This window comes from Myotis yumanensis, unplaced genomic scaffold (assembly GCF_028538775.1).
Source record: "Myotis yumanensis isolate MYYU_CA2020_CCGP unplaced genomic scaffold, mMyoYum1.0.hap1 SCAF_14, whole genome shotgun sequence".
In the NCBI taxonomy this organism is placed as follows: Eukaryota; Metazoa; Chordata; class Mammalia; order Chiroptera; family Vespertilionidae; genus Myotis; species Myotis yumanensis.
In genome coordinates this window covers 3,448,386-3,519,059 of record NW_027223765.1, presented here as the reverse complement: position 1 = coordinate 3,519,059, position 70,674 = coordinate 3,448,386, and the positions used below count along the sequence as shown (strand labels likewise).

The 70,674-nt window shown below is 54.5% G+C and overlaps 1 protein-coding gene across 4 annotated transcripts; it reads left to right on the top strand.

The window, feature by feature from the left end:
• The first annotated feature begins 16,329 nt into the window (after nucleotides 1–16,329).
• On the top strand, nucleotides 16,330–64,207 carry LRRN1 (leucine rich repeat neuronal 1). 4 transcript variants are annotated; one of them, XR_011468108.1, is made up of 3 exons: nucleotides 16,330–16,688; nucleotides 32,379–35,849; nucleotides 64,076–64,207. XR_011468108.1 is itself a non-coding variant. In XM_070391408.1 (2 exons), exon 2 carries the CDS (start codon nucleotides 32,622–32,624, stop codon nucleotides 34,773–34,775), a length of 2,154 nt encoding a protein of 717 aa, XP_070247509.1. In that variant the 5' UTR covers nucleotides 16,330–16,688; nucleotides 32,379–32,621; the 3' UTR covers nucleotides 34,776–35,881. The 4 variants fall into 4 exon arrangements, 3 of the variants coding, with proteins under 3 accessions (XP_070247509.1, XP_070247510.1, XP_070247511.1); XM_070391408.1 differs by lacking the exon at nucleotides 64,076–64,207 and having other exon boundaries at nucleotides 32,379–35,881; XM_070391409.1 differs by lacking the exons at nucleotides 16,330–16,688; nucleotides 64,076–64,207 and adding an exon at nucleotides 21,978–22,079 and having other exon boundaries at nucleotides 32,379–35,881.
• The last annotated feature ends 6,467 nt before the right edge of the window (nucleotides 64,208–70,674 follow it).

The window sequence follows — 70,674 nt, the reverse complement described above, 5'->3', positions numbered from 1 at the left end:
TGATGCAGACTCCACTCCTAAAATCCCGAATCCTTGGGGTCTGTGCAACCCCGGGTTTCATGTGACGAACCTCTGGGTTCCGTCCCCTAACTCGGCCTCCAGCCAGCCTCTCTCCTGCTCCACCATGGCCGTCTGCAGACTGGGATCCCGGTGCCTGTCTGTGTGCTGGGATCCCGGTGCCCGTCTGTGTGCTGGGATCCCGGTGCCCGTCTGTGTGCTGGGATCCCGGTGCCCGTCTGTGTGCTGGGATCCCGGTGCCCGTCTGTGTGCTGGGATCCCGGTGCCCGTCTGTGTGCTGGGATCCCGGTGCCCGCCTGTGTGCTGGGATCCCGGTGCCCGCCTGTGTGCTGGGATCCCGGTGCCCGCCTGTGTGCTGGGATCCCGGTGCCCGTCTGTGTGCTGGGATCCCGGTGCCCGTCTGTGTGCTGGGATTCCGGTGCCCGTCTGTGTACTGGGATCCCGGTGCCCGTCTGTGTGCTGGGATCCCGGTGCCCGTCTGTGTGCTGGGATCCCGGTGCCCGCCTGTGCGCTGGGATCCCGGTGCCCGCCTGTGCGCTGGGATCCCGGTGCCCGCCTGTGCGCTGGGATCCCGGTGCCCGCCTGTGTGCTGGGATCCCGGTGCCCGCCTGTGCACTGGGATCCCGGTGCCCGCCTGTGCGCTGGGATCCCGGTGCCCGCCTGTGCGCTGGGATCCCGGTGCCCGCCTGTGCGCTGGGATCCCGGTGCCCGCCTGTGCGCTGGGATCCCGGTGCCCGCCTGTGCGCTGGGATCCCGGTGCCCGCCTGTGCGCTGGGATCCCGGTGCCCGTCTGTGTACTGGGATCCCGGTGCCCGTCTGTGTGCTGGGATCCCGGTGCCCGTCTGTGTGCTGGGATCCCGGTGCCCGTCTGTGTACTGGGATCCTGGTGCCCGCTTGTGTGCTGGGATTCCGGTGCCCGCTTGTGTGCTGGGATCCTGGTGCCCGTCTGTGTGCACACTTTCCAAAGGCTCTGTGGGTTCCAGCAGGATCAGGGGACACATTTCCCAACCCTCCGTCACCAGGTATACTTTCCCCTGAAACGTATCTGCCTAAGAAAGTGCTTCTAGTCAGCATTATGCCAATTCCTTTCCATCATCCCCACCCTCATCTTTACGAAAGCACAGCTCTCACCTGCCCTGATTTTTAAAAAAAATATTTGTATTGATTTCAGAGAGGAAGGGAGAGGGAGAGAGAGACAGAAACATCAATGATGAGAGAGAATCATCCATCGGCTGCCTCCTGCACGCCCCCTACTGGGAATGGAGCCCAAGACCTGGGCATGTGCCCTGACCAGGAATCAAACCATGACCTGCTGGTTCATAGGTCAATGCTCAACCCCCGAGCCACGCCGGCTGGGCTCACCTGCTCTGATTTTACTCTCATGAGATAATTAGTTGGTTTCCTGTCCTTTGCTTCCCATAACTTTGAAGGAGGATTTAATAAACATATCCACTAATACACCACTAAAAATGAGTCTGATGCTAGAATATAATGTGCTTTTGGCATGTATCTTTCAGCTGCTCATGGCATTGAGTAACCTGGCTATTTAAAAAAATAAAGCAGAGACGTGACAAAGAGTTGAGGTCTCATCAAGTCTCGTTCTAACAAGAAGTAATGTTGATCCTTGATGTAGGAGCTCATTTAAAACCACAGCACCAATCATCTCATGAAAAGGTGCACTTCCAGCACCATTCTATGCAGTGTTTACAGAAATTTATATGGTGTGCTATTTCGATCAGTTGCCAACTAATTGTAACAAATCAATGAATCCAGAAGAAACGTTTTAACATTCAGACTTTGTGGTCGTGAAAAATTTTACATAAAAACAATGTTTGGTGTATGTGCCTATTTGGGGGTAGCTAAGTAGGAAGAGCGACCACGGAAGCCTTCAACAGGAACATGCAGCGCTTCGGGACACGACTCTATGGGGAAGCTGACGGGGAATTGGGGTTCAGTGAGAAGAAGGAACGGGGTGTAGTGTTTGACCGCCGGACAGACTCGCTGGAGTGTCTTGTTAAATAGACGGCGATGACTGAATCACTGGTTTGCACACCTGGAGGTACACTTCAAAGAGAGAGTAACATTTTATTTTACAATATGTGACAACAGACTGGAAGTCAGATCCTTTGTTTAAACAAAGAAAATATTAGGTAACACACTCACAAATGTGCAAGAAGGCTGATTTTCAAAATCCTTGAGCTGGTTCAGAAGGAAACCATTGGAGGTTCCTCGAGCTCGACCCTGGCTGCTCTCAGCGTGGTCCTCCGACCCCATGAGCGACCTCCTTCGAAATGCAGGTCCCAGCCTCCCACCCCCAGCCCCGCAGAATTCGAGTCTCCTCACTGGTTCTGACTGGAAGGTTCTGGAGGGCTCCAGAGCCCAGTACAGAGGAAGACCTGCTCTGCGAGACCCTCCCCCGAGAGTCTCGGAGTCAGCCCGTTTCCCCCTCACCTTCAACATTCCTCCTGCGGGGTTTCCCGCCCCGGTGATGGGCCCAGCCCCTGGCCAACCTGGCGAGAAACCTGAGTCACCCTCCGAGCCCGAACCAATCGGCTTAAAAGGACCCAGCGCAGGCTCTCGGGGCGCATCACGCCCGGGTATCCGTCGGGCTCAGTCCTGGGCTTTCGGTGGAGGCCAGGGTGGTGGCTGCGGGGGCTTTAGACCGGCCCGATGCTCAGAGTTCACACCGTCTCTCTTGCCTGAACAACTCACACAGCACAGCACCGACTGGGATGTCCAGCTCTGCTGTCGAGGAAGCAGAGGGACCGTCCGAAGGCCACTGTGACACCATGTGGGTGCAGGCTCTCCCTAGTTTGCCCGGCTACATCGGGTCGTGGAGGAGGGAGTGGGCGACGCTCTGTCTCCCTGCCGATGACTGTCAGCAGGTCTGACGGCCACACACCACCGTGTCACTGTTTTACTTGTTTTATAGATAAAAACGGTAGAAGCTCAGAGAGGGAGCACTTGCCTAAAATTAGGCAAGTCACGAACAGAGAGGTTAGGCCTGGATTTCACGGGAGTCTTCTGGTTTCCAATGCCAAGCCCTGCCCCGGGGCCACGGAACGCCCAGAAGGTCGGGACGCCCACGGATGGCTCCTGCCCTGTCATCTCAGCTGGGTCAGGAGGAGGTGTCTGGGCTCCAGGCAGCTCACTGCCCGTGAGAACAGCTGCTCCCTCTCCGGCGAGGCTCTCGGGCCCCGAGGAGGCAGCGACGCTGACAGACACCGGGCGGCAGGTGTGTCTCAGCCGCATGCCTTTCCTCTGAGAAACGTCTCGGTCTGTAACCGAGCCCCCGGCGCCAGACAAGCAACAGATGTCGGGGGAGTGTGGGGAGGGGTAGAGAGGGACGAGAACAGTTCCTCCGGCTCCTGGGCCTCAGCCCCGAGACCCTCCACGTGCTGCTCTGACAGTGAGCTGTGCCCCGTGTCCGGGGCGGGCAGGTCAGGAGGCAAGACAAGAGGAGGACGCGTGGCAGGAACCCGCGGGAGCGGTGGGTTCGAGCCCCAGTAAGGGCGCATACAAGAAGCAACCAGGAAAGCATCCACAAGTGGAACAATAGACCCACGTGTCTCTGTCTCCCTTCCGCTTTCTCCCTAAATATCCATACACGTTTGTTTTTAATTGTGGTAAAAACACACAAACCAACCATCTTGACATGTCCCAGTGCCCAGCTCAGTGGCATGAGGTGCGTTCACACTGCCGGGCTCCGTCACCCCCGCCACCTCCGGAACTTTCCTCTTGTAAAACCGGAGCCCTGCTCCTACCGGGTCCTGGCCTCCCTCCCTCCCTCCGGCCCCGCAGCCCGCCAGCACGTGGCAGGCCTTACGTTTTTGATTCTGTGGTGAATGTGGTCCAGCCTTGGGGACCAGTCAGCGTGGCAGCCACTGGAAACAGCCCAGTGCGTTTGACCGGAGCGCCCTGCCCGTGGCACTCAGCGTGGCCTGGCGGGGGGATGGCAGATGCATTCAGGAAGAATGAAAACCACGGGAAGGAGCTGGGCCTCACTGAATGGATCCGTAGTGATGAGCCTGCAACAACCACAGCTTCCCGGGCCCGGTTTTGATTCGGGGCTTGGCCGATGGCATGTCCGTGTGATGCAGGCGCCGTCTCGGAAGCGCCTGTGCACTGGGGCTCACCCTCCTTGATCATGGGGAAGCAGCCGAGGCCAGCCCCCAGGAGGGGGAGGAGGGAGCACTTGGGACACGCTGTCCCTGATGAGACTCACCTCCCGGCAGGTGCATGGGGCCGTCCCAGAGGTGCCAGCCCCACAGAGCCAGCCCCGCCCAGAATACAGCCCCGGACTCGCCAGACATCATCACTGCGTACTGTTCAGCTCACCAGTTTGGAATGGCTTGCAGGGCCAGCTAACGGCTGCGAGGGGGAAGTCTCTGGCGGTTGGGGGAGGAAGGAAGGGCGCTGAGGCTGGAAGAAGAATCTGGAAAGAGGGCGGGATCCAGGAAGCGGCCGCTCTGGCTGCTCTCAGCGAATCGGGCAAATTGGTCCTTTGCTCTCCCTCCCTGACCTGCTCCAGCACCGAGATCCAGGCGGCCGCGGGGAGCCCTGGATTATGTTACGGATTCGCCATCTAGAGCGAGTGTCCCGGCCACTCCGAGATCTGCCCTTTGGGATCTAATTTCTCGAGCAAAGGGCGGACGCTGGAGGTGGGGCTCCAAGTTGACAGGACAGACTGTCAGTGAACGCCACACGCTAGGGACGAAGCAGCAGGCTCTGCAACGCGGGCAGCTGGATTTCGAGAAATGGTTCCGAGCTGCAGCCAGGGCCTAGGCAAGGCGGCTGGGGCAGCTGCAGGAGGCAGGGCCCAGGTGGGTGGGTGGGGCTGGTGCTAGTCCCTGCTTGGCCCTGACTCGCCCACCTGGACATAGTCGGAGTCCTGTGGCGTACCTGGGGTGTAATAGAGATTCGGGGGATTATTATTTTTTTAAATATATTTTTATTGATTTCAGAGAGGAAGGGAGAGGGAGAGAGAGAGAGAGAGAGAAACATCAATGATGACAGAGAATCATGGATCAGCTGCCTCCTGCATGCCCCACACTGGGGATCAAGCCCGCAATGTGCCCTCGACCCTTCAGTCTGCAGGCCGACACTCTATCCACTGAGCCAAACCAGCTAGGGCTGTGGAATTATTTTGACTCCAAAGCTACGACAGGAGGCAAGTGGGAAAGGAAATATACACCGTTGGCAGATATCTGCCAGGATTCTCTTCGCCTGCCCATCCTAGGAACTGCATGCTGACGTCATGCAGACACTCAGCCAGGAGAGGGGCTCCGCGGGGTGCCCCGGCTTTTGAGGACCACCACACGGACAAACACACCATGGCCGCCCTCCCAGGAACCTCGGGCTGCAGCTCTGAGCTGTGCATCTCCTTTTTCACAAGTAACTCGGCCAAGGTCACGGGACCACGGGACTCCCCAGAGAGTCAACGCTAGCCAGCGAACCTAATTTAGCAGAACCTAAATTAGAAACCGCATCTCCGCAGGTCCTGCCCGCTCCGCCCTCACGGCCCAGTCAGCATTCCCCCAAAGACGGGGGCGGGGCTCCTTTGTGAACCTAGAACAGCAGGTCGCTCTGCTTTCCACTCGATCCCGGGTGCTCTTCGCGGCGAACCACGTGGGACTCCAGTGGAGGGACGAGCAGGGAGTGGATGACCCATTTGGGCTGGTTCTGCTAAACTTGCTTCCCCTTTAAAAATATCCTAATCCACTGTGATCGCGACAGAGAACCCAGAGTGACTCTCCACTCACCCCAGCCCTCCACGCACACACTTTACTGACTTGGAAGCGAGAGTCCTGAGCGTCGGGTCACCGCCAAGCGCGCCTCTGACGCATGTGCAGGGAGCGCGGTCTGTGTGTCTCCGTGGAACCAATTAGCTCCCGGTCCGGGAAAGGGAGGAGCTGAGTGATGTTTCCGTGGATGCACGTTCGGATGCTAACCATGAGCGCAGAGCTCAGGGCTCTAACGATTGTCTGCAGGTAAATCCCGTCCTCACGCGGGACTGAGTGGTGCGCGGTCTCCCCTCGCTCAGGAGGCGCGGCTGTGGGTCCAGGACCATGCTCTGTGCGAGGTCTGAATGAGTGATCCCTCCGCCAAAGGTGCCCCCAGACTCGGGAGCCCGGACACACCACTCAGGACACATTGCCCATAAGGGGGACTGTCCAGTGAGTGAACCAGGCCAGCGGCTCAAACACGGATAGCGAATCTCACATCCAGTTCCGTGGAGAGGAATGGGTCTTTGCATCTGTGACAAGTAACCCCCACTTGTAGTCCCGGCAGTGGTTGAGGGTAAAGGGACCAGCAATAGTGCCACAGTTTATTATGAACTAGAGGCCGGTTGTGGGGAAGAGGGGGTTCTCAGCCGGGCCTGCACCCTCTCCAATCCGGGACCCCTTGGGGAATGTCTGACTGCCAGTTTAGGCCCGGGAGTCGGACATCCCTCTCATAATGCAGGACCACTGGCTCCTAACCACTCACCTGCCTGCCTGATTTCCCCTAACTGCTCTCCCGTGCTGGCCTGATCGCCCCTAACTGCCTCTGCCTCGGCCCCTGCCACCATGGCTTTGTCCAGAAGGACGGCCGGAAGATGTCCGGTCTAATTAGCATATTACCCTTTTATCAGTACAGATCAGTGATGGCGAACCTTTTGAGCTCGGCATGTCAGCATTTTGAAAAACCCTAACTTAACTCAGGTGCCGTGTCACATATAGAAATTTTTTTATATTTGCAACCATAGTAAAACAAAGATGTATATTTTTGATATTTATTTTATGTATTTAAATGCCATTTAACAAAGAAAAAACAACCAAAAAAATGAGTTCACGTGTCACCTCTGACACGTATGTCATAGGTTCGCCATCACTGGTATAGATAATAACAATGTTCATGATCTCTGCTAAGTGTTATTAGTAACAGTAGCAGATAACTTTGGACTGAACTCTTAGTTAGAGCCTGTGTCCAAACACCAGCCCCATCACCTGCCGTCCTTTTGACCTTGGACAGTGACTGTGTTCGTGTCCCAGGGCTGCCACAACCATGTTTCCAAAACCAGGGGCTTCACCAACAGGAATAGCTGGGTCATCGGGCAGCTCTGGCAGCCGGAAGCCTGACGCCACCCTGTCTGTGGCTCCAGGGAAACCTTTCCTACCCTCTTCCCCGTTCTGTGATTTGCTGGCAAGCCTCGGTTTTCTGTGGCTTCTAGAAGCATCCCTCCCCTCACTCGGCCTCCTGTTTTCTGTGTCTCAATCTGTGTCCAAGTTGCCTGTAGATAAGAACACCAGTCCTAGTGGATTAAGGCCCCCCAGGGACCTGTTAAACTGAACTCTGCAAAGACCCTGTTCCCAAAGGTCACATTTTAAAAAATATACATCTTTACTGATTTCAGAGAGGGAGGGAGAGAGAGAGAGAGAGAGAGAGAGAGAGAGAGAGAGAAACATCAATGATGAGAGAGAATCATTGACCAGCTGCCTCCTGCACACATCCTACTGGGGATGGAGCCTGCAACCTGCGCATGTGCCCTGACCTCTTGATTCATAGGTTGACGCTCAACCACTGAGCCACCGCCGCCGGGCAAGGTCACATTTTAAACACTAATAGGATCTCAACATAGCCTTACAGGGCGGGGGGCACATTTCAAACCCCCATCCCACCCCCTGATTACCCAGCCTCTCTCCTCACCTCCCTTCCCCTTCCCAGGGGTCAGGAGGAGAGCTGACCTCACATGGCTGCGGGCTGATGAAATGAGGTCGTGGAATCCGCATTTAGCGCGATGCCCGGGCCTGGAGCTGGGACTGGGAACAGAGATTTTTAATGCTCAGTTGGTTCTGCTCTGTTTCACTGCAGAGTCGCACAGGCCGGTGATATTTCCCTCCGCCGCTAAAAGGGCATGATGACTTTTAACAGTGGGAGTTGATTTTTTACGTCTTGTATTTTGCTAAGGAACTATGTGCTTGGGGACAAAATTCCACCTTTTATTTGAATGTTGCCATCTATTCATACCATGAGAACTCGCTTGGAATAAATACCTTACTCCCCGAAAGTAAATAGCCCTTAAAGGTTAAAAATCTGGTCAATTTTTAAAGGTTACTAAATGCTCCTCAATTATCTCCACTCTCGGATAAGGCTCTGAGGGGTGACAGGCAGAACTCCCAGCCCCACGGGGTCTAGCCTCTGGCGCGGAGGAGCCTGACTCAGATCCGAGGCCAGGTCAGCCTAACTCTCCCGAGATGAGGGTGACAAGCTCCCGCAGAGGTGAGGCAGCCCAACCCCCGGCAGGTGAACGGATAAGCCGAATGTGGTGCATACACAACCAGAATATACCCCACCTCGAAGGGAAGGAGCCGCCGACACAGCTACCAGGTGGATGAAACTGGAGGGCTTGGTGCTACGTGAAAAGCCGGTCCCAGAAAGACAAATGCTGAGCCATTCCCCTTCCATGAGGTCGGGTCCCTTAGGGGTCAAGGTCATAAATCAGAGGAGGAAGGGTGGTTGCAGGGGCCGAGGAGGGAAGGGTGGGGAGGTGGTGTTCAATGGGCGCAGCGCTTGCGTTTTGCAGGATGTACAGCTCCCGAGACGGAGAGGGGGATGGTTGGTTCCACGACAACGCGAACGTACTAACGCCTCTGCACTGTCCGCCAACACGATGGTTAACATGGTCATTGTTATGCTACCTGTACTTGACAGTGTTTAAAATAAAGTTCAAAGATACGTTTTTAAAGTTGAAACAAAGTGAGGCAGCCTAAGTAAAGGCCCTCGTGGGCGCCCGGCGCACGGAGGGAGCGAGTGGACACAGCCCGTTACTAATACTCCCTTCCCCGGCCCCGCAGGACGCGCTAAGGCACCGGAGCACGCTTGGAGCGGAGGGTTCCACATGCAAGGCCGCGGATAATCCGCTGACACCTGAACCGGAAGTGAAGCTCATCCAGCAGCTGAGTGAGGTGGGGTCAGGAGATGAGGAGACGGGTGCACGTGCTGCGGTTATCTGGTTCTGTGATTCCCAGCCAGTCGCTCGGCTTCCTTGAACCTATTTCATCCGTCACGTGAGGGGCTGAACTAAATGGTCCAAAAGAGACCCTGGTCCGCAGCGGCCTCCTTGTGTAAATAAAGCCGGGACGTGGTATTCAAGGACAAAGGGGCGCAGCTCAGCCGGCCAAGGCGCCTCCGCGTGTACAGCCGGGAGGGGGAAGCGCGCACCTTCCAGCCTGCTGGCATGCAAAATCGGCCAAAAGGGAGGGAGGCAGATTTAAAAACAGGCTGAAATGAGCAATTAATAGCAGAATGCCGTGCTGTTCAAACACTGCCGTGTGGAAAGGAATCGTTTTGCAACATTGAAGCGTTGGAGCGATGTGTTGCGCAGCGACGCCCGCTCGGTTACCACTGCTCTGCTGAGACTTAGAAACCGTTAAAATGGTAGTTTTTCGTTACGTGCTTTTTACCACAATAATAATAAAGACTATGGCACACTATTTTCTTTCTTTCACCTCACCTCTCACAAACAATACCAATGCTTTTCAGTGTCCTTTCTCTTTTTTTAGGGCGAATATCCATTCTTCAAAGGGAGATTCACGGGAAAATGGCTATAAAAGTGGAGTTGAAATGGATGCTAGAGTCTGAGGCTCTCCCTCCTTCTGGGGTCCGCTCGGAGGCCCGAACACCCCACCTGCTCCGTGGGCGATTCCACAGTGGACGCTCCGTCCGCTTTGAGACGGGTAAATGCCCTCGGAGCGCATTCAGGAGCTCTGAGCAGGACTTGCCATCATGACACCCTCCGCCCCCCAGGTCTGCTCAGTGGAAGCGCTCACGTGGGGCCTCACTTCCCTGGAGGGAGCGTGGACGCCTGCGGTTCTCCTGCTGGGCAAGGGGACAGGAGCACCTGAGGGTTTGGGTCAAAATGCTGAGCGCACAGGAGGGGCTTCTTGAAACCACCTTCCTTCCCTGTATGACCAGCCCTCAGGTCAACATCAACAAGCACAGAAAGCGGGAGTGCGGCCCGCAGGCGCCGGGAACTAGCACCTGACAGCAAGGCCTCGGAATGCTCACTCCTGTTTCTAAGAGCAGAAACGGAGCTGAGGTGTGGACATCGCCCACATTTTAGGGTTCAGTCTCTTCGCTGAGAAAATCAAGCAGCGCCCTGATCCTCGGGCTCGGGGACACGGGCGTTGCTCATGTGCCAAGGCACACCCCAGGCCCCACCACAGGCCCCACCAACGGGTGCAGGCCACAGTCCCGGGGGAGGATGCAGTTCAGAAACACTTGGATCAAAAGCAAATATCCTTTTGGAGTTTCCAAACCCGCGGTCTGGAATCCGAACCCTGTTGGCACCCGCAGGGAACCAGGTGCTCTCCTCCGTCACCCAAGGGCGCCCCTGGGGAACCGCGGCTCATCCCCGTGAGGAGGAACGTGCTGACGTGACGCGTTCTCCTATGTCCCCTTTCCCGTTCTTCTGGGTAGCAAAGCACTATATTCCTTTTTTATTTTTTCAGAGAGGGAGGGAGAGGGGGAGAGAGAGAGAAACATCAATGATGAGAGAGAGTCATTGATCAGCTGCCTCCTGCACGCCCTCCACCCCCACGCCGGGTGTCGAGACCACAACCCAGACAGGTGCCCTGACTGGGAATCAAACCCTGACCTCCTGGTTCATAGGTTGATGCTCAACCACTGAGCCATGCCGGCCGGGCTACTATTTATTCCCTTAAAATTACCCACAATGACCGGAGGCTCTCAGACCATCGGTGTGACAGCTCCCGGCCTTTTCTCCGGGACGATGTGTGCCCCGTTGTGGCATCGGCCAGGGGACAGGGAGACACGCTCTTGGCATTTGAGGTCCCTCCGCATGTCAATCTCTGGGTGCTATTTTCTGCCGCCTCCCCCCCCCCCCCCCAATTAAAGCCGTAGATACAGAGGAGAACTTGTTAATGTCTCTAAATAATAGATTAGCGTTATTTATTACTTGTGCCGGGGGCTCATTTCCTCCTGAACTTATCCCCGCATTTCAGACACAAAGGCGTTCCCCTGACGGAATTAGAAGCTGGAAGGCAACGGAGAACAAAACGGTCTTGTGACTTGGTTTCGTCCACATGTGGCTGCAACCCACCGACCTGGCAACTTTACCAACACGCCTATTTCATGTAACCACCGGCTCCTTCAGATCTGCTCGAAGCTTCCCAAGCTTTTTAAGTTACATCATCCCCGGCTGAGGGAGGGGAAAGGGCCGGCGGATCCGGTCCATTAGATTGAAAATCCCCGCGGGCCTCCTCACACTCTGTCTGCAGAACGTCCGCTCTTTTGCAGGAAACGTCCTTATGGCTTTCGCTCCCACCCCCCAGTCCCGAAGACCGGTCTGTGAGGGGTCCGACGCCTGGCCTTGCAAGGTGCTGGGTCCGAGGGATGCTGCCCCGTGCTTTAGGGAGGCTCGTTTTCCTTCTTCACTCCTTCGTTTTATCCCTCCCTCCCTCCTTCCTTCCCTCACCTGTGCAACAAACTGAGCGCTCACTCCGTGCGGGCCGATGGCCAGGCTGGGGGTTCAGCATTTGAGACGAAAGGGTCTCTATGCTCCCAGAGCAGCGGAAGCAGCAGACTCGACTCCAAGATGAGCTCTCTCCATTAGGATGAAGAGTTGTGCCCGCCGGCGTGGCTCCGTGGATGAGCATCGAGCCATGAACCAGGAAGTCACGGGTTCGATTCCCAGTCAGGGCTCATGCCCGAGTTGCATGCTCGATCCTCAGTGGGGGGTGTACAGGAGGCAGCCGACGGATGATTTTCATCACTGATGTTTCTCTCTCTCTTTCTCTTTCCCTTACTCTCCCTGAAATCAGTAAGAACATATTTAAAAAGAAAAAAACATTTGTTTAATGCAGGTCCCTGGTAGATACCCCAGAGGGCTCTGCTCACTGTGGGATGTTGGAAGGACTGGCTGACGGAGGAAGGGAGGTGGCTCTCAAAGTCAGCCTCCTCGGGATGTGGCAGCAGCAGGCAGACACACGTCTGTTACACGATGAGGCTTAACCCGGGCTCACTGTGGGTTATAAACACGGACAACTCGGACAGCCTGTGATCGTGGCCAGGGCGGCTCCACCGCATGCGAGTCACCCCACCTCCGGACCTGCTTTCTCCCAATGGCCTCGGGTCGGCCAGCCCTTCGTGGGGAAAGCTCCTCTGTGAATGGAGACGGATCAGAGCAAACCTCCCCGAGCGGAGTCGGAGGCCATGCGATGGAGCGTTTCAGTGTTGACACCAAACAGTTAGAGGCGCCCCGAAGGCCACATGGAGGGTCAGCGCACCAAGGGGAGGAGGCGTCTGCTTCTGGAAAAGCTGCTTCTCTGCGCATCGCTGTCCACTGTCAGGAGCCTCAGCGGCTTCCCCGGGCCGCCACTTCCAGCCGGGGCAGCTGGCCCCTGGGGATGTGCCTCTGGGCTCCCCCCTCAGCCGGGGCTCCCCTCTCAGCAGGGGCTCCCCCCTCAGCTGGGGCTCCCCTCTCAGCCAGGGCTCCCCTGTGCCCGGGACGCTTACAGTCATGATTGCAAGCAACCCCGAGAAGGGAAGGACGGAGGAGAGCTGGGCTCTGTGGGCCCGGCCAGGCCTGCTTGGCTGGGAGGCAGGAACACACAGGGGCCACGGAGGGAAAGGCCAGTTGAACGTCTTCTCAGTGGAGTGAGCGCAGGCGAGCACTTCATCGCGGGGTCAGTAGCTCCTCCGCCACGTGGAGTTCTGGACCTGCTCGGAGCGTTTCCACGTGATGACAGGGGCCCACACATGTAAAATCCGCTCAGGGCTGGGCTGGCAGCCACAACTCCATACACAGGTGAGATATGATCACGGCCACTGACAAATGACACAGAGACGGAGCTTCCAAGCAGCCAGCATGCCTCTTCTGTCCGCAAACCACCCTGCCTCCCCCGGGCGGGACAACGCCGTCAGGGTAATTGCCTCCTGAGGCTCATAAATGGCACCTGTCACATGACGGACAGGCCCACTGACGTGTTCATCCTCAGGAAGACGGGCTCCCTCACCGCTGCCCAGACAGGCGGAGGGAAAAAGCCACTGAGCACAGTGCTGGCCACTTAGTCGCCAGGCAGGGTGTCCTCTGCCTGGATTCACGTGTGACACTAGCCCCAGGGGGGGGGGGGGGCGGGGGGGAGACGGAGGGGCGCACTGGGCACCAAGTAGGGGTGTGACTCGCCGCCGCTGAAGTGCAGGTGCACCCTAAACTTTAACCTCCACTCCTTGGAGCATCGGGAGCACCCGGAGCTCCGCTGAGGCCGCAGGGCGCGGAGGGCTGAGCTGAAATCCAGTTCACCCGCTTAAAGCCCCGCTCGGACACCAGCGGAAGAGAAGAGAAACACCTTCAGGCTTTGCAGGAAAGCAACGCACAGCTAAGAGAACACTCGCTCTTTGGCAATAGAAAGCAGCCGGGGAGCGGTGGCAGGGCCGCAGACAGAATGGGACAGACACGTGGCCTTTGGGGACAGGCGTTCCCAAGGAGTCTCTTACGTTTGCTCCCCGACCGACAGGTGTTCTCGGAAAGAGGCGCCTGTGTTTGCGTCAGGCATGTCCTCCGTCCAAATGGGGACAAAGGACTGGAAAGAGTGCCAGCACCTGACCTCCCCGTGACCTCTGGCAGGGAGCACCAGGCTGTCTACTGGCCTCCGCGGCCCAGTCTGAGCCGCCTCTCATCCGCGCTTGCAGGCCTGGGCATCGCCCCAGCCGCTGAAACGGCACCACGGCACCCGCACTCCCCTCCAACATGACCAGGAGCCCTTGGAGCCCAGAGGCCTTTGAGGAGCCCCTCTGCATCCCCTGGTGTCTGGCTCCTGCCTGAGCCTCTGCCTGCAGCCACTAGGCAGCCTTTTAACCCCCTGGAGCCCTCTCCCATGCATTGGACCTAATGAAACAATAAAGTTTTTTGGAGCTAGAGGAGGAGGAGGAGGAGGAGGAAGAGGAGGGAGAGTGAAGCACTGTACAATCCAGCTGGTCGATCCCCTGTAGGAGATGAATTTCCCGGCTTGCACCCCCATTTTAACGCCCTTCTTGCTTTGTTCGTTTCCACAGGCACATCTCACCCTGCGACACTGGCTTCCGAAATGAAGTGAACCCAACACAAGAGATGCACAGAAATTCTGGAGGAGGAGTGAGTGCCCATTACACCCCTTTGACAGGAATACGTTTTTTCTCCCAAAAATTCCCAAAGAATGTATTTATCTTGGGTTATTCATTTTAACAATTTTCAACATTTTAAAATTCTAATTGCATACATTCTATGCAATTGGTCGTTAAAAACGAATTTATAGGTTAGACAAAGCAATGCATGCGTTTTGGTGTCCGTTGCATCCTTGCCATGTTTTGTGACATTTCGATGATAGTAAATAAATAAATCTTAAATGGTAAAATCACACATTAGAGCCACAGGACATGATTTCTAAGGTTCAGAGACATTGCTCAAAATTCTAGATCTTTTTCTTTAAATTTGCAACTACTGTTTGCTCAAGAGCAAAGAGGTTGGAGGGACCCACTTCACTCAGAGAAGCCATTAGAGAGAATGTGTAGCAGCCGAGGCCTCTCTGTTACCACTGATGCCTTTAGGAGGATTCCCTCCAACTCTCCTCTCCATGCCAGTCCTGTTTCTGTCCTTATTCCTGTTAACAATGTGCACATGTGTCCTCCGGCGTGGCTCAGTGGTTGAGCATCGACCTATGAACCAGGAGGTCATGGTTCGATTCCAGGACAGGGTACATACCCTGGTTACAGGACTTGTCCCCAGTAGGGGGCAGCCGGTCAGTGATTCTCTCTCATCATTGATGTTTCTATCTCTCTATCCCTCTCCCTTCCTCTCAAAAAAATCCATGAAAACATTTTTTTTTTTTTAAAGTGTGACTCTCAGGAAAGGTGCCTTGAAAGCTCTTAAATCTGACTCATTCCTGGCCAGCAGGTGCCTCCGTGGTTGTAACGAGGTCCTACTCTTGTCTGCCTGAACCCCAGGCGTATCTCCCTTCCCTGGAATCTTCTAAGACCCGCTGGTATCTGCACGGCAGAGTCAGGCCAGCAGAGCAGACGGACAGACAGGCGAACCACACGGTTACCAAGACCTGCAGGACACGGGAAATGCCACAGGGACCCACATATGAGGTCACTGTCCGGTGGGAGGAGATTCACACACGGCCCCCAGGCCTCAGAGATGACTGGGGAACACTGTCTCCACACTCCCCAGAGGCTCCGGCTGGGACTCCGGGAAGAAACGCCACCGCATTCTCCGCCCCGAACTGTCCGTGCCCAGGGGCTGACAGTGCTCCCACTTGAAGCACGCCCCCCAGAACAGGCGCCCAGGGCTCTGGAGCCTGGCTCTCCATCGCTGGGGAGCTGAGCCTCCGTTCAGGCAGTTCCTCCAGCCGGGCTGGAACTCCCCAAGGAGGCTCCCTCACCACTGGCTTCTTCCCCTCATCTCTCAAGTTCCAGATTCCCAGCCAAGGCCCACCTGCTTGCAGACCAACTCCTAGACCTAGCCACATGCAGTCAGCACCAGGGAGGGGGAGAGGGGGAGGACCGACAAAAGTCTGACCCTTGGGCACAGCCAGTGTGGCTCAGTGATGGAGCATCAACCTATGAACCAGGAGGTCAAGGTTCAGTCCGGTCAGGGCACAGGCCGGGCTGTGGCTCGGTCCCCAGTAGGGGGCGTGCCGGAGGCAGCGGATCGATGTCACCCCTTGCTCTCAGACTTCCCCCACTTCTAACAGCCCGCAGTCTCCACCCGCTCATCTGGGCACAACTTTCACACCTATCCAATCAGAAGCTGTAATGACAAAGTTTCCGAAAACGCTATCCGAAAGCTGCGCCGTCCATGGAATCCACCTTCCCGCGGCAAGGGCGCGGGCCAGCTCCCCGGCCACGCGCGTCCCTGCGCACACAGCGCGGGGGGCCTCCGTGCGTTTGAAAGCGAGGGTGAGATCCGCGCGGCGCGGAGCCCTGGCCCCTGGCGCCGGGCTGGCCGCCTGGCGCGGCCCTTCCGCTGGCCCCGCGCGGGGAGAGGCGGCTCTGTGCCTCCCCACCCGCCGCGGCCGGGCGCCCCCGAAACAAAAAGCGGCGGCCGCTGCTCCCCGCGGCGGTGGCGGCGGCGGCCGGGCCACCCGAGACCCCGGCGCCGCGCCTTTGTCGCGAGGCCACAGATGGTGCCCAGCGCGCGGGCCGGGGGGCGGGGCGGGCGGCGGGCGGGGCGCGGAGCAGCCAATGGGCGCGCGGCCCAGCAGCTGACGCCTCCGCTACCCCAGGTGCTCGCCGGCTGCGGGCACAAAGCGGGGCTCCGAGCCGGCGGGAGCGGGGAGCTGGGCGCGGCCGTGCGCAGCGCGCTCCGGGCGGGGAGAGGGGCAGGCGGCGCCAGCCCGGGCGGTGGCCTCCCTCGGAGCCCGGCGCCTCCTCCGAACCCGGCCGCGCGCGGCCCCGCCCCTGCACCCCTCCTCGCCCTCCCACCCTGCCCGCGGCCGCCGGGCCCCGAGAGCCGGATCCGCGAAGGCCGGCGCGGCAGCTGCTGCTCGCGTGGCCGGTCGCCTCCTGTCTCGCTGCTCGGCCGGGGGCCCCTAGGAGCCGGGCGCCGCCGCTCAGCCGCTCCTCCTCCCGCGGCCCCCGTGGGTGCCGGTCCGCGCGCACCCCACCCCCTGCAGCCGCGCCTCGGGGTAAGTGCCCTCGCCCGGCCGGGCAGCGGCGGGAGGTGCGGGCTGCAGCGAAGGCAGGTGGAGTCAAACTTGGCCACCTGGCGAGCCCGAGGGTGTCTGGGGAACCGCGGGATGGGACCGCGGGCCTAGGGGCGAGGGGGCGCGGCTCGCCGAGGTGGGGGAAAGGACGGAGTCGGGAACGGGAACCTAGGAGCCCCCTGGTCCCCCCAAAGCCTCCGGGGATGGGGAACCACAGCTCTCCAGGAAGGCCAGGCAGAAATGGGCCAAAGGCAGTAACAGGAGGCGAGCCCGCTGGGTTTCGGGGACCCACGCGGGGGAGGAGATGCCCAGGCCCGGGGGAAGGAGGGCTGCGGGGTGTGAGCTGGGAAGGCAGCCGGGCGAGCAGAGCAGAACGGGGCGGGGAGTGGGGAAGAGGACCCAGAGGAGGAAGGAAGGTTGTGGGAAGGGAGGAGGAGGAGGTGGTGTTGGCGATGGCCTTGTGGGTAAAGACTAGGGGCGCGATTCACAAAGCACTCGGCGCACTGAAGTCCGAGCACCGCGCGCAAGCCACTCCGCTGTGGGCGGTCTGCGTGGGGACCAGACCTCGCCCTCCATGCTCCGCGCTCGGAGGCGCGGGGGATGATGGAATGTCGGGGGAGCCTGGTCTGCGCCTGGAGTGAGCCTGCTGGGCTCCCCGCGGCCGCGTGGGGACAGAGCAAAGTTTGCAGCCCGTGTCCTTCGTGGGTGCAGAGGGGTGTGAGCGGTTCCCCATTCGGCCCAGGGAGTCCCTGCCGGATGGGCTGAGAAGATCCAGGCGGAAGCGGCGCCGTGCACGGGACTGGTGCGCAAACTGGCAGGGATGTTGGGGAGGGAGCCGGCCTGGATGCGCCCGACCAGTGGCACCCGGCCTGAGACCTGGCCTGAGAGAGGGGACCTTGCCTCCCGGGGTCACCCCTGCAGCCCAGGCACCTGGAGCAGGACCTGGCTGTGAGGGAGCGAGCGAATGAGTGAGTGACTGGGTGAGTGGACTTGGGGAGGTGTAACCCCCAGGCAGAGGCCTGGAGAGCAGAAAAGGGACCCTTCCCTGCATCCCCACCACAGGGCTTTTCCCTTCCCTGACCCAGACATAAAGGAAAAGTGGGATGCAGAGGGGGGCGGGGGGGGGGGGGGGCAGGTCTGCTGGCTTGGGTTTTTGCTGTAGGCTTTTCCGAAGACAATGTGTTGTTTTGTTTTGCAGTGTGGATGGAAGGACACTGCGTCTAAATAATTAACCTCCCTCCAGTATGCTCATTACTTTGTTGTTGAGAGCGAGGCCTGGAGCAGTGGAAAGTTCAGGAAGGCACTTGGATGGGTGTCAGTCCTGAGTGGAAGTGGGGTTGCTGGCTGGGCCCGGGGTGTCCTGATTTGCATGCAAATGTGAGCGGCTCCTGGCAGATGTCTGGCCTCATCCATTCACAGGAAGGAGTCTTTCCTTAACAACAGCCCTTAAGAAAATGGGATAAAGGCGCAGTGTGGGCTTTTCTGTGTGGGAATCCCCTGGCTTGCGGGCACCTCGCTCAGGAGCCCCTTCTCTGAGGGCCTTTGCGGAGAAAACTTGAGCACCCCGAGCCCTCTCCTGGCTGTGTGTGCACCCCCAGGCCCTCGCCTGGCTCTGTGTCCCTGACATCCCGGCTGGATGCTCTGAGCCTGGGAGGAAGGTGTGTGAGGGAAGCAGGCAGGAGTCTCCACCCACTTCAGGCGGTTGGAGGCAATTTCGGAATCGACTTTCAGAGTTGTTGTTTTTTTCTTCTTTTAGTCATTTCATCTCCTGCTCACATTGGTTCTCCATCCTTCCAGATCCACAATATGGGGCAAGAGGGTTAGAGTTGGCCGATGTGAAGAACTCGCGAGAATGACCGCTGTCCAGTCAAAATTACTGTAGTTGTTAAGGCACCAGCCCTGTAGGCCTGCGGGTGATGGAGCCGTGGGGTTCCTAGCTACCTGAGAGGGTCTCAGGGCATAGGACAGAACAGTGACTGGGAGGGACCCCAAAGCCGGGGGATGTCGGCCGTGTCTGAGCCATGTCTAACCGTGGCTGCTAGACCACTGCACCCCTCACTGCCTGGCCTTGGGCCGCACGTGGGCCCGGGATTCTACCCATGGACAAGCCAGCCCAGTGGCCGCCTCTTCTTTCTCCAGGGAAAAATAAGAACCTATTCACTGGCTGCATCTCCCCTGTAGTCTATGTATTCCCTGAAAGGGACATTAACATACAAACCCTCCCCCCAGATAAAAGGACAATATTGTTTTGAGGGCTGGTGTTTGGGGGGAGGGGGTGGGCAACAGATGTTCCTCTGCTATTTTCTATGTTTCCCCCGGTTCTCTTTGCCGCTTCAGTGACTCTTACACAGACGGCGGTCCTGCCCCGGGAGGGGCACCGGTAATGGAGTCTGGGGAGAAAAGGTTGTAGCCAAGATGACCTTTCCTACGACTGAGACATCAGAAAGTCGAAGGTTATGATCCTAAACTCCTCGGTGACATCACCCTCCATGCTGGCTTCGTGATGGGCTTGAAGGCTGTGAAAATACAGCCGGTATTTCCTAACGAGGTTGCAAATTGTCGTCTTGCCAGTTACGTGTGACCGAGGCATTTTTGAAAGAAACCGGAGACTTTCTAATGGCCAAAGCCTCCCATTTGTGGGAGCTGATCCCTGGCGAGATCTTTATGCTGCGAGTCTAACGAGAGGGGGGATGAGCGCTCATCCGCTGGTAGATAAACGTGGGGAAGCACTTGCTAGGACAGGGTCACTCTGCTGCATGAAGCCTTACGCCAGGCCCAGGGCAGACCCTGGTCTGGACAATGGTACAAGCAGTCCCGGGTGGTGCCTGGCTGTCCCGGAGAGCCAGGGGACAGCACCACGGACCTCTCTCTGGCGAGACCCTGCCAGGGCCAGCTTCTTGGCCTGACGGCTGGAGAGCTCACCCCTTCTACACTGACGGGGACAAACCCGGGAGCTACTGAAGGAAACCTGCCCCTCTGAGTATATGGCTGCTTCCCTGGCCGGCAGGGTATGACCACAGGTAACCAGAACGGCGGGCTTTTTGTCTCACCATAACTAAGCCATAAATACAACATGACACATGATGGGGCCTGGATGCCACTCTTTACTGGACTCTCGTCATATTCTTTATCTTTTATTTTTAAACTACAAAATGGCATTTCTTCCAACGATCCCCTGAGCACTCCTGCGGAGGTCGCTCAAATACTGTATTTAGTTTTTCCAAATTATGATGTGGAGCCTCTATTTGGGGTTAAGCCAATCTGGAGATCAAGCATGTTCCGTTTTAAAATCGCATTTTGGTTCCTGGGAACAATGGGAGGGTCCTTCCCTCCTGAATGGAGCTTTGATTAATATTTTACTCGGGAGGAAATTATAATGATGCAGATGGAGGCAGGAAAGCACGGCTCCCCTTTTGTTTTGGTTCTCAGTGCAGAGTGGAGAGAAAGGTGAACCTCGCTGTGAAGTCCAACGCTGGAGTGGCCAAGGGAGCCGCTCGTCCACGCGTCTTCTTAAAGGGGTTCGCTTGTTAGAGGTTCTCGTGTTGGCACATCTCCCTCGTGCTGGATGGCAGGTCACAGGGTGTACGTCTCAGAGCATAGACAGGTGCATAATGAAAGGGTTACTGTCCCTGCAGTGACAACCTGGTAAAATAGTAGAGAACGTACTTCCAGACTTACTGGCTACTCTAGCACCGTTAACTCTATTTTCAATAATTAAAATATGTGCCCTTTTATGTGTCCGTGTTTTTTCAAAGAAACACTATACAGGCTTACGTATTATATATTTTGCTTTTTGAATCTTTTCAGAAGGTCTAGCAAAGGTGATTAGCAGTGGTATCGGTTACGTGGTGGGTACGAGAGCTATTATCCGGTCATAGCTCTGTGACCTTGAGTCAGGTCCCTGCGCCTCCATGTCCTCATTCCTAACGTGACGGGCGGGGAGGGGGCGGTGCAGAGAATGGGAAGAACTCACTCCGTGGTCAGCAAGGTCGCTGAAAGGTCTGTGGGCGCCGCGCCCCAGTGCCACACGAGGCTACGCATTTAATTGGGACGGAACCGTTGCACTTAAGCCACGGAGCCTCAGCCCCGAGAGGCAGAGGAGCGCGGCTTGGACTTGCAGGGATGCACCCCGAGGCCCAGCCCCCCTCCCACGCCCACCCCCGGGCCCCTCCAGGCCGCCGCTGCACTTCCCAAGGACACTGGGCTCTGAACTCCGAGGCCTGGAAGCTGCTCTCCCGGCTCAGCGCCTCCATGGACGCTCCTAACAGCTGGGGTTGGGCGTTGCTGGCAAACGCTGATTAAGATAAACGAGGTGATTCTCTGACCCCAGGTCCCGGCGGTCTATTGTGACCCTGGCAGACATGTGGGCTCCACAGCTATCCCTCATTTGTGTATGAAACAAGCACATCGGTGGCATTTTTTGGTTGCCATGGTTACATGAGCACTCTCTATGTGACGCGGCATCCTTCCCTGGGAAAGGTTTTTGTGGCAGATATTTGGGGGGCCTGGGAGCAGAGGACAACTACTTAAAGTTTTGGGGGGGGATGAACTGGTTGTTTTCTAGAACCACACACACACCCCCAGTGGCTCCCAGGAAAGGGCAGTCCCAGCCTTCAACAGCGCCCACCTCGCCAGGAGGGCGTCCCTCAAATACACATCTCAGGATACCTGCTCCTCTGGCCGGCGTGGCTCAGTGGCTGAGCATCGACCTAGGAACCAGGAGGTCACGATTCGACTCCCGGTCAGGGCACATGCCCAGGTTGCAGGCTCGGTCCCCAGTGTGGGGTGCGCAGGAGGCAACCGATCCATGATTCTCTCTCATCATGGATGTTTCTCCCTTCCTCTCCCTCTCCCTTCCTCTCTGAAACCAATGAAAATACATAGAGCTGCTCCCCCGCCACAGCCGCCCAGTGTGGGGCCATGATCACAGTCCCCGGGAGTCACACAGGAGAAAGGACAGCGCCTGTGCCTGTGCCTGTGCCCCAGGAGGCGAGCCAGCACCGCACCGGGAGACAGGAGAGAAAGTAGCAGGGAGGTGATGTCACTGCTTCCATGCCCGGAACCCTCCCCCTGGGAAAGACGGGAGCGGGCGACGCAGAGGGTCAGTCCCACAGGCCGGCAGCCTCGTCCTGAGAGGCCCAGGACACAGACGGAGCCTCGGTGGACTCGGCGCCCAGCACAGAACCACGGGCAGGGCCCCTAGCGGGGTCCCTCCGCTCTTCCTCCCCCTGGTGATGTCCTTCCTGCCAGTGAGGACGACGGGAGGTTTAACCCCGAAGGACCCATTCGTTAGCTTCGCTGTGTCCTACGGGGACAGCCTGTCCCTGGATCCCAGCCGACCTCACCACATGCTCATACACCCTGGGAGGCCAGGTGAGACCCGTGGGTCCTTCCCAGAGAAAAACACCAAGTACAAGGGCGGGTGCTGGCGGGACGTTCCCCCGGCACCAGCGGCAGCCCTGGCAGAACCCAAGCCGAGTGGGACTTCCCAGTGGCTTCACCCTCAGGATGAGCAGGGATGAGAGAGGCGCTCCATGCAAACGAGGTGCTTTTGTAGATGAGAAAACCCTGCCAGGGCTCCCAGGTCCCGTCCCCAGCCACCATGTTCCCTGACACAGGGCGCAGTCACAGGAGGAGAACGATGTCCAGCACCCTCGTCCCCTTCCAGCTGCCGGGACATCCCACACACTCACACACCTTAACTCCTCGGGTCCTCCCCATAACTTTCATACCCATTTTACAGCTCAGCAAACCAAGGCAGGAAGCCATGCGGTCAGGAGCCCCGTGTCACACAGCTGGTGCGTGTACTCTGAGCATCTGTCGAGTGAATGAATGTTTGAGAGGAGAGGGTGGTTTATTCGCATCTCGGACCGGCAGGCCCGCTCTGGGCGGGGCACCCCGAGGAACTGGCTCTGAGAGGGGGCAGATGGTGCCTGGGGGCTGGTCAGCAGCGAAGCAGGGAAGTGAATGCGGGTCTTTCTGACGCTGCACCTGCACCGTCAGAGCCCAGGCTAGGTTTCTTCCCTATAATTGCAGCCATAAAACCAAAGGATTGGCCTAGACTGGCTCTCACGGCCCAACCGGCTCTAAAACATCTATAATTTGTTATTAACATGAGGCTACAGAAAATCAAGCAGGTTGGACTTTGCTTTTTTGTTACTTTCAATCTTGAAATATAGCTTGGAGTTTTCATTTAACCAGTCGTCCCTGAATTATCCACTGAAATTGTATTGGAATTATTAACAGTGTTTTTAAAACTGTATATAAGGTAAATACAGTGGGTGAAAATGGGTGAAAACTGCACACTTAAAGGTGCCATTCTCCATCGCCATCACACTGCACATTATACCACCATTGCCTAAATTTAGGTGTTTTCTTAAAAATTAAAAAGACAAGTAGAATGACTGATCATGAAGAAAGCTGCTGACTCTTACGACGTGCATGGAATGGCTTTACACGAGCTCGGAGCCACGGCCACACTACAAACACCTGAGATTCGCTTCCAAAGACTTTTGCTTTAAGGGGATCCTGACAGGCAGGTGAGGCGCCAGCCAGTGTGAGCCCGGCCCCAGGTCACAGACAGCGGCCCTGGTCACAGGACGGAGGCCCAGGGCAAGGGGTGGGGAACCAGGCAGGGCTCAGTCGGGAAGAATTAGTTCCCAAACCGTCTGGCTTTGGCCTGGAGGGGAACCGGAATTCCTTAATATGCTCTCATGGACTTTTTAGAGAGAGAGGAAGGGAGAGGAGAGAGAGAGAAACATCAATGATGAGAATCATGGATCAGCTGCCTCCTGCATGCCCCCTACTGGGGATCGAGCTCATAGCCCAGGCTGTACACTGGGAATTGAACCACGACCTCCTGGTTCACAGGTCGATCGATGCTCAACCACTGAGGCGCACATAGACTCCGGCAGGTAAGGATTATCCCCACTTTGAGGATGAGGAGAAACGAGAGATAGGAATCCGCCCAGCATCTCACCACTGCTCTGTGCGCAAGGCCAGGGCCTCGCTGACCTTCACTTCCCGCCTCTCCTCGGCCTGTGTTCCCAGCTCAGGGCTGCTTATTCCCATCGTGGTCATTCAGCACCACCGCCAGTTCCTGGGGAGACTGCCACGCTCAGCCCAGGCCCCCAGAAGGGCCTCGCACACGGGACACGCCCATAGCAAGTACCCAGCAGCGTGGAGCCCAGAGGGGTTTCCACGTCTTGCGTCTCCCAGGCGCCTCCTGCTGCTTCTGCGCCACTTTCTCGGGTATTTCCTACAGCGCTCGGCAGACATGAGCAGGTCGTAACCTGCATTAGACGCAGAGACACCGCTGCCTTATTCACAGAGGCTGATGCAGGGAGTCGAGCTCATCTGGGGATGCCTTTATGAGGTGAATGCCAAGGAAGTGTGATTAATCAGAAAGTACTCATTAGAGGCATGGAGACCAGCAGTGCTGTTAGGAGGGGCTGTGGGGGGTGAAGGAATGTGGGTGGTGGTACTTCTGGTACCAGACTGGGAGCTACCAGACTCCTAGGGGAGAGAGGATGGGGAGAGAGGGAGGAGAATGAAGTGATGGTCGGTGGAAATGCCCAACGGAACAGGAAACACAGTTTTGGACCATGCGGGCCTAGGTTTGAATTTCACTTTCTTTTTTTAAAAAATTTTTGTTGTTGTTAATCTTCACCCAAGGATATTTTTCCATTGATTTTCAGAGAGTGGAAGGGAGGGGCGGAGGGAGAGAGAGAAACACTGATGAGAGAGAGACATCGATTGGTTGCCTCCCACACGCACCCCGGCCAGGTGCCTGGGATGGAACCTGCCAACCAGGTAGGTGCCCTTGGCCAGGTCTCGGACCCTGACCTTCCAGTCCTCAAGCTGACGCTCTATCTGCTGAGCCACACGGGCCAGGGCTACTTCACCTTTTATTTTCTGCTTTTCGTTGTCTCCCCTCCCCCCAGCCCCATCATATGTTTTCCTTTGGTTCGAGATGAACCCCCTCCCCGCCCCCGATGAAGACACAGGCTGGCTGACAGCACCCCCAGTGTGCCCACAGGTGACAGGTGTCCGCGGTATGAACACCGGCCTGGGGCCGTCTCAGAGCTTCCCTCCCGCATGTCCCGCAGGTGCCTCGCTGTGGTGTCGCTCTTGTTCACCGTCCCCACTGTGGCGCTCGCACCTGGCCACATCTGGCCACATCTGGCTGGTGTCGGCACACGAGGGGTGACTGGTGGTGATCGAGCCAGACCCTCTAGGAGATGTAGACGGAGAGTGATCGCATTAGGGTGCTAATGACTGTGAAACCTGGTTGACAGCGAATTGTCCTCCGTGGGGAGACGGCCTGATCGCAGTCATCACGGTGCATCACACGGGATCTCAGCTGAGTCGGCGTGCCGCCCCCGTCCTCTGTTCCAGCTCCTTCTTTGTATCGACACACGACTACATTCTCACACTCACCTCGTGGTGATCGCAGGGGACGGAGGAGAGCTCACTTACCAGTATCTCTCAGCAGGACGCGCGGATAACAGCGGTGCTTGTCCATCCCTTGGGAGTTTGCCTTAGCCTTGCCCGGGCCTTGTAAATGGTCCCTTTTGAAGACTTTCTTTATTCCTCCCTTTTGACTACGTACTAGTATACCATCCGCTTCCTGCTGGGTATCGGCCACGTGTAAGAAGTGGGGGAAACTCTTTAGCAAGGCAGTAAGGGCCCGTATCGAGGCACCGTCCGACCTCCTGTCCTGACTTCGCCCCTGTGCTGGCAGAGCCTGAATCTCATCCAAGGGGAGCGAGTCCCTGCTTCGCGCACCTGTTCCCACTGTGTGCTCCGGTGCTTTCCCACAAGCCCTGACATGCAGTGCCTGCCAATGCCCGTGGTGTAAACACACCCGCCATGACCCCTCCATGCGCCTAAAATGTCTCGGAACTTGGAATTGGGAAGAAAAGCACACCGTTGGCCAGTGACCCCTCCCAACCCTGTCCACCCCCACCCTCTGCCAGGGCCGGACCCAGAATTGCCGCTCTGCAAAGTATTCCAACTCTTTCCCGTCGCTCGCGTGGCATTTGGAACGGTTTTGAATGACCAGCCACACGTTGGTGGTAATATTTCCGAACCCAGGGCTTCTCGCCAATTAGGTGTTTGAGGCTTAGAAGCCCTGAAGCAAAAATCAGCTACCTGCCTGTGTCTCCGGCCACATCGCCAAAGCTTCCTGCTTCAAGTTGCTTCATTTCCCAAGAAAATGATTCTCACCCGCTGGTCCTGTTCCCAGGTTACGTCCTCAGGATTCTCATCCACACGTGACTAGAAGCATCGACTGCTCTCGGTTATAAGCATCTGAACAGAGAAAACGTTCAAGGTGGGTGCTCATTCTGGAGAGAGAAGACGGCCCACGATTTATTCCGAAACGTATCTTATTAAGGAAGGGTCTTTTTACGCAGCCCTGCTAAGCGATGCCTTCCATTTCACTTCATGAAACAGATGAGCCCAGTATGTCAAGTTCAGAAAGTCACCATGGCAGCCAGGGGGAAGCTGGGATGTCCGGGAATAAAGGCGAGCGTGCATCGGCGTTGGGCTATTTCCTGATGTCATGGTCATGGGTGACAACAGCGGTGTTCCATTAAAGTTATTCTTGTTGCTCTTAATTTCATAAAGGCTGGGGATGGAGACGAGATGAAGGAAAGCGCCAGGATTTCTGATGCGTGCGGGCCCTGGGAGCTTCCCCACGGGCCCTTGGCCCGTTGGCGACAGGGAGGCCTGGATGGTGTGACTAAGGACCGTCCCCTCCCGCGCCCTGGTTGACGGCGTCCTCAATCCGAGCCCTTTGACCACTGGACTGCGAGTCTCAGTGCATCCTCACAGGGCAACGCCTGGGCACCAAGGAGACTTCGTAATGAGCTATTTCCAACTCAGGGAGGTGGCGTGAACTGATTTCAATTCGCCAAAACCATTTAAAAACCTGATTACCAGAAATCCTAATTCACTAGAATGTTTTCCCCCTCAGGGGGCCACTTTTAGGAGGAAAAGGGAAAATTGGAAGAAAATAGGTTAGTAACAAAGACTTGAGATTGGGGGCCAGTATGAGTTCCCTATCAGGGCAGGGAAGGAATATGTCTTAATAATAATAATAATAATACCCTAGCTGGTTTGGCTCAGTGGATAGAGCATCGGCCTGCGGACTGAAAGGTCCCAGATCTGATTCCCTGTCAAGGTCACATGCCCTGGTTTTAAGCTCGATCCTCAGTGTGGGGCCTGCAGGAGGCAGCCAATCAATGATTCTCATCATTGATGTCTCTCTCTCTCCCTCTCCCTTCCTCTCTGAAATCAATAAAAATATATTTAAGAGAACAACAACAACAACCCCTATCAAAAGCCAGAGGTGGGCATTAAAGATTGAAAGATTGGAACTACCACTTCCTAGGAGACCCTCAGCTTCCCAGAAATTACATGCGCCGGTTCCCCGAGCCTGACCTTCAGTACCAAGCGACCTTGTTGCTTCATCACAAGGTCGTGTTCGTGTGTGTGTGTGCCCGGAGGCTGCGGGCACTCCGTCTCCACTGTGGCCCCGGGGGATGCGGGTAAGGAGGTGGCATCACACCAGGGCCCCGACCTCTAGTGCTGCAAATGTGGGTCCCTCTCGGCATTTCCCCAGAAGCTGTGGGGGTCCCCACTGGTCCCTTCAGCTCTGAGCCACTTGTAAGACGGAGCAGTGGCCTCAGCCCCCACGGAGCGTGAGAGCAGGCAGGGGCACTTCTGCGCTGGGCCCCCTTAGCGCTGCGTCCTGCCCCGCCCTGTCCTTGGGACACGGTGACACTTCCTGACAGGCCCCTGGCCCCCGCCCTGCGGAGGGAAGGTTGCGCTGGCAGGCACACTTCTCAATGATGAAGAAAACCAAGTTCTTTAGATCCGTATTAGAGCAAACAGTCGTATAAAAACCATTTAGCACAGGAGCTCGAAGCCAAGTTGATTTTAAGAGCTCAGGGACAGATGGCTTCATTTTGCTTCTTCCCAAGAGATGGCATTCCGTGGAAGCAGAGGGTGCCTGGGGTCTGTGGAGTCGAAGGGCAGACACGGCCATGCACCCCCGCGCCACTGTCTCTAACCGCGAGGAGCAGAGCTTGATGCTAAATGTTGGTACGTTCCCATATGTCCGTCCCCGAGGGAGGGGCTGTGTGCTTGGCATTTTCCCAGGCTCCGGTTTAAACGCTTCGTCTTCTAACTGGTAAATGCTAAGGAGTCAGACTCTAGAGGTGTGTCAGTGGATCTGAGCTAAAGCATACAGGCTCCCTCCCGCCTGGCCGGTGTGGCTCGGAGATTGCGCATCAACCCAAGAACCAAGAGGCCACGGGTTCGATTCCTGGTCAGGGCACATGCCGGCTGATGTCTCTATCTCTTTATTCCTCTCCCTTCCTCTCTCTAAAAATCAATAAAGGGGGGAAAAAAAGTACAGGCTCCCACCTTAAGAACATTGGATGTTCAATTTTTTTAAATAAGAATTCTGTTAAAATGTCAGGTAGTTAATAAAAATTACCAACCCTGCAGGTGTGGCTCAGTGGTTGAGCTTCAACCTATGAACCAGGAGGTCACAGTTGGATTCCCAGTCAGGGCACATGCCTGGGTTGCGGGCTCAATGCCCAGTTGGCAGGAGGCAGCCGATCCATGGTTCTCTCTCATCATTGATGTTTCCATCTCTCTCTCCCTCTCTCTTCCTCTCTGAAATCAATAAACATATTTAAATAGATGTACATATGTACAATATATATACATGTATGTGATCACAATGGTACACAACTCTCCTTGAGTAAAGAAAACTGCAATAAATATCGTGAAGAAGTGAAAGCCTTTGCCATTTCCTTGATGAGAGTCATGTTCACTGTGACACTGAACCTGAACTGGCCTGGGCGCACAAGCCGGTATGGCAGAGGCTCCTGGGGTTGCTGGACGTGGCTGGCATCCCGAGCTCGACGGTGTTGGTGTCCACAGCGCATCTGCCCTGTCGGTGCCAAGCCCGATGAGTCTGCCTCTCCAGCGGCCTGTCTGCAGTTCTGGACGCGTCACCCAGACCGCTGGCAGCGGCTCCTGCGCAGCGTGTACTGGCACGGCCTGGCGAGTCTCCGTCCACCGTGAGAACGCGAGCGGTACCCTGGGAAGGGCTGAAAAGGGTGTGAAGAGACAGAGCCGGGGAGGCAGAGTGAGGCCGCCACACGGAGGAGTTCACGTTTATTTAACATGCAATCATGGTGGTAATTACAGAGCAATTATTTCATATGGGCATATTACGAGGAGAGAATTAAAATAATTTGTAAAAAGACTAAAATGAATGGGTTCCGTGGCAGTTTTCATGTCACTGCACTTGCTGGTGCTAAAAAGGAGCATAAAGCAGTCCAGGCGTCGCTTCCTGTTGTGTCCGCTCAGCTGTCCGTCCGCTCAGCCTCCCGTCCGCTTAGCCTTCCAACCACTTAGCCTTCCAATCGCCTACCCATCCATCCACTTAGCTGTTCGTCCGCTTAGCCTTCTGTCCACTCAGCTGTCTGTCCACTCAGCTGTCTGTCCACTCAGCTACCTGTCCACTCCCAACTTGACGATGCTGAATTGCTACTTGATGGCTCTGACTATGCAAACAGTTCATTTCTTATAAAGAAAAACAAGGAACTTTCTCGATCCTAACAGCGAGTTAAACAGAAAAAATCCTTTTTCCCTGGTCCTGCGTCCTTAGCCTGTCACAGACGCTCAGGGTTAAAGGGATTTGACAGATACCAGGTGTAAGAATTCATCAAACTGTATCTGGTGAGTGACTTTTCACAATATGTTAGGGAAAATGAGGTCGGCGCTGAGTTGAGACAGTCCGTATGCAAGTACTAGCCTTGCCTGCGAGGTCCTAGAACAAGCTGCAAAGATCAGGTTCACGCGTTTCTTTTAAAATTAAGAAAAGGTATCCCCGTGCTGCTGAGCTCCGTGGCAAACAGATGAGCCTCACCCGGATCTTGACTCTGACGTGTGCAGCTCAGCCTTTGGTGGGGGATGGGCATCGCCTTCGAGAGCTGACCTGCTCCCTGCGGGCCGATCTGTGCTTCTGCTACTTCGCGGACAGCCCGCTCATCCGATGGCCACCGGGGTTCTTTGGGATGGCCATGTAACGTGCATTAGTGCCTTTACACCTCCCACACGCACCAGAGAATGCCCGAGACCCCGGCAATGAATAAAAATAATAACAACAAATACAAGAAGTAAAGAGGGAGAAAATAAAACCAGGGGAGGGACAATCCAATGCTCCTGTGGGAACCGGGAGAACCAGCAGAGAAACGTCAAGTGCTCAGATTAGGAAACGCTGAGTCCGGGATTTATGCTGCTCCTCCGCCAGCGAACTGGGCCACCTCTCATCACCCAGGGGATCGCTCAGGTGCTGCCTCTGAAAGTAGGTCTTCCAAGAAAAGGAATGAGGATCGATTTTTGTAAATGGGATGCGCCTTTAACAAGCGCTAACGTTTTCTTCAGAGCAGAGATGCACGGTGCGTAGCGGACTGGGCTTCTAAGGGTAGGTTTTCACACACAGACCCTGTGCCAATAATATCTCCAAAAGTCTAGCTAATCATCTAGTTGTCAAGCACTCCCACTAGCTAATAAGCATCGTGGGCGATATTATTATTACTTTCTTCTGTGATTCAGACGTTGCAAACCGGCCACAGGCCATAAAAAGCCCCAGAAAGCAGACAGTTTTGCTCGGCTTGTGCGGCTGCACATTTCCGGGGGGTTGGGGGTGCGCGTACCCTCCAGCTTCTTACCAGGCCTGTTAGGCTCAGTGACTATACCTACCCAACCCCTGGCGCAGCTTGAGATCCTTGGCCTAATGGAACTCCATGCCTCCGTAGCATTTAAATAGCACAAAGCGGGGAGGGAAGGAGCATCACCTCACAGAGAACGGCCAGAAGTCGTTTTCACCCCGAGGAGAGCTGGCTGAGAAGATGGTTCCTGAGGTCCCTCTGGCCGCGGACGCTGTGAGCTCTCCTCTCAACCTACTTAGTCTAAGATAATAAAACAGGACACAAAGTGTCCAGACCGGCTCAAGGTCAGCTGGGAAGGTGGGGTGAAGCCCAAATGAAGCCCTTCCCTGGTGCCCTCATGCGGGGGCTCGGCCACGGGGCCCTGCTCGCTGATGAGGGTGCGGGCTCCCGGGAGCAGTTCCTGATGCAAAGGAGCCTCTGAAGCCCCACGTGTCCTTGCAGGGACAGGGAGACTGTTACAGCCCTTCCTCCCAGACACACCCTCCTCCATCTGCGGTCCCTGAGCCACGGTGCAGGTGTTTCGCTCTGGATAACGTGTGAACAAGGAGCATCATTTGGGAAAATGGTTGGAGGACATGTAAGACTCAGAAAGGGTCAGGGGCCAGACAAGAGTCCACGGAACGAGTGTCTTCCAGAGTAGTCCGTGCAGGGTCAGCGTTCAGAATGCATTTGCAAGACCGTCTCGCCTTCCCAGAGGAAATACAGTAAACCCTCCATAAAGAGCTCCCGCATTTCGGCCATGGTGGCTCCGTGGTTGAGCATCATCCTATGACCCAGGAGGTCACGGTTTGATTCCTGGTCAGGGCACGTGCCCGGGCTGCGGGCTCCATTCCCAGTGTTGGGGCGTGCAGGAGGCAGCCAGTCAGATTCTCGCCCATCATTGATGTTTCTCTCTCTCTCCCTCTCTCTTCCTCTCTGAAATCAATAAAAATATTTTTTTAAAAAAGAAAAAGAAAAGAGCTCGCGGCAAACTCTCGGGCTCTCCCCGCACCAGCCACCTACTGCCCTGGGGGAGGCTCCGGCCAGGCCTTTCAGAACCTGGAGTTGCTGACGCCACAAAGCATGCTCTGCTGCCGCCAGCCACCCACGCCTTGCTGTCGTGCTCGGCACCCACATGGAGCTTCAGACCCAGCGGGAGGCAGCGAACCTGGGAATGACCGCTACCATCTGCGGCCAGTGCCAGGTGCTCTGCCCAAGCTGTGCCCGTACCAGCCTGCGAGTCCTCCCCGCCCCACATAAGAGGAGCTTTTAGGATCTGTTTTCTAAAAAAGGAGACGGAGCCTCAGGAAGAAAGCGCTGACGACTCGCTCAAGGTCACACAACTGCATCTGAAGCCAGAGGCCACACTCACCTCGACTCCAGGGTCCAAAGGCTGGCAGACCTGCCTGCCCTGTCTTGTTTTTGACCTTTTGTATTTTTTATTTTTTGGTGCCATAAATATAGGGCGTCCCCCCAAAAGTATAAAACACTTTGAATAATTACAAAGGCATATTTATTAAAATACATTTTATTTTCAAAACTGAGCTGTCAGCTACTGAAGTGTGTGTACATTTTTTGACACCCGGGACATGTAGTTTCTAAAGTCACTTTTGTGTGTGTGTGTGTTAATGACATCTGTGGGTTTTTCTGAATGTTCCTATTAAGTGTGTGTGCGTGTGCGTGTGAGAGTGTGTGTGTGTGTGCGCGATGATGATGATGATTTTACCCAATAACATGAGCAGTCCCAATTTAACTGTAAAGGGGAACCAGGTTAGCGCAGTGACTATAGTCAAAGTGCCTGCAACTCAGAGCTTGCTGAGCTGCGTGGAACATCCTGCTGTTACGTTTGGAGGGTCTGTGCCTGCTCAGCAGACAGAGAAAGGCTGGGATGGAGGGTGTCGGGATAAATGTAATGTCTGTCCCACTTGCATTCCAGGCGCACCTGCAGATTGGATCAGGCCGAGAGCCCTGTGCCGGCCGTGGGCAAGCCCGGGATGGAGAGCCACAGCTGAGGCTCTGGCGTCCTGGCCTCCAAAAACTCCTGAGAACCATCCTGCGGGCTCCAGAACTCTCTGCCGCGCCACCGAGATTTTGCTTGAATGTTCGTGGGTCACTCCGGGGCGTTCGCCAGCTGCTGAGAGGTGCGCGGGCAGGGCGGGCCGGCTCAGTGGCGGGCGGCATGGCCAGGATGCGACCTGCTCCGGCGGCGGCGTCCGGCCTGGCGCTGGGCTTGCTGCTGGCCTCCCTCGCCGGGTCCTCCCTGCAGAGTGGCGAGTGCCCGCAGCTGTGCGTGTGCGAGGTCCGGCCCTGGTTCACCCCACAGTCCACCTACCGTGAGGCCACCACCGTGGACTGCAACGACCTGCGCCTCACCCGCATCCCCGGCAACCTGTCCAGCGACACGCAGGTGCTGCTGCTGCAGAGCAACAGCATTGCGGCCACGGCCGACGAGCTGCAGCAGCTCTGCAACCTGACGGAGCTCGACGTCTCGCAGAACAACTTCAGCAGCATCCGCGAGGTGGGGCTGGCCAACCTGAGCCGGCTCACCACGCTGCACCTGGAGGAGAACCAGATCGCCGAGCTGCCCGACCGCTGCCTGCAGGACCTGGGCAGCCTGCAGGAGCTCTACATCAACCACAACCAGATCCGCGCCATCTCGGCGCGCGCCTTCGCCGGCCTGCGCAACCTGCTGCGGCTGCACCTCAACTCCAACAGGCTCAGGGTGATCGACAGCCGCTGGTTCGAGGCCACGCCCAACCTGGAGATCCTCATGATCGGCGAGAACCCCGTGGTCGGCATCCTGGACATGAACTTCCGGCCCCTCGCGAACCTGCGGAGCTTGGTGCTGGCGGGCATGTGCCTCACCGACGTGCCCGGGAACGCGCTGGTGGGCCTGGACAGCCTGGAGAGCCTGTCCTTTTACGACAACAGGCTGGTCAAGGTCCCCCAGCTGGCCCTGCAGAAAGTCCCCAATTTGAAGTTCCTCGACCTCAATAAGAACCCCATCCACAAAATCCAGGAGGGGGACTTCCGGAACATGCTCCGGCTGAAGGAGCTGGGGCTCAACAACATGGGGGAGCTGGTGTCCATGGACCGCTATGCCCTCGACAACCTGCCCGAGCTCACCAAGCTGGAGGCCACCAACAACCCCAAGCTCTCCTACGTCCACCGCCGGGCCTTCCGCGGCGTGCCCGCGCTGGAGAGCCTCATGCTGAACAACAACGCCCTCCACGCCGTGTACCGGGCCACCGTGGAGTCGCTCCCCAACCTGCGTGAGATCGGCATCCACAGCAACCCGCTGCGGTGCGACTGCGTCCTCCGCTGGGTGGCCGCCAACACGACCAGCATCCGCTTCATGGAGCCGCTGTCCATGCTTTGCGCCGCGCCGCCCGAGCTGCGGGGGCAGCCGGTGAAGGACGCGCTGGCCCGGGACTCCGGCGAGCGCTGCCTCCCCATGATCGCCCACGACGCCTTCCCCGGCCACCTGAGCGCGGAGCTCGGCGCCACGGTGCTCTTGGACTGCCGGGCCCTGGCTGAGCCGGAGCCCGAGATCTACTGGGTCACACCCCTGGGGAGGAAGATAACCGGGGACACGCTCTCCGACAGGTACACGCTGAGTAGTGAGGGCACCTTGGAGATCCCCAACGTCCGCACGGAAGATTCCGGGAGGTACACCTGCGTGGCCCAGAACGTGGAAGGCGCCGACACGCGCGTGGTCACGGTGAAGGTCAACGGGACCCTCCTGGACGGGGCCCAGGTGCTGAAAATGTACGTGAAGCAGACAGAGTCCCACTCCATCCTCGTGTCCTGGAAAGTGACCTCCAACGTCATGACGTCGAATCTCAAGTGGTCCTCGGCCACCATGAAGGTCGACAACCCGCACATCACCTACACGGCCCGGGTGCCCGTGGACGTCCACGAGTACAACCTCACGCACCTGCAGCCGTCCACCGACTACGAGGTGTGCCTCACCGTGTCCAACGTCCACCAGCAGACGCAGCGGTCCTGTGTCAACGTCACCACCAAAACGGCCGCCTTCGCCCTGGACCTCTCCGACCAGGACGCCAGCACGGCCCTGGCCGCCGTCATGGGCTCCATGTTCGCCGTCGTCAGCCTCGCGTCCACGGCCGTGTACGTCGCCAAAAGGTTCAAGAGGAAAAACTACCACCACTCGTTGAAAAAGTACATGCAGAAGACCTCGTCGATCCCGCTCAACGAGCTGTACCCCCCGCTCATCAACCTCTGGGAAGGGGACCCCGAGAAGGACAAGGATGGGGCCGCGGAGGCCAAGCCCGCCCAGGTGGACACGTCCAGGAGCTATTACATGTGGTAACGCCGGGGAGACGCTGCTCTGGCAGCGAGGAGCACAAAGATGCTTTTGCTTTATTCTGCAAAAGTGACACGTGGGAGACTTTTGTATTTTGGACTTGGGGCAGAGCGGAGGGGCCGGGTGGCCATCTCAGTTTTTTGTGTTTTTTTGTTTGTTTTCTTAGTGGAGCGTATCGCAGCGAGCCTGGGCTTCCGGAGTGTGTTCGGTTTTTATTCTTACCATTCTTATGATTATGATTTTATTATGATTATTCTTTGGTTTTAGTTGTCCTGCTAAACTCAATGATGCTGTTTTAACGACCATGCTCCATGCAATGATCAGTGGCGGGCTGGGGTTCCCCTGTGCCGTGGCCGGCAGCGTGACCCCGTCTTCCGAAGCCATCGGCAGAAAGCACCGCGTCCTCCCAAAAGCGGCCACGTGGTTGAGGAGCAGCGTGGACCCTTGGCAGCCACTTGGCCCACAGACTTTCAACTCAAGTGACCACGGCTAGACTGTTACCTGCTTTGAATGGTGTTAGTTGACTGCACTGTAACCTTGTATCCACTGACTTGAATGTTTGCCTTTGAACACGGACATTTCTTTTTGTAATCAATCGTTAAAGAGGCTTAGGCCAAGCTAACAGGCAATAGAAACACGTTCTATATCAGGTTTTTTTAATGTAACAAACCACATGTTACTTGTTACCTTCTTCTTTTTATCTTTAGTAGACACTTTTGAAAGAAAAAGACAATACCTTTGGTGTGTTTCACTCACCAACATGTGGTGTACAGTGAAGACAGGACTCTAATAAATTAGTTTTGTTCTGATTTTTTAGAACACTTGCAATAACGGATCCCGTAGTTCTTGCTAGTGGCAGCGTGCTATTTTTCATGCCCCTCAAACCAACCGCCCAGATAAACCGGCTACCACATGATGCTTTTCAAAACTGAGCCCTGAAGAGTTTTGAAGTCTTTTTGTAGGGGAAGAAATATCTATTTTGATGCAGATGTTTTAATGGACAGGATTTCTATATTTTAAATATTACTGACCAGATCCAATGGAGGAAACAGTTCATATGAAGAAAAAAGGTGTATTGCTGTATCCTATGCATAACTAAGCACGGATGGAGATATATATGGGGAGAGGGAGAGGGAGGGAAGGAGGGGGGAAGAGAGAGAGAAAGGGGGGGAGAGAGAGATGCGTAGGCTGTCTCATTCCTTCTCTGTAAGGGTTTGTTAAAATCTGATATTACAGTAGTAGCCACGCGCCCCGGCGGAGTGCCAATCACAGTTAGTAGTATTCCAGATGCAGTCTGTGCTGTTCCTTTGCTAACAGCTGTCTATCTGCTTAGACCCATATTAGCCCATCTGGGTGTGGAGACCCCTGCAGGTGATGGGCAGAAAACAGAGCGGCTTCTGGGCAGCTGGCATGTTCCATCCAAGTACCAGAGAGAGAGAGAGAGGCTTTCGCAGGATTAGGTGTTTCCTGGGAAATGTGTGTGAGAAACAGAACAGGAGGCGGATTTAGGTAGGAGGCCGGTTCCACCGGGGGTGGGGTGGACTTCACAGTGTAATTAGAGGCGAAAGGACTCATTGGAAACGAGACTGATAAAGCGGAGGAGCACGGTAAGGCTGTTCCCAATGGCACCTGCCGCCAGGCCTGCAGGCAGTCGCACCAGGAGCCTGAGCTGGGAGAAGAGTGAGCGCGAGCAGGTGCCACTGAGCTCAACCAGGGAAAGGCAGGAAGAAGCGAGGGCGAGGCTGGCTGGAGGGTTTCTTTCTTTAATATATATATATGATTTCAGAGAGGAAGGGAGAGATGGAAACATCAATAATGAGAGAGAATCATTGATCGGCTGCCTCCTGCACGCCCCCTACTGGGGATTGAACATGCAACCCAGGCATGTGCCCTGACAGGGAATCAAACCATGACCTCCTGGTTCATAGGTCGATGCTCAATCACGGAGCCATGCTGGCCGGGCGGGTTTCTTTCTTTAGTCAATTCCTTGTCCCATGACTCACTTAGAAAGGCAGACCATGGCTTTCAAGACCACGAGTGCCTGAGCTCGAAGCATCTCTCCCCATGGCCGTCCTTTGTTGGTGAGGAAAGCCTGGGCCAGGGAGGGAAGAGTGGGACCGGCCAGGTCAGACCCCCTGCCCGCCGCCCACGGCAGGGGTCCGGCAGTTCCACGCCCAGCTCACCTAACCCTGCTCCCGAACATGCTCCATCCTCGGTGCCTCAGCTCGGGTCAGTTCCAGCACCAGGCGATACTGCCCCCGGTGGTACTGCCCCGGGAACGCCAGGTGGGGACACAGAATCGGAGCTGCTTGGGGCGACTTTGGGGGGATTCCTGTGCGGGTTCTTGTCTTCAAATATCTGCAGAGAGCAGAGAGCCACCCGCCAAACTCCCGCTGAGCTGCACGAGGAGGAGGAGGGGAGCGACCTGCAGCTCGGGCCGGGCAGGGAGGGGCGCCCTCAGACCACATTCACCGAGCAGAGTGGGCACTCAGATGCCAGGGAGGCGCTGGAGGAGAGCAGCCACTTCCCTCCAGGGTCGTCACTACCTCGCGCAAGGCCAGTTTTGGGGAGAAACATCTCTCCTAACTCCTTCTCCTCTAATACAATATCGTAGCTGATTTTTCCCTCGTCTGTGCTAATTGGTTGGGTTTTGGTTGCTAGAAAGCAAGATGGCAGGGTGCTCTTCCCCCTCGCCACGCACGCCCTCGTCTGCGCTTCATTTAACTCGGTGAGTTAGACCAGGCGATGCCACATCAGAGCAGTCCTGGCTGATGGCGGCGGCTGCACCTTCCCCAGGGAGGCGACGAACACAGTCACTCTCTAATTTCCCTTCTCCCCGCTGCTCCCGGCTGTCCAACCTGAGGTGACAACGTTATTTTTGGAGCCGTGTCTTTTAAAATGGGCATTCCCAAATGTGCCCATTAGTTCATGACCAAGTCAACAGATGTCGTGACCACCGAAGTAAACGCGATGTTTGTCCGCTTTTCTCGTCGGACTGTGGGGTTAAGAGAGGAACGGTCACCATTCCTCAAACCAACAGGCCCAGCCTCCGTTATTCTCTCGCCCACCGTTGGGTGTTTATCTGTCCAGTCGTCCATTTCTTCGCTGGGGACCCCACACCCGATGCCTGCTGGGAGCTTGCTTCCCACCCCCGCATCCATCTTCCCGCATTTCCTTCTCCTCCTCGGAGCCCGGAACTCCATGCCTCCTGCCTTCCTAGTCATTGACACGGAACCTGGCCACTCCCCACGCCTCCTGCCCACAGCGGATGCGTCTCCTCTGCTCGCTTCCTTCCCTCTCGCCTGCTGCAAAGAGAATTTCTTTGTTAATATTCACAAGGGATTAGCTGGAGGGAAATGCTTCTCTAGAGGCGGGTGTTAGACTCGCCACCCAGAGCGGGAATGAGTCCGCTGGAGTCTCTGCGGGGCCTGTCCGACCTGGGAGGGAGGTGCCTTCCCTTTCCGCCTCCTCCCGGCCCCAGCGCGCTCCCGTCTGGACCCACGGCGGGAACCCAGGTGAGAATAAGCAGATGGCGCGGCCAGCACAGGGAACAGCAAGAACTGCATGGGGTCCGTGCAGAACTCGGAGACCTGAGTGTGCTAACGTCAAGTGCACGGCACCCCCACAGGCAGGGACCGTGGGCATGTCCTAGGGGGCTCTGTACTGCAGATCCTGGGGGATGGGTCCTCGCTCCAGTGTCCTCTCCCTCCATCTGCGGAAAGGCGGAGGCCGGGGGTCAGAGGGCATGCGGGGAAGGCAGAGTGACCGTGGAGGACAGCTCGTGGGAGACGACACGGAGGCTTCTCCCTGGCCTAAGACACAATTTCCTCTCTCCCTTCAGAAGCGTTATTTGCTGGGCATCTGAGGGGCACACTGAAACTGTCCACCTCAGGCTATTGATTTTAGAGAGAGGGAAAGAGGGAGAGACAGGAAGAGAGAGAGGAAGAGAGAGACAGAGAGAGAGAGAGAAATATGCATCAGCTCCTCCTACCGGGGATCCAGCCTGCAACCCTGGGCCTGTGCCCTGACCTGGAATTGAAGGGGTGACTCTTCGTTGCAACCACCTGAGCCACATGGGCCAGGGCCATCAGGCTAAACTCCCTATACTCTCCCCTCGCTCGTGCTCAGGAAATAACCTTCATAACCATTTCCGGGGGAGGTTAGCCTCCTTCTTTCCTCAGCAGCAAACCAGGGGAGGCTGCGTAAAACGAGTGACCAACTCAATGCTCAACTCCAACGCGTAAATGGGAAAAAGCGACGTTCGTATAATCGGGAAGCTGAGAGGGTGGCATCTGAGATCCTGGAAACGAGCGGCACTGAAGGGTGTACTGTGTGTAACAAGTGCGCTGGCCCCCGACACGCCCCTGTGTCCGGTACATACACACCCTGGGAAGCGGAGCCAGAACAGGCACCTGAGCGGGTGGCTGTGGGCACGCCGAGTGAGGCCAGGCCCTGCTCTCCCCTCTGCGGGGCCTTCCTCGCCCCGCCCCACCCCCCGAGATTAAACGGACAAGGCACCTTTCATCCTCGGAAGGGAGCTGTCCTGAATTAAGTAGCATTTGAATGCATCGAAGAAACCGAAGAGGCTGGTCATGGGGGAGAGGTAAGCCACCTACTATGGTGGCTTTTGAAAGTCGAGAGGGAGGAACATGTCTCATCAATAACACTGAGACACGTTTGCACGGTGACAGGTGACTGCTAGAACTAGTGGGTGACCGCATTGTAAGGTTCAAAAATACCGAATCACTATGCTGTACCCCTGGAACTAATTCAACATTGTACGGCATCTACACGGAAATAAAATAACATGAAAACGCTTACTCCTAGAAACCCATCACCGTGTCTCTAGCCCCCGGCCAGGAGCTTCACACGGATCATTTACACGTCGTCCTCCTGCGCCCTGGGAGGTGCGCACCACTGTCCTCGGGTGAGGGGCGAGGAGAAAAGTGGATACTCAGCCTCGAGGTGCCAGCACCTTCCCGAACCCACCGCTGGGGAGGCAGACCTGGAGCTCGGGGCCTGTGCAACCGAGGGGCCTGGTTTTCAACGGTCAAATGGTCTGCAAGCGAAATCCAGATCAAAAGGTAGAACAGCCCAAGAGTGCCCTTGGCACTTGGCACAGACGGGGGGATGGAGCAAAGGGGGAGCACCACGGCTCAGCACACGGGGTCCATGAGACCCCACCCCGAGATGGAGACGTGGAAACAGCAGCGAGTGGAAGAAAGGAAAGGAAAGGGTGACGACTCAACGTCTGTGACGCCGGCCGGCGTGGCGCAGCGGCTGAGCGCCCACCTAGGAACCAGGAGGTCACAGTTGGATTCCCTGGCAGGGCAGAGACCCAGGCTGTGGGCTCCATCCCCAGTGTGGGGTGTGCAGGAGGCAGCCGATCCATGATTCTCTCTCGTCATTGATTTTCTCTCTCTCTCCCTCTCCCTTCCTCTCTGAAATCAATAAAAATATATTTTTTTAAAAAAATATATTGTATTGATTTTTTACAGAGAGGAAGGGAGAGGGATAGAGAGTTAGAAACATCGATGAGAGAGAAACATCGACCAGCTGCCTCCTGCACACCCCCCACTGGGGATGTGCCCGCAACCAAGGTACATGCCCTTGACTGGAATCGAACCCGGGACCCTTCAGTCCTCAGGCCGACGCTTTATCCACTGAACAAACTGGTCAGGGCAATAAAAATATATTTTTTAAAAAAGTTTGTGACAACAACTCCACACAAACAAGCTGCAGAAGGAAACGGTGATCAGTTAATTAGTTCATGGCGGGCGGCGGGGGTGGGGGGCAGAGTGGATCCCACACATTACGCAGAGCACGTGGCTGCTCGGCTGTGGGAGCCCCTGGCCGTGCCGTCTTGGCAGCCTGCAGTACTAATCGGGCGGGAAGCGCCCCATTCGTCAGGTGGGGGAGCAGCCGTTCACAGCCACAGGTGCTGGGCTAGGATTCCCACACCCGCTGCCCGGCTCCTGGGCCCCTGAGCCCTCCTGGCATGGAGGCCCAGGGACCTGTGGATCTCGCTGGCAGGGTGGCTCCATCTCTCCTGAGAGGGGAGTGAGGGGAAGGCAAGGTTCCTGGCCTCCGGAGCATCTTTCAAGGACCTTTCGAGGCTTAGTCATATGGGCGGGGCTGACCCCAAGGCTCCGGGTAAAGGAAAAGTGCCAAGTGCCGCCTCGCTCACTCGTCATCGTTAAGGCTGGTCTCACATTTTAATCCCCCTCCGATCTGTTCCTAGTGCTGCCCCCAACGCCCAGAGCTGAGACTGGTGCCGATGCCCGTGCGATCTAACCTCCACTTTCCCGTAAGTCACCCGAGACAGAGCTCGGGCCGGACAGCCTCCCAGAGGGCCAGAGGGCCTGACGGGGAGGGTGTTCTGCCGGATCCCGGGTCCTTGTGATCTGTGAAGACCTTCATGTGAAATAGGTGACGTCCTGTCTTCTAAGGGGCAAGTTAGTTTAACCTGCTCCTGTTTTACTCATGAAACTGTGAAAACAGGACACCATGAATATTCACCCTCCTGTTAGAACAGCGCACACTTATAACAGGGCTCGATGCCACCAACACATATTCTTTTTCGTTCTTAATATATTTTTATTGATTTCAGAGAGGAAGGGAGAAGAAGAAAGAGAAACATCAATGATGAGAGAGAATCATGGATCGGCTGCCTCCTGCACACCCCACACTGGGGATCGAGCCCACAACTGGGGCATGTGGCCCGACCAGGAATTGAACTGTGACCTCCTGGTTCAGAGTTCAATGCTCCACCACTGAGCCACACCGGTTGGGCCCACCCAAATGTATTCTGACCGGTGTGGGCATTGGGTCCCATCTTCCATTCAACCTACAAATGGCATTTCTTCTCCCGATTGTAACAGTGATATCTGCTCACAGTAGGTTCTGTCTGATCAGACTAGGGCCCACCCTAATGTCCTCATTTTCATTTCACTACCTCTTTAGAAGTCCTACCTCCAAATACAGGCACATTCTGCGGTCCTGGGGTCAGGACGTCATCATACACGTTTGGGGGAACACGACTCAGCCCCTGGCAGCCCTGCGTGTGCAGGGGAGGCTTGCTCGGGGGGAGGCACGGCAGGAGCCGTGGTCTGACGGACTCCGCGTGGGGCACATTCTTCCCCGTGACCTGCAACCAGTTCTGGTCCCCAGCGGGGCCGCCTCTGCGGGTCTCCTCGGGGCCGAGACAAAGGAGAGGTGCAGAAACCTTCACACACCACAGAGCTCAAGCCCCTCCTTTGCAGAGGGAGACACTGAGGCCAGGGAAAGGTATCGACGTGGCTGAGAGCTCCCGGGGGTGGAGGAGCTGAGACTGGAACTCGGGTCTCCTGAATGTCAGAAATGGAAAGACGGCCCGGCAGCGTGGCTCAGTGGTTGAGCGTCAACCATGAACCAGGAGGTCACAGTTCGATTCCCACTCAGGGCAATGATTCTTTCTCATTGATGTCTGTCTGTCTCTCTCTCTCTCTCCCTTCCACGCTGAAATCAATAAAAATATTTTTTTTAAAAAGAGGAAGAAATGGGAAAAAGTAAGTTTTCCCCCAAATTGTCCCACCTGCATCGCCAGGTAATGCCTGCGGCCCCTGCCCTCGGCCGTGGAGGAGGAGTGGCCGTGTCAGACGCTGTCTGACTGTGAAAGTCTTGCTTCAGCTGCTCTAACGTGTGGGCTCCCTCTGCTGCAGCCCAGCCCCTGCCCGGACCCTCGTGCTCAGCCATCCACAGGCTGCCCCTCCCAAGCCCATGTCTTCTCTTCCTGAAAAAAAGGCATTTTGTTTTCAAAACACAGGGGACCTGGTCTTTTCCCCGCCATCGTGTGGCCAAGCACTATGTCCAGACAGACACCATCCATCGCCATCCCTTCAAATGCCAGAGCACGCCGCTCCCGTGCGGACGCGTTAACCCGGGCCCTGGCTCAGCAGGATGGCTGCCACGGAGAGAAAAATTAATCTGGAGAGACCCGGCTCTCACATCCAGAATCCTCAAAACCCACTTAAATTCACGGCTATAAATTCAGCCGACACGTCCCCACGTCTCCGGCTCAGAGCTCGGGCTACAGGCCTCACTCCACACGCCTCCTCGGAATGTCAATCAGCAGGAAGCCAGGCTTCTGTCGGAGACATGGGGCCGGGGAACCCTGATGAGTTTGACCCTCCCCGGCGATGGGCTTACTGGGATGGATCATTTCCTAAGACAGTTCCCACAAAGGATCTTCTTGACTTCCAGGCAAAATGCGAATGTTATAAATAAAGTTCCAGATCACCTGAAATGCCTGGAAAAGTATTTACTGAGCGTGTACTGTGTGCTGGGCAGGGTTCCAGCGAGGGCCAACCACATGGTCAGGGCACCACCTCCTCTCAGGCCCACGGGGGCAGGAGGAGCCTCCAGGTCTCGGCCGCCTGAGTGGAGTCAGAAGAGGACCCTTGATTTAAGTGCCCGCCACTCGCCACAGAGGAACTGTTGGGGTGCAGAGCAGGAGGGCTCTCAGCTGGAGAGCAGGAAGCAGGCACTTCTGTGGGGAGTCAGAGGAGAGGAGACGGCGTGGAGCGAGGGAATGAGGAACGGCTGGACTTGTGAATGAGGAAGAGAGTGAGGAGAAGTCTGAACAAAAACGTACATGATGGGCCCGGCCAGCGTGGCTCAGTGGTTGAACACCGACCTATGAACCAGGAGGTCATAGTTCGATTCCCGGTCATGGCACGGGCCCATGTTGCTGGCTCAATCCCCAGTGGGTGGCTCTCTCATCACTGATATCTCTAGCTCTCCCTCTCCCTCTCCCTTCCGCTCTGAAATCAATAAAAATACATTTTTTAAATGTGCATGAGGGGCGCCCCGGGAAGTAGTTCGATGAGCCCTCAGCCTTTAGGGAGCCTCCCGGATGTGGAATCTTCACAAGGACCCAGAGGCAGGTCCGCTGCGCTCCCCGTTCCCCTTTGAGGCTCACAGGGCAGAGCATTTGCCAAGGTCACCCAGGGGCAGGCTCGGGCACGCAATCCCAGGTCCCTGCTCTCGACCACCACTCCGGCCTGAAATGTGAAGGGAGGGAACTGACAGCCGGAGGGACAGCCGACCTTTGCTCGAGTTCCCCTGTGAGTGGTGGGGGCCTGGGAAGGGCTCTGATGGGTGAGAACCACACCGTCAACGGAAGACAAAGCGATCAACGCCCACAGAACAAATATCCAAAGTTCATACCCAAAACAGGCCTCGTCACACAGAAACCGGAAGAAGACCGCAGCCTCGGGAACAAAAGTGCGCTGGTGTCAGCTGCATTAGCGCCTGGAGGTATCAGTTAAGAGAAAGCCCCCCCCACCCCACCCCCACCCCCCACCCCCCCACCAAGGCTTTGCTCCATCGCAGGCTGTGGGCCCCAGGACGCAGGAGGCTGGAGGGACAGGCGACCAGTCCTCACAGCTGGGCAGTTGGGAGGTCTAACACGGAGACTGCCTCCTCTTTGAAACTGGACAGAAGCAAAAGCCAATCCCGCACAGGCGGGGTCATCTGGGGCCCGTGGTGGTCACAGCACGCATCCCCACGGCCCTCGCCACGTTCGCCTCCAGGGCTGGGAGCACTTCAGGCAAGTGCAGTGAGGCCAATGGAAGTGCTGAGATGAGAAGAGCCGGTGTGGGAGAGGGGGGTGGTCTATTCCTTCCCCCGCGTGTCTATCCACAGTAGCCCCGGGTCATGCTGATACTGACGGAAGCAGCCCCTGGTGCAGGCCCTGCAGCTAACTCCCCGCCCCCACCCCCCCCCACCCCAGCAGACGCCTCCCAGCGGTCTGCAGCCAGCATCTCCCTGCATCACAGCAGCGCCTCTGGGAGGCCAGGGAGGCTCGAGCCTCGTTGCCTCCGTTTATGGCCAGGAAGGGCGCTGGCCGGTGTCTGGAGCCAGGCCGCTGTGGGTGGCGCTGCAGCTGAGCTCAGACACCTGGTCGGCTGGGTCCAGGAGGCGGCTCACTCCACCCCCCAGTGTCATTTCAGAGCCCACACGTGCCCGGGGTGTCGGAAATAAACCAACTCAACCCTATTGTATTTGGCGAGAGACCAAACTCAGCAAAAGGGCTTACCTGTTCCAAGCAGAAAACTTCCCAACATCAAGTTTGTTTGCCTAAATGTATAACAGCTCCCATGTGAGCAGTCAAGCACACGGCAGGCCACACGCGATAGCTTTGCTGAGCTCCACTTGGCTCCTTCCTCCTCCACAGCAGCAGCAGCGGAGCCGGCGAGCCAACAGCCCCCCATGAGCGGCCTCTCCCACTCGAACGCAGCCAGGCCACGGCGCGGGGCATTTATTACGCGGCCGAGCGTCATCACGCGCCCTCTCCAGGAAGATTCGTTACTTAAATATCCCAAGGACACCAAAGACTCGTGAAGACTGTTCTGGAAGGAATGAAGGAGGATCCGTGACTGCAAATCTTTAACATTCCAGATGTGGTCTGAAGCCAAGAAAAGTAAAATGATTTCTCTAAGGTTGTACAGCTACTGAGCCAGGCTGACACCCAGCTCCTTGATGTGAGATCCGGGCTCCGTCGCAGGGTTGGGAACTCTACTCAATACTCAAGCATCCTGGGGCGCAGCGAGGACAGAGACGATGGGCTCAGGAATGCCAGCGAATGTTACTTATCTCATCACGACAAGGCCACATCTTCTAGGTGAGCAGGGCAAGGACCACTGACCATAACACCTTACACTTCTGACAATGTCTTTTTTTTATTTTTAGACGTGTTTTCATTGATCTTACAAAGGGGGGGAGAGAGAGAGAGGAACATTGATGAGAGATAAACATCGATTGGCTGCCTTCTGCACACCCCCTACTGGGGGTCGAGCCCACAACCCAGGCATGTGCCCTGACTGGGGATCAAATCATCAGTGACACTCAACCAACTGAGCCACACCAGCCAGGCTGACAATGTATTCTTAAAACAGTCCAGGGACACACAGAGGAAGAGAAAGAGAGAGAGTAAAACGAATGTAGTAAAATGTTATTGCTTGAAAGATCTGGGTAAAGGTCTCTGGGGATTTTCTGTATTATTCTTGCAACTTTCCTGTATATCTAATTTATAGCAAAATTTAAAAGCATAAAAAGTGTAAGCCATTTCTGTCAGAGCCACTGCCCTGCTCACCTGCAAGTTGCAACCTTGAGATGCAGAAAATGCAGATCTCGGCAGCCTCCCCACACGCTGGTAGCATCAGCCGAGTGGTGGGGTGGAAACTGACAGCCTCACCATGTGGCCAAACGGCACCCTGTCTCCTGAGCCCCTCCCCGAGCCAGACACCCCGTCCACTGCATGACGATCCATCACCACATGGCAGCAAGGAGTGTTACTGGACGAGGGACAGAACCAGCCTTTGACGCGTTTCTCTGTGGAACGCATCCTCGTCCGGTACCTTCTTGCCAGGGGTTCTGGGAAGTCTGAGGTCAACGGCCTTGCCTGTTATCACTGGGAAAGGCCCAAATGAGGACCAGGGGTTGTGTTAGTGTCATTGACACACCCCACCATCACAGTGACCGCTACAACGTTTAGCATCCAAGCATCAAAGAAAAGGCAAAAGGCCGCTTACAAACATCTACAGAGCCCGTCCAGGGGAAGTGAAGGATTTCAATTTATACTAGAATCACACAGGAGACTATACAAATATTCTAAAAAAAACCCTGGGGAAGGTCGCTCTAGGGCCCTGTCCATAACGGAAACACAGGCTGTAAGGAAACAGCCCCAACACTAGGTGTCATCCTCTGACCAGTGAGTTGGTGCCCAAGAGGGTCCCCTGACGTTCCTCAGCACTTTCCACCTGTCCCAGCTGCCCCTTCTGTGTCCCTCTTCACTTCCACGCACGCCTGCAGTGGCGGCATTAGAGTGAGACGCTGGTGTGTGTCCAGGGGAGAACACCCTGGCTGAAGGGAGAATAAGCAATAACAGGTGTCGGTGAGGCGATGGAGAAACTGAAATATTGCTGGCGGGGATATGAAGTGGTGCAGCTGCTGCGGGAACCGTCTGGCAGGTCCTCAGAAAGGTAACACAGAGCCACCCTACGACCCAGCAATTCCGCTCCTAGGCACGTGCCCAGGAGAAGGGAAAACACATGCCCACAAACACTTACACATGGAAGTTCCTAGGGACATTATTCACGATGGTCAGCAACTGGAAACAACCCAAATGCCCATCGGATTGCTGAATGGTAAAGGAAGCGGGTGTGTTTGTACAGGGGAACATCACTCTGCCACAGAAAAGGGTGGAGTGCGGACTCATACATTCCCTGACCGTCTGTCTCTCCCATAGACTGACGCTCCCGGAGGGCTGGGGCTGTGTTCATGGGACTAATTTAACACCGTGCCCGGCCACAGAGTCGTTGCTCAATAAACAGCATTTCTGGGTTTGAAGCCATAAAGTCTGCCACCCAACAGAGGCTCGGTAAGTATCTGTTGAAGGTTGCCTTCCTTCCTTAACCTTCAGAATGAAGGGTCCTTAGGAGAAGTGCTCACATTTGGGTCGACACAAACACACAGACACCAGATGGAGGCCGGCTCTGGTGGGACTCGTCTGGTAGGAAGTGGGCCCCGAAATGCTTTGGAGGTTCGGGTGCTCAGGGAGAGCTGGCCTTACGCCTGCCGATTCGTGTGACCGGGGCCTATGATCCGCTCTCCTCCCTCCTCCGCTGTCCCGGAGGGCTGCTGCCGAGGTGCTGGCCTGTGGCAGCGGTTCTGCCGGAGCTCTGCTCCGGAGGGCTTTTTCCTCGGTATCCCTGCCAACTCTGGTCACCGGCCACCCGCCCTGCCCCTCCTTCCGCCCCAGCGGTGGCTCCAGGGGCCAGTTCCTTTCTGGACCCTGGGCAGCTTTACAAAGAGCCGAGACACTAAACCGGCCGTGCGCTGGTCCATTCACCTTTCCCACTGTGAGTCCATAAAAGGGCCTTATTGCTAGCTGCGACTGGGGAGCTTGTCTTCTGGCTTCACAGAACTTTTTACAGGGACTCAACATTTTCTAAAAGGCACTCGGAGCTCCCAGGAGTGTTTTCATGCAATAGAACTGGATCCCGAGATCACCACCTTTGCTTAAAAAAAAAAAAAAGTCCACCGGGGTCAATCGTATTATTTACTTACTTAGTCTCTCAACAAAAAGAGACACCACCTCCAGGTCATCTCATGTGGGAAAAGTGGCGCTGGGCGTCGTCGGACCTCCCCCCTCGCGGCTCCTCCTCCGGGACCTGCCGCTCTGACATGGCCCGGTCACTGCACATGCTCATGGCACGGCCTTGCTAGCGAGGGCTGGAACCCACACGTTCCCTGCGGGGTCGCAGCGTGAGTCACAATTTCCAGAGACCACGGGAAAGGGCCGTCATTCACGCATGCCCGTCTCCAAGGGGCGGCGTCTGCCAATGTCCCTCCTGCCCCCGCCCCCGAGAGGCCAGCCAGCCAACCTTGGGGATGTACCCCGCTAGCGGGAAAGCCACCTTCAAAAAGGTGTCCCCATAAATCCAGAGCAGGAGCCGAGCTTCGAAGTCTCCCATCAACCCCCTTCTAATTCTCCTCGGATCTCTCATTTCTGGCTCATCACTGACAACAGCGTACAAATTCAGTTCCCCAGGGTGGGCAGGGGGGCAGGGAAGGGGGAGGGCCCGAACCCTCAATGGGGAATCAGCTGAGGACCAAGTGGCTGCCGTCTACTCACGGCTGAGTGGCTTCAGTATACAATGAGCTCAGTGGCCCCACAGTAAATGTGTCTTCTCCCTTATCGCCAATTCAAGCCTGGGTGCACCCCCGGATCAGTGCAGCCTTACCTACAATAGCCAAGATGTAGGAACAACATAGGTGCCCATCAATGGATGAATGGCTAGAGAAGCTGTGCTACACACACACACACACACACACACACACACACACACACCCTACACAATGGACTGTTATTCAGCCATAAAGAAATGAGGAAATCCTACCATTTGTCACAACGTGGATGAACTTGAGGGCATTATGCTAGATGAGAGAAGTCAGACAGAAGACAAATACTGTATGATCTCACTTACATGTAGAACCTAATTAAAAAAAGAGTCCACCAAACGAGGGGGGGTGGTGAGAGGAGGGGCCACTGGAGGAGGTGGTGAAAAGGCACAGATTCCAGCTACCGGACAAATGAGGCCTCAGGAGGTAACGCACAGCCTGGTGCCCACAGCTAACGCTGCTGCGGGGCACACAGGAAAGTTCTTAGGAGAGCAGATCCCCAGAGCTCTCATCACAGGAGAACACTTTTTCTTTGCCTTCATCTTCATGAGGGCGTTAACTTCTCATGTCATCATCTCACAGTGTATGACCAAAGCCACTGTGCTGTGTGCCTTACCCTTACACCGTCACGCATGTCAATTCTTTCTCAATAAACCCGGACAAAATGAAATTCAGAAAAAAAGAAAGAAAGAAATCTTGGTGCACAAGGGATCGTGAAATGAAGAAACAGACACACTTACGGAGTGTAATGAATAATTGTCATCTTATGCTCGGGAGTTAAAGACAAATGACAGTTCTTGCAGACTGCCCGGCGGAACTATGGATTGACCGACTACAAAGAAAACTCCAGAATCCTCTGCGACTCGTGATCACTCTTTTCTGGGCACCAAAACCCGTGCCAAAGTCCTTCCTCCCTGGGGAAAGGCGCCTGCGCTGTCTCCTACCTTGTCTGAACTTCCGGGTGGGTTTCCCAGCTGGATCGGCTCCTGCGGCATCCGTCCGACCTTGAGCCTGAACCGGGAAAAAGCACAGAGGTGGCAGGAATGAGAATGAGCCGCTGAGGGAGATGGATTTTCATCACAAGGTCTTGCCCTCTCACCAGGCCTCTCAGGCTTTCCTCGTTGGTATTCATGGCACACGGCAGCACCGGTCAGGGGAGGCCCTGCGGAAAAGTCCTCTCGGCTGGAGGTCAGGAGACCTTCGTTCCAGCCCTCACAGCCTCAAGCCTCTACCAACATCTCCACCAACCCCCGCCAACTAAATGAGGGGGGCTGGGTTCTCTGAAGGTCTCTCCCAGCCCTAAAACTCTGGGACTCAAGGAAATATAATGGCTCATGTAAAAGCACACTGATGATTCATCCCATCAATTCACATTGTCTGAATCGAAATGATGTTTGGCTTCGAAGTTCAAATGCAATTACGAGAGACGGAGGGGACAGCAGCAAGTGGCCAGGGAAGCCACAGACATCCCGGCCCTGAACCGCACACTGACCATGAGCCATTAGCATCTTCTGCAGGCTCACGAGTGGCCGGAAACCTGGCAGGAGGGAGTCCTGAAGTCTCCTCGTGCCACTTAGCTGATATTTATCACGTGATGAATGAGGTGCCTTTTCGTCCACTCTTATCATGGATCTCCCACGATCATTAGGGATGATTCAAGGCCTGATGCCCGCTGGCCGGGCCTGACCGGGAAGAAATTGCTTGTTCAGTAAGATTTCGGAAGCTTTGTGCCAAAAGAAAAAGAATCATAATCGCATCTTTGCGTGTGGTGGCCAGTAACCAAAAACTGAACCCCAAAAAGGGAACCCAGGGGCTCACCGAGGCCGGGCTTCAGGTGGGGTGGCTTCAGGGGACAACCAAACATCACCGGGACCCGGTCCTGTGTCCTCTGGGCTCTGCTCTGTCCTGTTGGCTAATCCCCAGTGTCCCCAGTGGCACCTGGGTGACTGCCACCAACGAGGGGACTGCCCACCCCCTCCCGGGTTCAAGTGCAAAGCCAGAGTCCTGAGTCCATGTTTTCCCTGAAGGTCAGGATCGAAGGCCTGAGCCAAGCACTGTGACCCAAGAATGAACTGTGAGCCCAGCTTGGTCCTGGGTCCCCTGCCTCCTCCTCCTCCCCTCCTCCCATCTCCCCCCAGATTCTGCCGGGGAAGAGTGAAGGCGAAGGCTCCCTCCAGGAAACGGAGCGGTGTTTGCTAGAAGCCGAGGTGAGTGCAGCTGCGTTACGAACGACGGGTCCATTTCATGCCTGAAACAGCGTGTCTGGGAGAAGGGTCTCGGGCTTGGCAGGCCTCCTCGAGGCCCGGCCTCACCCTGCACTTCCAGCCGAGGAGGCGGATTCCTGCAGAGACTGAGTGAGGCGTGATCCTCGCTCCCGAGCTTGGAGCCAGGCGGTCGGGCTGTGAGGGCCCATTCCTCACCAGCTCTGGGGCTCCGGCAGCCCCGGCTCACCCACAGACCCTGCTGTTGGGGTTTATCGGCCGGGAATCACGGCAATAACAACATGACAGACTCGACCCCAATGCATTCCCAGCCCCGATGTGCAGGCCTCTGCCTGTGAAACGGGAGCTCTCTGGGGGTGGCATTGGCCCGAGTTCATGAGCTACCAACTCCGAGGACCCACGTCATAAACGGTTACTACGCGTTGTCTTAAAACCCATTGGGTCTGGATGGTATTTCCCTTAATCAGTCAGACACGCAGAATTAGATCTCAGGATAAAGGCTCATGAGCTGTGTTTGCTTTCCCACGTGGCGTGGACAGCTGTCCTTCCGGCAGCGTGAGCGTGAACTCCGACCCCGCCCTTACTTGGCCCCAATGGAGGGAAACGGTGCCACTTGGCAACGCCGCTCACTGTTTGATTGGTTAATGCCTTTTTAAGTGCACTTTTGAGGGTGTATTTTAACGGGGTTCTACACCTTTAAATGCAAATATAAGAGAGTCTGCATTTGCCGTAATTAGGCTGGGATTGGATTGGGGTTTGTAAGAGCCTATTGCGGATGCTACCATCCTTCACCCGTGTTGACTGCACCCACAGTGAACATCTGAGGCGCTGTCGGGTGGGGTTCACAGCGGGGCGCTGGGGGCCGGGACCTGCCTTTGACCTTGCCTTGCTTCCACCAACCCTGTGACCTTGGCGAGCTTCTTCACCTCCGAACGCCAATTCTATTCTGCTGACCTACGAAGTGAAAGAGCATCCACAGCTCCCTCCCGGGCATCTGAAGTGCGGAGAGGGTCTGGAAAGGACTTGCTCGATACATACTAACTCTGATGATTAATTACATTAGCTCAGGAAGTATTAGTTAAGAAAAATGTGCTGATCGATTACTCAATCAATGGAGCCCTGTGAGGACTGGATGAGGATATGTCCGCCCCAGACGCAGCACCAAGCCGAGACCATGCCCGCTGTCACCGCCTCTGAGAGATCATCCCCTCTCAGCACCCTGCATGAGCCTCCGAGGAAGAGAGGACATTTGTGAGACACCCCAACCATGAGACACGTCCCTACTGCAGAGGGAAATGGGGGAGTGGGGTCGAAACTCACCTTAGAATCAATGAAATTCAATAGCTTTAAGTAAACAGTACAGTGATCGAAGATGACGGGAAGAGAGAGAAGGGAAAATAGAAAATTCTCATGAAACTAATTTATCAGTGAACTCAGATCTCTACACTCTTCATTCACTTCCAGACTCCAAATTATGATTCTTGCTCGTGAGCAAGACAATTAAGGAACACGCCAGAGGGAGCCAATGGTGAGCACACAGGGTCACGGGGGCACGGTATTCAGGGAGTCCCGCCGAGATGAGAACTTCCGGCCCCTCGCTCCCCGGCCCCACCCTTGCAGGTGTCTACTCCGCAGCGTCTCCCACATGCAGGGGTGACCTGGTGTTGCCTCTCCCTCGGAGCTCCTGTGGGAAGGCGGTGCCCTGCCAGGCTGACACCGGGTAGGCGGGGAAGAGTGGCAGCGTGGGGGCGTGCCCGTCACCACTGTCACCCTGATGGGAGGGTGGGTGACTGCAGCTCCAAGTGGTGGGGAGCATCGGAAGCACAGTTCAGTCAGGAGCTAGGGGGTGGATGCGGGGGAGGAGGAACGCTCCCACCTATTTCAGAAATTTCCCGCAACACAGCCCATGGAGACGGGAGGGGGAGGCACATCTGCGAGAGGCCAGATGCTGTGAAACCTCGGTCACCAGCAGGAAAGGCAAGACAAAGAAACTCGGGTCGGAGGTAGAATCCTCGGACTCCCCTCCTTGGGGTCTCCTGCGTGGCTCCGCTCCTGCCGGGAGAGCTGGTGCTGGAAAAAGCCAAAGCATGTCCGTTCAATATCCGACTCAGCACCCCTTGTCCACCCACTGTGTGCTCAGCCCCCACGTAAGAGTCTCTACTGGAACCTTCTTTATGAAGTTGATTCCATTGCCTCCCAGGCAATTGCAAGGATGAACAATGCCTCAATCGTAAGGTCTGACGACTGGAGCAGACATGGACACAAAGTCTTAGTAGGAGAGGAGATGCCTTTAGGTATCAGCTGAGGATGAGGATCCCCGGCAGAGGCCACCCCAAAGCATGAATGCTCTCGTGCTGCTGAGGAGTCGGCCACGTTATCCCAGGAAACCATCTCTCCTTCCTCTCGGCTCTGAGGCTCGGGCTGGGCTGGGTCCTGAGCCTGCGGGGGCGGTGGGGGATGGGTTCCGGCTGCCTTTCCAGACTCCTCCACACGCAGGCCTCACACCCCAAACCAGAGGTCACAGTCAGGTCATCGCAGAGCTCCTGATGGTGTTAGAAGATGACAACCGACATTTTTGAATCTGAAGAGACCCCAAAGCACAGACTTTTATGTTGAAAAAGACCTTACATATCTTTGAGTCTGACCACATCCTGGTCATGGAGGCCTTGTTCCTTTATTATTATGACTCCGTTTCCGGGGGGGAGGGAGGACAGGATCCTATGATGCAGCAAACTCCATACAAGACTTGTGGATGGTGGGAAGAGAACAGCTCCCTGGTCCCTAAGCCTCGCCTTTGCGAGTGGGGTCAACTCCATCCGCGGAGTCTGTGCAACAATTCTTCACCGCACCCGCACCCTGAGTTGATGTCTCCTCACAACGGGTCTGGGAAACTCGGTCATCATCCTTCCCATTTCACATCCCCATCACTCCCAACCTCACGGGCCAGACGGGGACAGGGAGGCTCCGAGAGTTAAATTATCCCCCAGGGTCGCCCTGGCAGCCGGTAGTGATGCCAGGACTCGGGCGCAGGCAACTGGGGGCTCTTAACACTCCATCTCATGCTCTTAACACCTTTTGGCTCTAAAAGATCAACCAATTTCTCATTTCCCATCATTGACTCTGGCAAAAGCCGGCAGCTCTTTTACTTCGGCCAGAGTGCCTACTCTTCCCCGAGGCTGTTACACTAGGGGCTGTGTTTTATTTTTACCATCTCCTTGGGTTTTCAAGGCCACGGTCAGAATCGATCATGTGGACCGCGAGAGCACGCACACACCCAGCCTAAGTCACCACGCATGCAACGGACCCGCGAGCCGCCCCACGCCACCGCCACCTGCGGATCCTCCTCCGCCAAGGGGCCCGCTGGGCGGGGAGTGCGTGTGGCAGACACGCAGGAAAACTGCAGTTCAAAGCCAAGCCCAGACATGAAATGTCATCATGGGAGGCCCTGCCAGGCTGAACAGCCAAATGAGCAATAAATCCTGGCGGCCCATCTCTCAGCGCCGCGCGGCCAAGCCCACGGCTACGTCCTGTTTCTCTGCAGGGCCCAGGGCGCACACTCCGTCCTGTTTCTCTGCAGGGCCCAGGGCGCACACACTTGCCAAAGGAGGGAAATAAGTGCACTTGATTAAATTTGGTTTTGGATAATCGGTTCATTGCAATTCTTGGGCTGAAAAGAAAAATGGCATTTCTAGTTTATAGAAATCACCACATGAAATACAGCCATGGCTGCTCAGAGAACCCCCGGAACTAAATAAATTTACGTCGCACATTTAAGGGAGCCATTACGAGGGGCCTAATGACGGCCCCGCAGATTACCACTCCGATGGGGCCGCTGTGGAACCTGCCCCGGCCACTCCCCGCCTCCGCTGGCCACGGTCGCCGCCTGGCTTCATGGCTGGGAGCCCGGACGGAGGACCAAGGCTCACACCCTCACTGCCACGTTAGGAGCCAGGGGCCCAGGCAGGCGGCGGCGCTGCCTCGGGAGAGACTCACAAGGAGCACAGCCAGGACTGGACCCCAAGCTACTTGCCACCAACACCCAGGCATGAACCTTCGTGAGCAGCGTCCACAGTGGCTCCTATGTACAAAGCACCGTGTTCTTGCCTCTGGTTCCAAAAGCACGTCATGGTGTGTAGAGAGGAAGGGGGTGCATAGAGGAGGGGGCGAGGGGAGAAGCGTGTTAGGAGAGAAAACAGAGCCAGGTCCCTTGAACAATCCCAGAGCACGCCCAGGAGCTCCCACTGTGAACGCGACGGACAGTAACAGCAACATCTGCAGCGCGTCCACGGGGCAGTTCACACAGCACCACGTGTGTCGGAGCGATTTGTCCTTGACACGACCTCCTCGGCATGGGCTGAGTATTCCCTCGACGCAGACACAGGGTGACCTTTCTGGAACTTTCCCACCATGACATCGTGAGGTTCTGCGGGAGAGACTGACATCTAAGTGGTGAATACTGGCTTCTCCCCGTCTCCAGGGCGCACGTGCTTCTGGTGCTGGTGGCGCTGACCCGAGCAACAGTCTAAGCGCATTAGATAAAACTACCGGCGAATGGTCAAGGTTGAAGCCAGAGTAGACCCCGGGAATGAGGAGCTGCTCCTCCACACCCCACATGCCCCCACACCACACATCCCCACACACACAGTGCCTGGGTGCTCTGCACACGCGTGTATTATAACCACTCGTGTTCCGTGGTGTGCTTTTTTAATATATTTTTATTGACTTCAGAGAGGAAGGGAGAGGAAGAGAGAGAGGAACATCAATGAGGAGAGAGAATCATGGATCGGCTGCCTCCTGCATGCCCCCTTACTGGGGATTGAGCCCACAACCCAGGCATGTGCCCTGACCAGGAATCGAACTATAACCTCCAGGTTCATAAGTCGATGCTCAGCCACTGAGCCATGCCGGCCGGGCGAACCAAGACTGTTTTAAAGAAATGATCAAAAAAATTATTGGGCAGAACTTTCAAATCCCTGCCAATTTGCCTGCTAAGGAGCAATGGCTATGAAATTGGGGACTTTGTTCCCAAACACTCTCCCAAACTCAGAAAAATGGGGGACAGGCGATATTCCGACAGCTGATGTTCCCGCTAAATTGTCTGTCACTTTCAATCTTTGTCAAAATGGGTTTCTCGTCATTAAGAACCATGGTCCTCGGAGGAGACACGTGGCATCTCCATCGCTCGGAACCTGCTGAAAAATGCCATATGCCGCCCTACATGGAAGTCACACACGTGAGCACCCACAGGCCCGCTGGGCGAGGGGAGAGCAACACAGCCGACTACGCAGGAACCGTCGAAGCTCAAGTCCTCATCCCTCTCACTGCCATTCCCACCCTATGCCCTCGCTGGGAAGGGAAAGAGACTGTAGAAGGACATCCCCTCCCAGGTGGGTGAAATCCTTCAGATGTTACAGCTGGCAGCCGTTATTACGAAGATCGATGTTCCTAACACACACAGCGTTAGAAGATCCAGGCTCTACGGCTCCTTCTCGCCCTAATAGAGATATAACTGCTCCTCATCTGGCCGCGAAAGAGAGGCCGCAGCACACCCGTGCGAGCTCGGAGCTGTACCTGCTCTCCCTGCATTTTCCAGGGCTTCATTCTCTCAGCAAATGCTTATGAGAGTCATCTATTTTCTTTCTTTCATACCCTGTATTCATCCATGGGAACTGGGCTTAATTCTCCCAGAGCTAAGACGGATGATATAATTTAAAGTATTAAAGAATTAACCATTGCCCGGCTGGTGTGGCTAAGTGGTAGGGTGTCGACCTATGAACCAGGAGGTCATGGTTCAAATCAAGGTCATGGCATATGCTCAGGATTTTGGGCTCCATCCCCAGTAGGGGGCGTGCAGAAGGCAGTCAACTGGTGGTTCTCTCTCAGCATTGGTGTTTCTATCTCTCTCCCCCTCTCCCTTCCTCTCTAAAATCAATAAAAAAATATTAAATTTTTATTTAAAATTAACCATTAAAAATTTGCCTGAACATGTGATGGCTGGGGTTCATGCCTGCCCTCCTTATGAGCACACACAGGGCTGATGTACTGAGACTGAGGCATGAACTAGAGACAGCCGGTGCCCAGCCCCGAGTTCCTCCGTGTCCCAGATGCAACCATAACCTAGTGATGTCTCCAGACATTCAGCGATTTTTAAAAATAATTCTGGACTCAGCTATTTGTCTTTGTGGAAGGCAACAAAAGAAGATTCCTAAGCATTCACGTTTCAGAAAATATACCTCCCAGATGCCCTGTTCTTGGGAGTTACTGGGAAGACAGGACAGAACCAAAATGTGGACAGAACAGGAAGGCTGGGTATGAAAGACACAGCCAATCTGCCAACCTTAGTACCTGTGCTCTCTCGGTGCCTCCCTCCTGTCAATAAGACAGTGTCTTTACCCCTAAAAAGCACCCCCCCTTGGCCTCTGACTTTTTCCTATAATTAATGGGTCTCTCTCCTGCATATTTTCAATAGCATGCAGACATGGTTTTATCACCCATCAAAATAAAAAGTGTGCATGCCCTGGCTGGTTGGCTCGGTTGGTTGGGCATCAACCTGTGCACCAAGAGGTTACTGGTTTGACTCCCAGTCAGGGCACATTCCCAGGTTTCGAGCTCCATCTCCAGTAGGGGGCGTGCAGGAGGTAACCATCAATGTTTCTCTCCCTCTCCTTCTCCCTTCCTTCTCTCTCTAAAGTCAACAAAAACATATTTTAAAATAAAGTAAAATAAAAAGTGTGTGCATGTAGGGTTAGGAGGTAGGTTGTGGTGAAGTAGTCACTACTTGTTCCTTAGAATATGAGGGCACATGGCCAGCCACTACCCTGTGAGGTGCAGCGCCTCCTGTCATGGGCTTACCTGCTTTGGCCAATGGGATGTGAATGAGGGCGGAGTGTCACCTGCTTTGGCCAATGGGATGTGAACGAGGGCCAAGTGTCACCTGCTTTGGCCAATGGGATGTAAGTGTGTCACCAGCTTTGGCCAATGGGATGTGAAGGAGTGTCGAGTAGGGGAAGTGCAAGCTGAAGATGGGAGACCCCGCCCAGCACAGCTCCGGCTTCCACTCCTTCCTCTCCCAGCGAGGAGTGTGTCCAGGGGTGGGAGAGCTGTCAGCTTGCGTGCGGTGCTGGGCCATCGCTGACTCATTGCTCCTGACACATAACGTGACCAAGAGGTGAGCTGGCATTTGTCACTGCAGTGTAGCCCCAGTCGTACCCATCCACATTTCCCTACTCTATCTTAACAACATTCTTGAAAAAAAAGGTCCCTAGTAAATATCTCTGCTGCTTCATCTCCAATTCTCCTCTGAACCCTCTACGACAGGCTTCCTTCTCCCCCAGCCACCCCACTGCACACCTGAGGTCATCTCCGTCCTATGTGGTCTGACCTCAGCGGCGCGGGGCATGGTGGTCCACCCTTCCTTGGCTTCTCCGATTGCCCTGCACCTCACTGGCCAGTTCCTCTGTCACGGTCACCAGGTCCCTCCCTCTTCCCCGTCCCTGAAGCGCAGGTGCCCCACCGCTTGCCTTTGGTCTGCTTTTCCGTCCCTACATTCTCCCGCAGGATGGCATCCGGTCATGGTTTGACATACCACCCACAGGACAAGGGCTCTCAAAACGCACCTCTCCCACTACCCACTTTCCCTACTCGCCTGCGTGTCTACAGGCGTTTCCATCTGACGCTGGCCAAAACAGGACTGTTGTTTCTCCTGCTCTACAGATCTTTCCCTCCCACAACCTACCCTGGCTCAGCACGTGGCATCACTGGTATGGACTGCCCTTTGTCCTCCCAAAATTCCTATGTTGTCATTCTAACCCCCAAAGTAATGCTGTTAGGAGGTGGGGCCTTTGGGAGGAAATGAGGTCATGAGGGAAGAGACACGAGAGAGGTCGCTGCCCCTCCCTCTCCACCCACCCTGTGGGGACACGAGGAGAAGACAGCCGTCTGCAAAGGAGGAGGCCTGTCTTCACCAGGAACGGGCTCCTCCCTCTCTTTCCCCACAGGAGCCAGCACGAATATTGCATTAGGCCCCCCTGGAAGCCACCACCGTGTAAAAAAAAAAAAACAATAAAGTTTCAAATCGTTCATTTCTAGTGCCTGAAAGAAGCCAAGAATAGATGTTCCCTTCCTGGTTACGTTCATTATCATAGATTTCAATTTGTCTCAAATTACAAGGAAAAGTCGATTGAAATCTATAGCTGGATCCCAGGTGTGGTGTTTTTCTTTTTTTTTTAAGTCAATATGAAATTGAAGTCATTTTGTGTGAAGCATTTTTGGCTCCAGCCCTAAGTATTGAGGCTCTGATGCTGCACTGAGTCATGCAGACGGTTGGCCGTGTTCAGGACACACTTGTGTTTACTCTTGACCTTTACACCTTACATAGACAGGGGGCCCCGGAGGTGAGTGCCCCCAAGAGCGGCTGGCCTGCCGAAACGCTGTGTGTCGTCTGCTCGGCGCTGGGCACTTCGGCTTGTGCTTTCGGGGCCTGGGTCTCTCCTGACCCATCAAGGTGGAAAATGAGGTGGGTCGTCTCCTTCTCACACTTGGATCATGAAGTACTACTACGGAGCTACCAGAATGCTTAACCGCCTGCTGCTGCCAAGGCCTGAGGAGGCTGGAGAACAGCCACGCTTCCATGTTGGTGTCAGGAGTATAAACTCAGACGCCGCTCAACGCCGTTTACAAAATCAAAACATCCACACCTGCGGCCCGTTATTTCCACTCCTGTGGGGATCTGCAACAGAAACGCACACGTATTTATGCACAAGAAGCACGTGGGTGATGGTCATCACGGCATCTGCATAGAGCCAGCAACCCACATGCCCATCAACAGACAGACGGATCGAGGCTTATTCGTGCAATGGAATCAACGCCACACAACAACGGGAATGAACAGGCAACCACGTGCGGCATGTGGCCAGGGAGCCCCTGGTGTGGCTCCGTGCAGATGAGGTCACGAGGCTGGAGCGCATGAAGGGGGAGGAAGGAGGACGAACAGGACCTCATGGAACACATGACAGGAGCACATCCCAAAGACGGGGTTTCAAGAAGGTGCCAAGAGACTGCGTGTATGACTACAACTCCCAGCGCCTTAAGGACGGAGGGCGGCACCTGAAAGACGACACACTAAGGCCGGCTGGGACACTGTCAGGGGTCACTCTCTCTTAACAGTAGGCCAAGGAGCGAGAGACTCAGGGGAAAATGTTAACGTTGCTGCATAAGGACTATTACACTTTTTAAATTTTATCTTCATTGTTGAAAGTATTACAAATGTCCCCTTCCCGACCCCCCCCCCACCTCCTCCTCCTCACCCCGCCCTTCCCAGGCCTTCGCCGCTCTCAGTTTAAAAATGCTTCATAGTTAATTATTTGTACATTCAGTCATTTTTTTAAAACAAGCTGGTTTATACGGTTTTGGTGCTGCATTTAAATGGCAGCTACAGCTATTTTATGGCTATTTACAGAGATCTTGAGCTTCTTGTAAAATCTGCTGCCACAGTAATCTCAGCAAATAATTAGCTCCTTAGGGGAAATCCAACTCTTCATAACTTCGTGTTGAAACAGAAAATAGCCTTTAGTGCTTCTTCCCGGTGATGATCCATTTACTGCTCGAACACTGCTGCCCGCTGCCTCTGCAAGGACTACATTTTTTCCCTTAGAAATGCTTTCGAATAGGGTGCCCACCTCTTCGAAACATTGAAGGGTGAAAACCAATTTTATTTTATGTAGATGGTTAAAAGGTTTAGAAAAACAATATACCACAGGATTTATAGCTTTGCAAACTACGTTTTAAATGAGAGGCCAACTCTGTTCTTGGGCCCCCCCCCCTCCCCCCGATTCCACACTCCCCTATGGCCAGACACAGACAGTAGATGAAGTGCAATGAACATTCTGTCTGTTCCTCTGGGCAAGTGACTCTCCTCAAGCTAAGAGCGTTGACGTTTCTCTAACTAGTTCCTCAATAATGGGCAGTGCAAATACTGAATTCTAAAGTACATATGTGTTATTGTTTATGTATAGCATGTTTTATTTTAAAGGGGATTTAAACAAACTTAAAAGATGCCAAAAACAGAGCAAAACCAATGAAGATGGAGCCAAGGGGAAGGAGTTATGAAAGCAGGTTGAAGCCAAGAAGGAAGTCTGTCCTCAACACGCATCAAGGAGTTCCCTGGCTACGTGTGCCGGTGAACTAGATACTTCCGCTTCAGAACTCCCGACAGCAAAGAAAATAGTGATCGGCCCAGGAATCTTCTAAGTCGTAGATGAAGTACAGGTCTACACAATGGAACCTGGAAACAGTATCCATTAGAGTTTATATATATTACACTTTATACTATATATCAGGAAACAGAGAGACAGAAACAGTGATAGAGTAGGAAACACATATGATAGTGTTTGTCTTAGTTCGACTATCTGTAGATAAAATAATTACAAGACTCCCCTCCAAATTATTTTTATGACCCTCAGTAGTTATGGCCTGAAATGGAATGAGGTAAATTGTGTTGAAAATATCCCAGAGTGTCATGTACTGAAACCATGGGCGAGGGTCTGTCAGACACTGCACAGTGGACGGTCTTTGTGTTCGGAGGAAAACCAGCTCCTCCACAGCTCAACAGAGTGGCTGAAAGACCAGCTCTGGCAAGAAGGGTTCACCCTTTGAAAATCAATCAATATAATCTATCACATCGATAGGACAAAAAAATCACATGACCACATCAATGGATGCATACAAAGCATTTGGCAAAATCTAACACTTGTTCATGACAAAAAAAACCTTCATTAAACCAGGAACAGAGGGGATCTTCTGAAACCCTACAGCTAAGGTCATGATGTCCTTCAGAGCCACCGGTGCAAAGTGCCTTCAGCCCGTTGCCTGGAGCCTGTGTTCTCCTCTGAAGAATGAGGTGAATGAGTAAGGCCTACCTTTGAGTTGCTAGTGTGTGAGCACATATTAATACTCCTGGCATCTAAGCGGCACGCAATATCATATCGTTATTTTATTTCAGGGACTTGACCAAAATGGCCTTAAAGAATCAAAAGGGTGGAGGTGAAAAAAGGGGGTGGAGGCGGGGGACATCCTAATAGTGTCGACAATAAATTTTTAAAAAGAATCAAGAGAATTCAGCCTTAATCCTTCTGGATATGCTTATTACATTTGTTATTGAAAAACAGGGCAGTGTTTTAAGTACATTTTACCCCCAAGTCTACTGTGATTGAAAATAAAAAATAAAGCAACACTGAGTTATAAAAATGATTGCTCTAACTTGCTACCAAGTTGTGGCAAAATAAGACAACTGACCACGCAAAAGACACCCAGACTGGACTGTCAGGAGTCACAGCCCCATCACGAGATGCATTTTAAGTCGTTCTAATGAGCACCTATTAATGATGAGGCCGAAATTGCTCTCTCCTAAAAGATCCCCAACTGAATATTTAAGCGCTGTTTCAAAACCTATCACCACAAAGTGCCTCCCAATGTTGGGAAAGATTGTGTGTGAATAGTGAAACATCACTGTAAAGCCGGGGAGAAAGTACAGATGGGCTCCCGGTTCGGCTCTCCTGTTATTAGTTCAATAGGTTTATCTAAAAATCTTTCTGATCTTGACTCTGACTCACTAAAAGCAAATGTTGAAAAGTGAAAACCCTGTAGAGCTTTTCATTCTTTATTAAGTACCATCCACAGATCCGACATCAATAAAACATGACAGCCCTGCACCGGAATCCGGCTGCCTTTCTATTGTTCTAGCGCACTGCCTACCGCGGCTGGCTGTCGGCGAGCAGCCGGGGAAATCAGCAGGAAGGAAGATCAGTGGGGAGGACAGAGGCGGGAGTCTAATGCAAGCACCTGGGAATGCCAAGTTGCTTTCATCTATTCTCAGCACCGAATACTTTTTAAAAGTCACAACACTTTTAAAAAATAAATAAATATATGCGTGTAACTGACCAAAGAAGCGGATGTTTCAAGAAGGTAGTGCTCATTTCTGCCTTGTGAGGTGCCTGGAAATAGCCAACTAGTATTTAGTGAGCACCTACTATACCCAGGCACCTGCTAGGTGCTATGGTTACAAAAGTGAGTAAGTCAGAAACACGAGACCCTTGCTCTGGTGATTTTAAAAAGAGTTACAGCCCAGCCTGTGTGACTCAGTGGTTGAGCACTGACCTACGAACCAGGAGGTCACGGTTCTACGGTTCGATTCCCAGTCAGGGCACATGCCCAGGTTGTGGGCTCGATCCCCAGTAAGGGGCGTGCAGGAGGCAGCCAATCCATGATTCTCTCTCATCATTGATGCTTCTATCCCTCTCTCCCTTCCTCTCTGAAATCAATTAAAAAAATATTATTTTTTAAAAAAGAGGACAGCCCTAACCGGTTTGGCTCAGTGGATAGAGCGTCGGCCTGCAGACTGAAGGGTCCCAGGTTCGATTCCGGTCAAGGGCATGTACCTGGGTTGCGGGTAGATCCCCAGTCGGGGGTGTGCAGGAGGCAGCTGATTGATGTTTCTCTCTCATCGATGTTTCTAACTCTCTATCCCTCTCCCTTCCTCTGTAAAAAAATCAAAATAAAAATATATTTTAAAAAATTAAAAATAAAAATAAAAAAAGAGGACAAATGAAAAATAAACGACCCAAATGATTGCCCAGCATGGGCAGTGCTGCCACGCTCGCAATGAGGATGTTACAGAGAATGACGAGGGTGGGGAGGCTGACTTGGTTTCCGTGGTCAAGGAAGGTCAAGAAAAGCTCCTCTGAGAGGAGACCTTCCTGATGAGAAGGAGGCTCTGTGCAGGCACCTGAGCAAAGCATTCTACACGGCATTTTCCTAAGCTCCCCGGCAGCCATGAGTTGGAGCTTAATGTGCTGGATGCACAGAAACAGGGCGACGGTGTCCAGAGCCCACACCACAGGGGGGAGAGTGGTAAGAGATGAGGTCAGAGAGTAGCTAAGCCAAGAGAGCAAATTCAGGCTCTATTTTAGGAATAATGGGGAGTCATTGGAAAGCTTTTTTTAAAAAATGCTTTCAGGTGGCTGTGCAAAGACGGGACACAAAGGGACCGAAGTAGGAGCAGGAGGCATCCGTCAAGAGCTGGCGTAATAATCTAGGCTGGAGATAATGAGGTTGGATTAGGATAATAAGAGGAAAATGGAGAGAAGGGGTCCAATCGGAATATACATTTGAGGATAGGTCTTAGATGCCTGGCTTCTGGACTGATTAGGAATGATTAGGGAAGATGGAGAGGGGTCCTGGTTTTTCCCTGAGCCATTAACTCAGATGGACAAGGCTGCAAGAACAGATTGGGGTGGGGAGAGTTTTAATCATTTCTTTTCTGCGATGGACATCAATTGACATTTAGCCTTAATCCACAACAAGATGAAGATGCTGGAGGAATAAACTGGACCTCTACTGTGTGTTCAAATTCCAGCCCGGTATCACCTTACAGCTTTATCCATGAGGTGATTTTGTCAAAATATACACTTCAATCTACTTAAAGGTACACAGATCTGTTCGTTCTTTCACACCATTTGTCCTCCAAATGGAAATGATATTTAATGGACTGTTATTATAATTGAGCAAACTAAATCAACCCTTAAAATCAAAGCCATAGAGAACTTCACCCATTGGTGGGGATCTGGAAGGTCACAATGACCTTCTACTCGTCCCGACGTCTCGTTTCTGCCTGTGTGAAGCCGGTAGCACACAAACAGAAGACTACCGGTCCATACGTCGGTGTCAGAGATTCCCAGGCCAAACATCATTATACACGGCATTCCCACGGAGGTCTCATGCTTCCCCATAACCATAACGAAGTTCAGCTGACTTTTACTTGTTAACAACATCACTAATAATAATAATAGAAATAACAGTGGTTAACAATTCCTTGAAAACATACTCTGGACCTGAATCACTGAGCTTAGAACGTTATATACATGACCCCGTTTCGTCCTCAAAAACAACCCTACTCACAGATGAGACAACTGCGGCTCAGCAAGTTTAAATAACTCAACCAGACCACAGATATGTAAATGATGGAGCCAAGACTGGAATTCAGACATGTTCTATACCTTCTGTTCATTCATTCACTCATCATTCATTACATTCTTTTTTTGTTTTTATTAATCCTCACAGGAGGATATTTTTTTCCATGGATTTTAGAGAAAGTGGAAGGGAGGAGGGAGGAGGAGAGAGAGAGAAACATCGATGAGAGAGAGAGACATCAATTGGTTGCCTCCCCCCACATGCCCCAATCGGGGTGGGGAACCTGCAACCCAGGTAGGTGTCCTTGGCATCAAACCCATGACCCTTCCATTCATGGGCCAACGCTCTAACCGGTGAGCCACACCAGCCAGGACCATTGATTTAATTCTTACTATATGTATGCTTTCAACAAATGAATCTTTTTCCTCAAGATGTGTCACTGCAGTAGAAAGATGGCTACAAATTCTTTGTCGCTGTACTCATTGAGAAACGAAACCCCTTCCTCTCCCCGGGAACTGTCTTCCCTGTGACTGGCTTTGCCCAGCAGAAGGTGGAGGAAGTGGCTTGATCACTCCCGAGCTTGCAGCTAAGGAGCTCTACAGCTTCTGCTCTTAGAATACTCGTGAAGCTGCTCTGCTATGACATGAGAAGCCCAAGCCACGTGAGAGACCCAATGGAGAAGAACCAGTCAACAGCCATCACCCAGGTCCAGGCTCGAGTGTAAGCAATCCCGACAACCCCAGGCCAGTCGAACATCAAGATGATGGCAGCCCCATCAACACCACATGGAGCCGAAGAACCACCCAGCAGAGCACAGTCCATCCACACAGAGTGAGAGAGGATGAATGAATGTTGTTTTAAACCACTATCTTTTGGGTTATGCATCAATAGATCATCTACAGAGCCACAGTATTGTCTTCTTCTTGAGAGTATTAGGTAATAATAATATAGCAAAACGCAACTCTACAAAGTAAGAATCAAGATGAAGAAATCGCCTCCTCCTGCGGCGAGGCATGCTTTCCTTATCCATACAGCCCAGTGAGGTGGGGAAGTCAGAATGGACCACGACCCTTTTGCTTCACCGATTCCACTGCTTATTCATCCACTTCCTTATTCATTCATTCATGTGGACAGTCGTTCAACAAGTATTTCCTGGCATGTGTGAGACTCTGTGTGCATTACTGTGGATCAGCCAACTAATCAAGGTAAGACGTCAGCCTTTAAGAACTTTCAGGTCTAGGGAAGGGCTCAGTAAATACTTTTCGGTGGGTTGGTTCTTAGTCATTCCACAGAGAACAGCAGGAGGTAGAAACGTTAAGGAAAGTGGGAAGGAAAGGAAGGAGAAGCTCGTTTAAAAACTTTTATTTTAAAATTTTGCTTTTTCTAATTCAATGTAGATAATGGTGTGTGCACTGTACTTTTAATATTTCATCCCTACCCATTAAATGTTAGCCCGCCCCCTAAAATGCACATAAAAGGCAGCTTATATTCAGTTTCTCTTGCTTTTCTACTTGGTCCCCCTTAAGAGGACTAATTTGCTCACATGGCTTAGCTGCACTGGATGAGTCAGGGGTGGGGAGAAGCATCGCTGTTTTGTTAATCAACTCAAAAGAAAATTAAGTTCCCTCATGGAAGCCACCACGATTTATTTTCTGGACACAGGGAAAGATAAAGGCAGCTTGCACAACAAAGGGCCAGCTAATCGCTTCACCTTCCGGGATGGTGTGAAAGCACTTTCTAAAAGGTATTTAATCATTCCCCGAGACATCAGCTTTCGCCACAAGCGGAACCTCAGACCACTGGAGGGCTACCTTCCCTCTTCCGCCACCCCCCCCCACCCCCACCCGGGTCTCGCGACACCCCTTCCGTTCAGCCCTCTCCACAGCAGGGACCTCGGCCACGAAAGACAGGCTGTGCTCGGGGCCCCGTGCCCGGTGCTCTCCCACCAGACCGCCAGCCACAGGGCAAACAGGCTAACGGTACCCCACCCCCCACCCCCACCCCCGGCCCTGCCAATGCCCGTCTGTGAAATTAACTCATCAGAGCGGGGCAGCTGGGCTCCAGCTTCTCCTCAACTCGGGTCCCAGGAAGGAGCAGTCTTGGGTTCCCGTCACCTCTGCTGACACCAGAACCGTCCGGGCTGCGGGCCGGCTGCCCGGTGGACCGTGGTGCGCCCCCTCCTCTCTGCCTCCGTCAGGGATGGAGGTTCCGAGCCCCCGGTGAAGAAAGGGCTGTGGGCGCCGACTTTTCCAAAAGATGGAATCGACCCCCAAAAAAGACCACAGGTTCCCTTTGAAATTCAGGAAACTCGCCTTCTCAGAGCAGCTACTTTGCCGACACAAAAAAAGCTTTCAAGACAAAAGCAGGCCGTCCTGTTTGTCGGGCAAATACAAAGCCTGCAGCAGGCCTTTCAAGTCCACGTCTGTGATAAGGAACCGCTCCATCCCTCGAAGCCCGGAGGCAAACGAGGAGGGGAGGTGATGGGAGGCTGCTGGGGCGGCTCAGGTATGTGGGCAGCTTGGCAGGCACGGAGTCGGGTGGGCTTCCTGGGGTCCCCAAGCCTTCGGTGGAATATGCATGAGTGCTGACTGCGTGTTATGCCCTGCTCTAGGCCTCGGGGATGCAACCGTGAACAAAACAGAAACGAAAAGAAAACCGGCTCGGGTCCGGATGTGTTGTGATGGATTCTGGGGAGAGAGACTGGAAATAAAGGAGACGCACAAGTGAAGCTCAGAGTCCCTCGGAAGGCGAGCAGCTCTGCAGGAACGCGAGGCCAAGGCCCGTGCCCGCAAGAAGACAGGGCCCCACGTCCTCCAGGAGAGGAAGGGTCCCGGGGCCAGGATCGCCTCTAAGACTGGTGTTCGGGAAAGATGCCCATGAGCAGGTAGCGTCCGAAAGGACTGGACTCAGGGGAGGGAGGGAGCCAGACGCTGGGGATGAAGAGAGTTAGAGGCAAAGGAAAGCGCAGGTGCCAAGACCCAGGGAGAGACGTTGCCGGGCAGGTTCGAGGTGAGCCAGGAGGCCGGTGTGGTGGCGTGCGGTGGGGGAGCAGGGCAGAGGACCCGGACAAGCTCAGGGGGGTGGCTTTGGCCCAGATGAAGAATAGATTTATGAAACGGCAGTGTCCGCTCCGGGTGGGGAGTCTGAGAGCTGCTAGCGGAGGTGCCATGTGATCTAACTGGCTGAGAGTGAGGACAGGCGCAAGGAGGTTCCGGGGAGGCTGTGACAACAGCACAGCCTGGTGCTCTGGAAAGGCAACGCACGTCTCCTTGTACCCGGCCTGCCTTCCAATAACACGCAGCCACTGCACAGCAGCAACAGCCCTTGCCACAGGCTACTTACGCCTCTCCCTCCGACCACGGTGCTGCATCGTATTTACTCCTATAGCTCCTATCCACTCCACAGCACATTATTATTTTTCCTACAAAGAAAACTGACAGCTCGGCCAGTGTGTCTCAGTGGTTGAGCGTCGACCTATGAACCAGGAGGTCATAGTTCGATTCCCAGTTGGGCCACATGCCCAGGTTGCAGGCTGGATCCCCAATAGGGGGCATGCAGGGGGCAGCCGATCAATGATCCTCTCTCATCATTCATGTTTCTCTCTCTCCCTATCCCTTCCTCTCTCTGAAATCAATAAAAATATATTTAAAAAAAGAAAACTGACAGAGATATATGCACAAGGGAAGAATGAAAGTCTGCTGTATGTTCCCACCCATGGGCCATATTCTAACCCAGTCGTGGGCAAACTACGGCCCTCGGGCCAGATTCGGCCCGTTTGAAATGAATAAAACTAAAAAAAAAAAAAAGACCGTACCCTTTTATGTAATGATGTTTACTTTGAATTTATATTAGTTCACACAAACACTCCATCCATGCTTTTGTTCCGGCCCTCCGGTACAGTTTAAGAACCCATTGTGGCCCTCGAGTCAAAAAGTTTGCCCACCCCTCTTCTAACCCATATTCCAAGGCCCATCTGAAACTTCCTTTATCATTTCCTGGAGCCTGAACGTGCGGCAATGAGTTCTGTCAGCTTTGACTTGCCTGAGAACATCTTTGTTTCACATCCATTTTTGGAGGATATTTTCACTGAGAATAGGATTCTTAGTAAGGTTTGGGGTTCTGTTGTTTTGTTGCCCAGCATCAGAAGATGTCCTCTGTCTTTTGCACTGCATTGTTCTAACAAGAAATCAGTGATCACGCTTAGCTTGTGCCTCTGTAGGAAAGGTGTAGTATTTTCTTTAGCTGCTTTTAGGCCTTTTTCATCGATGGTTTTCAATCATTTCATTATGTACTTTGGTGTAGTTTTGCATGTGTGTTTATTCTGCCTGGGGGTTCATTGGACTTCTTGAAACGGTGGATTTAAAGATTTCATCCAACTTGGAGATTTCCGCCATTCTGGTTTTTTATGTTCTAGTCCCATTCTTTCTTTCTGGGACTCCACTTACATAGTGTTTGGGACAGTGATGCTCTCAGCGGGGAGTGCCTGAGGTGCTCACCTGGGCCTGTACCACCTGTGGGCCCCCCAACTCCTCCTAACCTGAGCCAGTGCTGTGGCTGGGCCAGCGCCTCGGCAACAGCCAGCAGGGAACTTCGAAAACAATAAGGTTTATTACTCGCCGGTCCTGGAGGACACGGCATGTCCAGGGCCCAGCAGTGAGGTTGTGGAAGAAGAGAGAGAACCCGCGGTTCTGCCTGTACCAGGGTGGAGGGTGAGGTGTCTAGGGTTTTGCAAGGTCCCTCTTTCTTGGTGAATTTAAAACCTAAGAGCAGGAATCAAAGCGTGGGAAGGGAAAGGCGGTGTCACTGACGTGGTCAGCGGTCTGTGTCGCACAGGGCTTTCTAAAAGGGGCAGTTCACAGGGGGTGGCCTGGCTCTTTCTCCAGCTGTGGAGCTGGCCATGTGTTTATTCCAGAAGATGCCTTTGAAATGAGTTCAGTCAAAAGCGCAAGGTCAAGCACTCCCGCTGCAATAAAATAGACTGTCGTCGGGACGTACACTACAGTCTGTTAGGCTGCCGTGGCTCCAAGGACACTCGGCCATGCTTCTATATTTTTCAGACTTTTTTTTTTCTCTATGTGTTTAGGTCTAAATGGTTTCCATTGCTCTATCTTCAAGTTCTATGATCCCCTTTTCCAGGAGGGGGAGTGAGGCGGGGGCGTCTCATCTGCTGCTATACCCATCCACTGGATTTTTCATTTCTGATACTGTGTTTCTCAGTTGTAGAAGTTCCATTGATTCTCTTAATAGTTGTATTCATCTCTTCATTACGTTCATATTTTCATTTAAGTCCTGATGCATATGTATCAGAGCTATTTTTAAATCCTTGTCTGCTAATTCCACTGTATCCATCATTCCGGGTCTGAGTCTATGGACTGGTTTGCCTTCTGGTTCTGAGTCACCTTTTCCTGCTACTTAAAACATCTAGTTATTTTTGATGAGATGAAGGACATTGTGAAGGTGATGTTGTTGAGTGTTTGGATTTTGTTGTCTCCTGTAAACAGTGTTGAAGCTTGTCTTGGCAGTCAATGAACATGACTTGCAAATGGGCCTAATATTTTCAAGGCTTATTTTTCTGTTTTGTTAGAAAAATGGTTTCCATTACTACAAAACATAACCCTTGTGGGGTCTCCAATGATATACCAGATGCTCCATGAAGTCTCTTTAAAATAACTAGTTAGAACTTAAATCGCTCCCAGGCTGGCTGAGATCTGGAAACCACGTAGCTCACAACTACCCGTCACTCCACTGCCCAACGTTGTGGAGTGTGACCATGTGCATTTACACCTTAGCATCCAAAAAGGACTCAAGGGGATACCATGCAGCTTTCTAGTTATTTTCTCCTCCCTGATGCTCTGTACCAGATTCCAGTGCCCTCGTCCTCACAAATCCCAACATTTCTCTTTCGACTCGGCAACACCGCTGGGCCTCGCCTTAGCTGCCCCTTCCTGGGCACACTGCAGGAAGTGAGAGCCAGCCAGAAGCGAGAGCAACCT

Excerpts from the sequence above, each read along its gene's own strand:
- LRRN1 (XM_070391408.1), top strand. The coding sequence starts at position 32,622 with ATGGCCAGGATGCGACCTGCTCCGGCGGCGGCGTCCGGCCTGGCGCTG.